The sequence below is a fragment of the Bolinopsis microptera genome, chromosome 2, assembly GCF_026151205.1.
Source record: "Bolinopsis microptera isolate Bmic1 chromosome 2, MBARI_Bmic_1.0, whole genome shotgun sequence".
Lineage (NCBI taxonomy): Eukaryota > Metazoa > Ctenophora > Tentaculata > Lobata > Bolinopsidae > Bolinopsis > Bolinopsis microptera.
The window spans coordinates 17013169-17074116 of NC_087073.1; the positions used below are offsets into that span (position 1 = coordinate 17013169).

Genomic DNA, 60948 nt, shown 5'->3' on the forward strand with positions numbered 1-60948 from the left:
CAAAACCTTCGTGTATGGATTCATCTTTGGTTTCTGGGGACTGTATGTCAACCTAAGGCAGAATTTAGCACTGCTGTGTGGCTGCATTTTAGTTGGAATTGTCATTCCTATTACCATATTCCATTGCAGTTTGAATGCTGCATTTCTCATTGCACTCTGCATGATTGTTGGGATATTCCAAGTGTTTGGTTCCTTCTGGATGCTTGGCATTAACTTCAATGGATTCTCTCTTGTTCCCTTGGTACTAAGCATCGCCATTGTTGTGCAACACTCTATCTTCGTTATACACAGCTTCATCGGCCTTGTCAATGACAGGAAAAAGCGAGCAAAGAAAACCTTGTCAGAAACCTTCCCTGCAGTATTCAGCAGTGTCTTCTCGCTCTTCATTCTCATCGTACCTCTCGCTTTTACATCCATCCCATTCATCAGGAATTACATTTGCTTCGTCTTCCTCAGTGTCTCCTTCACTGCCTTTAACATACCCCTGCTGCTGTTACCCTGTATCCTCAGCCTAATGGGACCAAGGAACTTCGACAGTGGTTGTGAAGATGGGGACGAGTCAGAATCAGAAACGGATATTGAACCTACGTTTATGCCTGCTCCACTTGCCACCAACGATTTTAAGCAGCAAAACAATTATACCCGATTAACTCTGCGAAGCCAAGACACTCAAATGGAGGAGCTGGCTAATAGGCAGTATGATGTTCCCCAAGATAGAACAAACTCCCCCATATGAAAACAGACTTATAGTGAAATTATGTATAATTAACCTTTGTGTGGATATTCTCCTCGGTCATATTTTGATCTTGAGTATTGAGTGCCTCAGCCGTGAGTTAGAAACGATTTAATTAGGTCAATCATAGGTCACGTAGGACAAATTTTTGCAACTGTGTTTTTTAACTGGAGATTGTATACAGTATCAGTATTATGGAATTTTGAATCTTAAGATTAGAGAGCTTTTTTGATACATCGAATGTTTTTACATGTTTTATGATGTGAATGTTTAGTTTGTCGCAAATTAGTGTAGACAATTCTGGGACCACTTGTTGACCAATAGAAATACAGCAGAATGGCATAATAAGAATGGTTCAATGGTCTAATCTTCTAGTTTTAATATGTTTTCTAAAACACGTTTGAGCCCGGGCTAGCCCTTAGCACTGAATCTTAAAAATTTGAAGTTTCTTTAAATTATGCCTCGGATAAAAAGAAAACGTTGGTTATTTGCCTTAGTGTTCTGTTAATATCTAAATATCCAACCTAACGACACCGCTGCAGAAACAGAACTACTCCAAAATATTTGCATATTCTCATTAATTAAAAATGTAATATTAATATAGTTATAATTAATGATAAATGTTTGCCTCGTCTCTCGAACTTCGGTTCACTAATTTGTGTTTTTGATTAGTTAATAATTGTGATATGTTTACTATTCATATTATGTAATGATATTGTTGTTTTTATTGGGGTAGTTTACTTGATACGATGTCAGCTAGTTTCATACTTTGAAGAGTGTGACTGTAATAAGGTGCACATTATTGTTGCAGTATAATTGATGTGATCTAAAGTCTGAAATCGTAAACATTATTTGTTATAGTTAAGTTCCATGAGCCAGAATGTTCCTTATTTTGCCACCCTAAAAATGCAAATGATCTAATTTAATGACTAGCTCAGAGTGTAGACATACCTTGTTCCAAGAATAAGATGCAGCCTACATGATAGTAACGTAAAATAACCTCGCCACTAAGGCTGTAATACGGCTTCAACGACTTACTGAACATGTCAAATAAGTCAATGAGTGATATAACCCAGAAAAAGTAGCGAAGTAACTGACGTATAACACCTAACTGCTGTTTTGTACATGTTTACGATTTCGTGCCACTTTCAATCCTAGGTGTTGTTCCACTGTGAGTTTACTTATTTTGAAGTTCAAACTTATTTAAGGAACTAAATTATTATTTTTTGTACTTAGTCGTCAATATTGCGTACAACGAAGCTGGAGCTTTCGAAAACCTACTTTCATTAACAAATTTGAGTAAATTTCTTGTTGTTTGAAGGTTCTTATTTTAATTATTGAGTTCTTGCATTCGATCTAAATCTCGGTAGTGCTCCAAACTGTAACTTCTTCACCCGATTTTTTACGAAAAAGTATGTAACCTATATTACCTGTAGTTGAAAATTATTTATCTACTTCAATCAATTACTATTCAATTGCTGTTTTATTGCTCCAATCAATATCAAAATTAAAACACTGCACTGGCTTGTCTACTTATTATATAGATACCTGCTATAATTAGTATTGCTAGGAGTAGATCCGTGATCCTCTATTGCCTGTCTGCTCAGTTGCCATAGTAACACAACACTCCCGCCAACTACATGATCATTACTTCCTGACGTTACAGCATGTAGCGTCTAATGACCTTCATAACGGTCTTATACAGTCCACTAATCAGTTAATCACTTAATGCTCGTGAGAGGGAAGTGCACTCTTAGAGAAGAACACGGTAGTAATAAACGGTAATGTGCGGTAATATGCGGTAATATACGGTGATATGCAAGCTTTAAGACCTTAGTGAAGTAGTGGTGAACCAACATGATGTAAGCCTGGAGTGTGCCTTAAGGGGTAGGTTACTTAAAGCCGGGAGATTTAGAGTAATATCACAACTGTAAAAGCTGGAGAGTGATGACAATTCCGGGGGTAGGTTTAAAGTGTTGATGTATTATAGTAACCTCACACTGCACTCTGTTGACACATCAAAAAGGATCAAATGTCGGCTCCTATCAATTCAGTACAGAAAATTAAATATCAATCCTTCTGATAATTACAAAGTTACTTCAAAATGAGAAATAAGTCAATTATGTTCATAAAATACACTTTGAATGGAATTTCCCACCAAAAATAAATCTTTGACTTTCTAGCCGCATTACTATGATCTGTTCTAATCAGTCTAATTAACCAGGTAAGAATGGTATAATCAGTGGCTAAGAAAACTGCTCTTGCTCTCCTCTCTTCTCTTCGTCATGTGAACGTCGCTTTGCCGCCATGATCAGCCACTTCCTCATCCTTTTATCAATACTTTACGATGTGGTGTCTGAAAGTACCGTCATCTGCAGGAACTACAACGGAACTGTAGTGCCCTTTGGTGCGTCCTACTTGAAGACAGTGTGTGAGGAGTGTGAGTGTTTAGGTGCTGATGAGAATGGAGAGGATATGGGACCGTGTTTTGAGAAGGGGTATCAGTGTCCTTGTGATACGCTGTGCTGTCGTGCCAACTGCTCTGATGATGTGACAGATCCTCATGATGCTTTCAAAAACACTGCGCTCAACTCAAACTACTCCATCATCATATCAGTTGGGGTTGCTACCCTGGTGATTGTGTTGGGACTATTGTTCTACTTGTATAGACGCCGCGTTACCAGTTATGTTCGTGTCACCAGAAGACTTTACATGGAGCGACAAATGTCAGCACCCAAGCCCCCGTCCCCAGAGTTACCCCCGAATTACGAGGACATTGCTGCGGACGGTGGGCCAGCTAACCGGACAATGCCTCCCCCATATGAGGAACTAGTGCCCCCCTACAGTTTACTAGCTCTTCAGAGACATGATCAGATAGACAATCGCAATGTTACTCTCGGTCACCCAGTCCCAATACAACTTTCTGGCATCGCCTAGCTTGCGTACCAGTGATAGCGCGCCTCCTGACGCACAAGAATGACGTGATGTCTTTGTTTTGGTACTGACCCTCGGTTGTGCACGTGGCGAAGGCGTGAAAGTTATTGTATTGCATATTTGGAGAGAGCTGTCAGTCCTGTCTTACATTTTGATAATTTCTGCACTTTGGAAACTCAGCAGTTAGTGGCTGACTGATCTGTACACTCCTATTCTCGGCCACAACACTACACCAGGGAGACGCCAACAAATCCTAATTAAGTGCTGTAAAATTCTGCATTGTCGTATTGTGTTGCAAGTATTTTGACAGACGTGCAATACACAGCACATATAATTGGAATTTATAATCCGACCTGTTGTGTGTGAGTATATTGTGTGCTGTTGGCTTCGCATATTTTCTAGCGCTTTTTATCACTGTTGGTTATCGCTGAGATGGTAGTTAAATTACCTCCAGATAGGGTGGGGCTTTGCTCATTGATGACCCGACCTTTATTTTGCTGGTCAAAGTTTCCAACTCTTAAAATTTGCTTTGGCCGAGAGACATGGCTATTGAAAAATTTTAAATCATTGTTTTTAACTGTTTTTGTTATTGAGTAATAGTTTTTTATCATCGGGTTGAAGGTTAGACTGTAAAAGATTATATGATGATGTAGCCGGTAGCGCCTGTAATTGTACTCTTGTAGGCAATAGAATTTTAAATCAGCCTCGATTATATTTTAGATTTAGGCATATTCAGTCAGATTTTCAAAGGTTTTACAAATTGAACATCGAACTTCAGTTCGTACTTCGTGTCAATTAAATTTCATGTAATCAATTGTAATCTTAGATATAATACTGGTGCTGAAATCTTTGATCTATAAACCTGGCCCTTATCGTATATTCACTAGATCTTTATATCATGAAGCAGATGTGCCGGCACTCAATTTTAAATCTGTTTGATGAGAAGGTGGGGAGATTGCACACGTGACATCTTTTAACCAATCCGCTCTGAGATACATCCACTTAAACATGAAGTTAGCTGACACCTGTCAGACTGATATCTCCTCGCTGGCTGTTCTTTAGACGCTACTAGACTAGATACTTCTTTCTTTATACACCATTAAAAGGAGACGTCTGTAAAAGTCATATAACAATAAGTGCTACACGGGATTAGAATGTTAGACTTTCATTACACTCTCCTAAAGCTCAAGAGTTTAACATTTGTAATTTGACTCGGAGCTACTTATTTCATCACGTACTCTCTTATAGCTCAAGAGTTGAAGTCTGTAATTTGGCAAAGTTCCAAATGTAAGCTAGTCGCCGTTTGTTCATGCTAGCCCTGCAAAACAGATATATCCTCCTTTCTTCTCATTACATTGTTATTACATTGCTGTCTTTTTTATTACTATCCTGCTTTTATACAGTTTTATAGCGTCGATATCAAAATTCCGAACCTGACTTTTCCAAGAGCGGGTGTTGTTTTATGATATTGATAATAGGGGCTGCCAAAACGTTACTTTATAAACATTGCTGAACTAATACAAAACGTCCGGTAAAATACCCATCGTGCCTTTCTGTTCTGTCAGTGGTTGTATCACTATGGAAAAACTGACATAAAACATAGTTTTGATAGTTCATAAGAAATTGAAACAGCAGTGTAAACATAAATTCATGAGACCTATCGTAGACTAAAACAGTTTTGGCACCCCCTAAATAACGATATGAACATGAGATTTTAAGACAATTTACCTTTCAGATTAAAAGTTATTTAAGTGTTACAGTTGTATAAATTAATATTTGAAATGCCGCGTAATATATCTCTACCGGTATATATCATGATGAATTGTATAATTGCCAAGTCCATCTTATCTAAAGCAGATTTATGTTATTTGTTTAGATTTTAACAAATGTTTGTGAACTATTCGTCGTTGAAAGTGTCCAAAATAACCCTGACCACTATCGGATAGGCAGAATAAAATCATAAACAGACGTTAAACAAAAATCAAACAGTCAGAAAAGAAAACATTATAAATAATGAGCATTTTGAATAAAAAGTCTATACCTCACAAAATTATCTCACCAAACATGATCTCAAAATCGAATCCTAAAAAACTAATACCCAATAATATGTGAAGCTGAAATGATTTAAAAGACCATTAACCCCAGATAACCGCACCCAGAACACATGCAGTACTAGCAGGTGAGAGGATGGCTCTAAACTGGAGTACCACAGCAGAGGACGTCCTGCCCTCCAAGGACCTGACCGGCTACATCACCATCATCACCGGCTCTAACACCGGACTGGGGCTGGAGACAGCCAGGGTGCTCTGTAAACAGAGGGCTCTGGTGGTATTCGCGTGTAGAGATGTGGAGAAGGCACAGCAAGCTGTAGCATCTCTCCCGACCGAGTTTAAGACAGACGTTATCAGACTCGATCTAGCAAGCTTGGCTTCTGTTAGGGAGTTTTCGAGAACCTTCGCTTCCCGTTACCACAAATTAGATATTCTTATCAACAACGCTGGTGTAATGGCATCGCCTTATCTCAAGACTTCAGATGGTTTCGAGTTACAGTTGGGAGTGAACTACCTGGGCCACTTCCTCCTAACCAACCTGCTGCTCCCTCAGTTAGAAGCAGCAGAGGAGGGGAGAGTGGTCAATGTCAGTAGTATGGGTCACCGCCTCAACATCCTCAAACTAGATGACTTGAACTGTGAGCGCTATTCCACCTCACGCCTCTACCCCTTATACTACAAGTGGATACAGTATGGTAACAGTAAGGTAGCTCAGATACTGCACGCTATTGAGCTGAACGCGCGGCTCCGCGAGCGCGACTCTAAAGTAACCGTGTACTCCCTCCACCCTGGCGCTATACTGACTAACTTGTTCCAGTATGTGCAAATAGTGTACTGGCTGATGTGCATGTTCAGCTTCCTGTTTAAGTCTGTACAACAAGGAGCCGCTACTTCAGTCTTCTGTGCCATACACCCTTCCGTTAAGAACTACAGTGGCGGCTTCTTTAAAGACTGTAAGATTATGGGAGCTACATTGCCACGTAAAGCTAATGAAAAAGCTGCCAAACTCTGGGAACTGAGCGAGGAGTTGGTCAGGGAAAAGTGATGACTTTAGTGGGTGCTTTATTGTATGTTTTCTAATATTGTCTTGTTTTGAATCCATTTGATTTTATATTTGATCTAACCTGTCTATTACGTTATTACATTGGGTTATTAATGATTATGTTAGTTTTATATTCGCCGGTTAGTTTATGTGAGATTTAATTAAATAAAGTATTAAATCACAGCACAACGAACATGTGACCGTAGCATGGTCTATTATAGATCACTACACCAATCTTTTGTTTACGTCAACTAGAATAAAATCACCTACTATAACAATAAAATGAGTGCGCAATTTGTGTTAATATAATATCATTATCTTATACACAAGCATCAAGCATCACATCTTTACATTGCCTCTCTCATGCACATTATACTTGCTTGGCAACTGCGACAGTGGAATACTTGCACATCTGGACGAGTCTCCAGTGATATTATATTATTCAGACATAACATAATTATATGTAGTACGGTTTGAGGTCTTGTGGCTTTGTTTACAAAGCTATATAATGTTAGATTTTATCCGAGTTATATCATCAGTTAAATTAGATCTACCTTTTATTGTGGTCACAAGATTCGCATCATGAGTAATTATATAGATATAGGTGTATGTAAGAGTGCATGGTCTCGTTTGGCTCCCTTAATCTAGGAGTATTCGTCTTAATAATATGTAATTTTATCTTGGAGTGTGTGTATAATTTACATGCGCTCGATTAGAGGGCATTTTGTTTTAATATGATTTTCATTTTTCTGGAGAAAGACTACGTAGTAAATTCTTTTTTATAAAACATTTAAACATTAATTATTGTCTGTTATAAATTCTAAACTTTAAAAACAAACAAAAAGAAATATATAATTATATGATTTATGATGTAGTACTATCTATAAAACAAGTTTTTATTTATCAAAAATTTGATTTAGATTGCTGTGTATTTATTATTTATCAATCCAGCAAACCATCAAAGAACATAATATCATTCAATCTTATCTTGCTTTAGCTCTTAAAGAATTATACAGTTGGCCTACAGCACATGATGTCCCATATATATAGCTCAGAGATTAAGCCTTATTGAGAGGTAGCGGTCGCCAGCCACTAAGCAGAAACCGCTCTTTTGCGCCTCCAGCCACAATTCGTTGATATGTTTAACGACCTCCTGGCAACGGCTCAACTTTGCCGTCATACGCGGGTCATGTGAAATACTAGCTTTAATTTTAGGGATACAACAAATAAATTAATTAAGAGTAGAACCTAATGGGAGGCTCCTCCTGCAGCAGACCTTTACACACGTAATTAAGTAACCTAATTAAGACTGAAGATTAGGATCTGTATTTGATAACAGTAGGGAGGAGGCACACTACACTCCCAGTTCCACCCGGCCGCACATTCCTCCCTGCTTACTGTAATTAATAACTAATTAAAATCACTCCGTACTGTTTATTACAGAGATTACAGACCGCACGTGCCATTTTATTGGCAATATTATTTGATAATTATAACAATGTTTCTCGAAATTCGACGATTTTCCTCTCAATACTGTAAAATATAAATGGAACATATATCTGTACCAGTGTACGGACCTCCTCCTTCTCCTCTAGTTCAGATACTTCCCGGTTTGGTTTTCGGTGATAATTCTTTTTTGGGTGTATGCGTAAGGTTAGGTTGAAACCCGGAAAGAGTAAGGATAAGATTTAGGGTAACGTTTTAAGCGTTACCGTCGTGATGTTCCATCATTAATGTATCAATATAGTATATAATACGTATACGTTGACGACTGTCCCTCACAGGGCCGTGTGTAATGTCCCCTGAACCAAACCACCCAGAACTGCTAGGTGAAGTTACCACGTGTCAACAAACATACCACAGTAAACTCAATACACCATTTCCATCTGTCGCATGATATGTCATGTGATATGTCATCATGTGACGTATTTACACTCTGTAAACATCTCATTTCTCCCTGTATAAACACTTTCCTGTACTAGCTGTGTTACCCAGACAACTAGTTGTGTTACCCAGACAACTAGCTGTGTTACCCAGACAACTAGCTGTGTTACCCAGACAACTAGCTGTGTTACCCAGACAACTAGCTGTGTTACCCAGACAACTAGCTGTGTTACCCAGACATCTAGCTGTGTTACCCAGACAACTAGCTGTGTTACCCAGACAACTAGCTGTGTTACCCAGACAACTAGCTGTGTTACCCAGACAACTAGCTGTGTTACCCAGACAACTAGCTGTGTTACCCAGACAACTAGCTGTGTTACCCAGACAACTAGCTGTGTTACCCAGACAACTAGCTGTGTTACCCAGACAACTAGCTGTACCTGTGTTACCCAGACAACTAGCTGTGTTACCCAGACAACTAGCTGTACCTGTGTTACCCAGACAACTAGCTGTGTTACCCAGACAACTAGCTGTGTTACCCAGACAACTAGCTGTGTTACCCAGACAACTATCTGTGTTACCCAGACAACTAGCTGTGTTACCCAGACAACTAGCTGTGTTACCCAGACAACTAGCTGTGTTACCCAGACAACTAGCTGTGGTACCCAGACAACTAGCTGTGTTACCCAGACAACTAGCTGTGTTACCAGACAACTAGCTGTGTTACCCACACAACTAGCTGTGTTACCCAGACAACTAGCTGTGTTACCCAGACAACTGTCAAACTCTTCCTAAACCACGAAACCTTTGAGGACGTGTGCTAATGTAATATATCTTAGAATGTGGCTTATCGTTAATTGAATTAAGTGGACCTATCACGTGTCACGGTCTATATACCTTTGAAGTGTGTCTAACAAAGATAAGGGGCACAAAAGCACTGCTAATGTGTCATTTATCTGTGTTTAGTTGATATGATAAGGATTGGTTTTAAAGAAGGACTAAAACATGACACGTGCTGATTTGTTTAAAATTATAGACACGTGCTATGTATGGATAAGCACGTGGTAACAAATAAGAAGGCGGTGCCCACACGAAACATGACACTAAGTTATGTGAACACTACAAAGTACAAGTGACTAATACTGTACTAGTTACACTAAATGTTAGACTACATTTATTTTGTGGATGGCCGCTCAATTTCCCGATCGGTAATGGCGTATTTTATCATATTCCATACAACCTAGGGACTAGTGCTGCTAGTGTTACACCTCACTACATTATAATGTTACCAGGGTGAGGCTGGATACCACGTGATATAATATACTGGCACGTGATGTACACACCCTCTGTACAACATGTCGTGTGGAGTGTAGAGCACTCGTTGCGGTACTGCTGGCGTGATCCTGCCCTCCAAACCATGTGTACCTGGCGTGATCCTGCCCTGCAAGCTCTGCGGGCTGGCGTGCTGGCTTTCTTCAGAATATAGCAGCCGGCGTGTTGTAACTCTTCAGTCTTCAGAATATAGTTTGATAGACTTGTGATCAGATAATACGATATGTATTGTAATTTCTACACACAATATATACCCACGTGTTTTCACAACGTCAGATAAGACAATAGCATTAGGTTATCCCGCTCACTTCACTCATTAAGATCTACAAATGAAGATATAGGCTCAAGAGAATGTTCAGGAATCACCAGCTTCAAGCGGACACTCGCCAGGTCCATTGTAATACCAATTATCTACTCACCTAACTATTAAATGTGGTCATGTCACGTGACTCTATTTTAGTTGCTGTGTGTTCCCTCGGATACTAAATACTGTAGAGGAGATACTAGGGAGCTATTATGAGAGATAATATCTCTATCCCAATAATCTGACAGTTTATTGTGATACCAATTGGCAATTATCGGCTCAGTTAGCTTGGGTTTATAATTATTTCACCAAGCTACCTTGTCTCGGATATGACCAAACTGGGTAAAGTTGTCCGGTAGCCATTTAACCTGGTCACACACGATTTAAGTTGGTGTGTGTTTACCCAGGTAAATAGAATCATCCCTGTCCAGTAATCCAGTCGAACAAACCACTCACGTTTAGAAGAGTTAATTACACCTTAATGATAGACATGTTGGCTTTGTTGTTATGGAGGTGCAACTTAACCTGGTTCCAACCAGGGGCTGGGGTAGCCGGGTAGGGGTGTTCTTTTGATGGAGGTGGGACGAGGGTGGGAAACTGGGCAAGGGTGGCAATTCCTTAATTCGCATTACAGCTTGTACGTGATCATTACAGCGTGTACGTGATCATTACAGCGTGTACGTGATCATTACAGCTTGTACGTGATCATTACAGCTTGTATGTGATCATTACAGTTTGTACACTGTGCGTTTTTATATGTTATTATATAACCATGGATAACATGGATATATTATGAAAATATATGAAAAAATTATTGTTACATTCGTCAAAGAATCAGGCCTCAGGATTCCCAACACCAGTCTTCAATGATAATGCGACTACCCTCTTTACTGCGTATTATAACTAACATATTATTACTATTCTCCATATTATCCTCTCGACCTCATTAGCAAGCATAAAGGTTACACGCTTACACGGGTAAGTAACAGTGAGTCTCTCTGCTGTATAATTCTCTGTGTGTATAAGCCAGGTCACACAGCCTTCACTGCAGGAAATTAAATAAACTGCTGTTGGAACAACATTATATTTATTAATCTGTTAAAATGATTTTAATTTGGTATACGAATAGCAATATAAATAGCAATGTAAAGCATGCTGCTGTGTTGGTAGATATCGTTAGTAGTAGATAATAATTATATACCTGAGTAGTAATAATATGTAGAATAATAAAACAGAGGGAAATACCAGCTAATTCGTATAAACATGTCCTGAATACCGAGCAGATGCAGCATAATATATATTATGATATATATATTATATAATGTGTATATTATATGTAAGATATGGTACAATGTAGAGGAGATAATATCAGAGATCTCTGTCTGCTTTAAAGAAGCAGTACTTTACAAAGTAAGATTCTGGCTCCACGCCAGAAGACTCACACTCTTTCACTCTTAGTGAACAAATGTAAATCTCACTCTCTCTAGAAAGCTCAGTAATATTATTCAATCAGGTGATGGCAATGATAGCATGATTGAAGTATTGAGCTGGTTTCTAGTCTCATTTACTCATATAGTACATATCATCATCATGTGACATGTATCATATTACTGAAGACGATTTACACAAGTATTTTGAAAGCTCCTGCTAATAAAATCCTTTCGTATCACTTATATGTTTTAAATATCCCCCTCCAGACATATTACTCCAGGTGTTATTAAGATGGTGTAGTAAGGAGGAGCTGAGAAGGCGTGGTCAGTATATTGTATTATTGCAGGATATTATGTACTGTGGTAATTATTGTAAATAGGGGGATGGGCTAAATATTATACACAACACTAGCACTCAGCAGTTATCATGTTATATAATAGAGGTCTGGACATAGGATTTCTCCCTGCAGGTTAACAAATCACCTGGTGAAGAGCTGAATAATATACACTTAAGGAGCTGCAATCTAAATCAACTAATTAACTAGTTAACTAAAAAATGAACAAAATCGCCTATATCTCAGTTCGCGATATTCGCGAACTGATTTCGCTCAAAACAATAGAGCTCAATAGCGTTCCAATATTTGTTCATGAAATTTTCAGAATCAACGTAGAATTGCATGATGACCTTAAGTTTTGGAGTGGAATTTTGAGTAAGGCCTCTAAAATATTTGGCGGCCAAATTATGAAATTTGCCGGGCATTTTTTGCGATTATTTGAACACCGAATCTACACTTCTAAAGTTAGGTAGATATTGAGCTGATAATCAAATATCTATTATATATTAAAAAATAATTATATTTGATTATAAAAAATAATTATATTTGACCAATTTATGGGCCAAAATCGATCAAATTTGGTGCGTATGCCCAAATATGGGCATATGGGTTTTAGCTCATAACTCAGTCAATTTTTGTCCAATCTTGATGAAAATTCATATACGAGTTCAAGGTACCACTAACTACAATTCAAGTAGAGTACCTAAATCTGGGTTTTGAGCATGTTAAGATGATTTGGCATAATTGGGCGTAATTGGGACAAAAAAATCAAATTTTACAAAAAATCCAGTCTCCTGAATTATTTGGGGTATTTCTAGAGCTGGGGTAGCACCAATTCTGTTTGGAACTTAGCCATCAATTTGTTGCTAGGAATATTTGGGATAAGTAAGCTAAATTGTTCTGCTAGTGACTAGTGTTAAATATCAAATATAACAAGTGTTTATCGCATCTTTTTAGAGCCCATTATCTCAACCTGCCGTCCTTCCCAACTATTCTTTCAACAAAATTAAATATGAATAATCTTGGCAGATTACCAAAATATGGCTTTAAACAAGGATAAGTTAATAGGTTTTTACTGTACACTGTACAGTGCTATATTGCCGGGTTAGTCCGAGCAAAGGTGCTGACCATTGTAAGAATCAGCCCTTAAACTTACTCTATAAACCAGATATTATCACATATTAATATAACAGACTTGGAAATCGCGAGCAGTTTTATCATATGGGAGAAGTTTTTCTGTAATAATATGTTATCTAGCTGGTTAATATAGGTAATTAGTGACAGGATAACAGCCCTCAAACTGCCCACGTGCCAACCGTCAAACTGCCCACTTGGTATCCCTCAAACTGCCCACGTGCCAACCGTCAAACTGCCCACGTGGTATCCCTGAAACTGCCCACGTGCCAACCGTCAAACTGCCCACGTGGTATCTCTGAAACTGCCCACGTGATAAGTAATGAGAGCCAGGTAACTTTGGGACCTGTCAATTAATCAGTGGCACGCCCTGTGGAGGTGGTTATCTAGCGTGTATTTAAGGTAATTGTAGAGGTAGTACCCTCCCTTGTATCTCCAGAATTATACATTTACACAGCTGTTCAAACCATTACACAATCACTCCAAACCGTGCAATGGTTTACTTTTGTCATGTACACATTACGTGAATTAAACAGTGTGATGTTTAAACATGATCAATACATTTGGAAATACATCCTAACCTCTACCTTGCTGTTATTTTAGCTCTAATTTTTACAATGTTCACAATAATTCTTACCATGTTATCCTCCTCCAGGTTGCACCATCTAATATCGTTCTATGTTGACCACACAGCTCCCCTACTTTATATATACAAGATAAACACCATATTAGGTCATTAGGACGAGAAAAGGATCGGGCACTACATAATATATTATATTCCTTCTGTATCGTCCTGAAAAAATATAATTACAAATTTAAAATCACAAAATACTAAGAAACATCGGGCTACAAATACTACTCACCCATAATAACACACGTTGTGTGTATTTCTAACAATGACGTCACAATGACGTCACCACTCTGTAAACACTCTGTCCGTCCCCCACAGAGGTAATATATCTATAATAATTATAAGTGCGGTAAAATTTCGCAAATATTGCACACCTACCTAAAATTATTTTATGTGCGGCAAATAAAACTTGTAGGGAAAAAATCACCGCGATTAAGCTGAACAATTCGCCAAATTTACAGCCTATTGGTACCTTATTTTTTATTATTCAATAACGTAGTATATTACGTTGCATTAGTTTAACAAATCAAATAACTTATAGATAGAAAGTTAATATTTTACAATTAACACCAAGTTTCCTGACAATTCAAGATGTAAAATTCTAGAATTACCCTCATAGAAGGTTTTGTACAGGATGACTAGGTTGACTTAGTTGAGCTTGTGATGAGCATAATTGAGGTAGGGTATTCAATATTGTAATTTTACTGCATTAGATTCCAACACATGCGTGTATAAGCTAAGATGCCTGCAAGTTATATAATTACATATTATTATGCTCATATTATGTAACAGAGCCAATATATTATTTAAAGTCCTCATTCATCGCAGTCCTCAAGTTGTACTGTCTCTTAGTATTATGATCTAAACGCCAAACGTGCCTTACGTGATTCATTGCGATCCAGCTTGATGAGTTGCCAAGATTCATCTTTTTTGTTTTTCTCAATTATCTGATAACATACATCAAATATTTTCTTAATGGCAATATTTTTTTGGAGGAAAAAAATCGTTCTATATAATAGATATAATGTGTTTTGCCTGGTTTTTGAAAGAAATACGTTCCTCCTGATGTTTTTGATGTTACATCATGAAAAACGTTTAACCCTAATCGTAGTAATTTACAATTTACATGTCTTTATGTTCTTGTACACAGCAGTATCAAATGTACAAATCAGATAGAACGAATATCGGCCGATGGTGCGGAAAAGTGCGGTATTAGTTCAATAGTGCGATTCCGTATCCACCGCACTTATATATGTTTCACCCAGGACACATGATTTCAATTGGCCATAATACAATGTAATAGGCCAGGGTCAATCGGAATGTTGCCTTTTACGTTTTAATCGATTAGCTGAAAGTTAAAAGTGGCCTACAAAATGGTAGGATAAGACGGGGATGTGAGATGGACACAATTAGGGTGCTCAAGTGTTTGACCTCTCTGGGATTATTCAAGAATATTCTGAATAATATGTTGAAATACTGGCATAAAGTTCTAAAGACTGAGGAATTTGCCGATTAAGGGTGCTGATAAGGAATGTTGTGTTGTGTTATATTTGTGTAGTGCCCAGTAATGTGTAATACTATAACAGCTAAACAGATGGTGTGTAGTGTGTACAGTACCGCAGGAAGTGCTGCACCTTGCTCTGTGCTGGGTATTTTACTGTAAACTTGTGTTATACTGAACGTGTGTAGAACTTGCACGTGTATATTAAAATGCGCGTTGTAAGATTTCTTAGAGTTCTTAGCATATCCCAGTTTGTTCTAAATCAGTAGATCGTGAGCAAAACAAATTGGTATGTTAGGGTGTTCAAACTAATAACAATGTTATAGGTTGGATTTATGATGAACATACCCAGATTTACAGTACACATGATTTACAAACCAGTGCGGTAATCAAATATAAACTTACAAACAGTTGTATCAGGGTACCGGGTACCATGCATGTCAGAGGTATTACTTCAATCTGTTAACATCCTCTCATTACTATAGTGCACAATATCGTGTAGTGCTCCTCTTCCGCTTCATTGCACACAATATATATGCGCATAGTGTTCACTATAGCGCACGTAATGCGTTCCATAAACCACCACTTCCTACTGGGCACCTCAATACTTCAATAACATGCGACTACAGCTGCAGTGAGTACCACATGTATTTGTAAAACAGGTGAATATTGTGTGTTTTATACACTGCATCCTGCACAGTTCTCCCTTTTTGTTAGTTTAAATTCTCCAGTTTCCGCTTTACCTTCACTCAGACATATTACTACCCCACATTAACACGTCGTGACCTTTACCGTGCACTGCAGCTGAATAACATAATCAGGCACAATATCACTTTTACCCCATAACCTGTCTCGCATTATCAATTAACAGCTTTTGTAGTGGCAATATAATATGTTAAACTGGTATTGGAAAGGTTTTCAAGAGTAATAGGGTGGTTTAAGATTCCGTAAATTCGGTTATATGTGTCTCAAATCATTGGTGAGCTCGTATTATTTTCTGTCGGTAAATAAATTATTTAACGGTTTAAATATTTGTAAATTGCTGTCTACTCCACATAACTTTGTACTGGAGTTCAGATATTGGAGTAGAGAAATTAAACCACCATTAGTAATATTACGGATATTATTAACTTGATCATAAGTAGGGTGAAACATGAAACCCACTAATGTTGAGTGATATTACGATAATCTTTTATCTTACTCTTTACATGGTGTTCGGTTTAAAAATATTTTACATCGCTGCTAAGGCTCTAAGGCCAAGCAAAAAAGGAACCCTGCAGAAACTGGAAAGAATTTTCCATTATAATTGTACAGATCATATAAAATGATCATATATAGATATATTCTATAATAACTCTAATACGAATTATAAAACAAGGCTTAATACTCCGCATTAAAATAGTCAAACCAATTTAAGCACAATCCGTACCTAAACTGTCAGGATATTAAATGTTCCGGTTCTTATTTTGTCCGGGTAAAGCTGGCCCGGAATTGAGTGAACTATCACACTATGCTCACATGCTAGCAGTACTTACTTGTCTCCAAACTGGACACGTTCAGTATTATTCAATAAATTAAATACATTACGATATTCAGCTAATTGTGAAGTTGTAAAGTATAATTATTCTGCCTTTATGTTATGCTTTACAACTTGCACATAATACATATATATAATACAGGGCGTTTTTAGACTCATGTTCTAATTTTTAGCGTCGATGAGAATTCGACAAAGGAGACAAACTTATTATGATCTATTTTAAGATACAAATCAAATTTTACACAAATATTTCAGTAATTGTTCAAACCAATACCTCTTCCTAAAAGAACAAGTTTTTATACAGGCTTACAGGGGGACGGGGCCGGGGAGGGGGGGGGTTATGCTTGTAGGTGATGCTTTAGTTTAGGTTACTTTACTCTCCTCTAACTGAGTAACACTGGAGGAAGTAGCCAGAATGTATCAGCCCTTGTTGTTTAATGTTACAGTTAGTACATAGTAAACTATAATATATTATGTCAACTATCTAATCCTACATTGAACAAAACATCCGGGTTAAAACTTACAGCTTCTTATTTAGACTTTTAGAGGGTTTTAGAGAGGCTGACATAAATCAAAATCCGGGAATTACCCCCTATCTCCCTATTGATATGATACAATTTTTAAATTATCACTATTTGTGTAAAATCTGTAGTTACATTAAAAAGTATTAATAGTATTGTAATGAGTATTGCTCTGTAATCCAAACAATGTAAACTCAGTAACTGTAACAAGTATTTGTAGGTACCATGTCAGGCCCACCACCGCCGCCTCCACCCACAACCTCAGAATCCCACTCAGCAGTCCTAAAACTGCTGGCCACAACAGACCGCCCTGCCACCTTCAGACTCCCCCCTCCTTCCTCTCTGCTCACCAGACTACAAGCCTTCCTCCCTGAGATAGAGGCTGCTAACAAGACACTAGAGGGAGTACCCCAGAATGAGAGAGATATTGAGTGTGTGGAGGAGGGCATGAGACATATTGAGATGAATGTGCAGGTAGTGCAGGAGAACGAGGGAGATCTTGTGTTGGATAGTGAAAGTGAAAGTGAAAGTGATGATGATGATGATGAGATTGTTATTGTGGACTCAGATAAAGTAAGGACTGACGGGTTTATTGTTGATATGGACGTAGATAGGTAATGTGGTTTATTTGCTTATTGTAATTATTTATTAGTTTACTCTAGTCTTTTAAGTTTACGTTTGGGAAATTTCATTGGGCCGTGCAGGGTGAAATCTAGTGACACACATTATAATATAAATAGTAGTCATTATTTTCTGAATGAATGAACAGAGGACTTTCTGATGGTCAGTTATTTTAATCTAATGGTGGTAATCTTAGTGACTTCCAGTAGATGTTGAAAGACATTGTTAGACCTTATTGGGCTAATTATGAAGTGTAAAACTGTAAGCAGTTTATTAACCGATTTAACTTATTAACTTTATTGAAAGCAGACTTTTTATAATTATTCATAAATTGAATATAATTGAAATTTTAAAACTTTTTACCCTAACTTCTGTCTCTCTCATTCGTTTCTTGTCATCATTTGATTTGGTTTTAAATACTGAAAAGTTATAATGCAAACAATAACTGAATTATGGAAACACGGTGCGACCAGCGACATATTACAATAATTTAATATTGCAATGATTGAATACAAAATTTATATGATATGCTATGTGCTTTTTTTTAGTTAACTAATAAAATTTATTCAATATTTAATATTGAATGTCATAGCTATTGTGCTATGTACAATATTTAAAGGTAATTTTAATTCAGCAGTTTTCATCAAAGTTTTTGGTTTCTCAAGAAATTTCAAACTTCTGAAGAACTAGTGTTTGAAGAGTAAAACTAAATTGTTCATAAAGTGTAGGAAGTCGAGAAGATTCCATATCCTAAAATACAGTAATCATGGTAATGTTACAACATATCGTGATATCAGGAGTTTACGTCAGCCTGAAATATGAAGCTTAGTAGCTATGGTCTTTCTCAAAATCTCACCTGATCCTCAGATGGAAGGAACTAAATAATAACTCCATGATTAAATTGTTAAACAGAATTAATAGAACACCGTCAATTTTAAACCATATTAGGATACACAATCTTCAAGATTTAACAAGGATCTCGTGATGTACACCTGTAAACTGTGTAGAAGTGAGGTATTATTTAAGAAGTTATATCCAGAATCCAGATGTTAGGTAATCACACCGCTCAGCCCCTGATTCCAATACGTTATGTCTGATTATAGTGTTGTGAGTTTGCTCAGCTCCAAAATAATGAAGAGTGGAACAAACACTCTGTGACCTGATTTACCATGAACAGTCCCTGGCGTTCTAGGAGTTCTAGACAAATGGTGTGTAACAAATGAGATAGAATATTCTGGAATCCCTCAAGTTGGTATAATCTAGAACGCGCACTGGAAACAAAGGACATCTTGTACATAAATCATTACTGCACATATTATTCAATTCATACGTATAATTGCAGCTCTCACCTGACTTCCAGAAACATATAACCTCTAGATTGATCTTCATCTTTCCCATGGAAGATAATATTATACAGTACATTCTAGATAGAGAAGATTAGAGGGTGTGATGTAATGAGGCAGGTGCTATATAAGCGAGCTGAATAGCAGTGTTTTACTACTGTGGTCACTAGCTCTTCTTACTTCTCCTGATGGACTTTAGTTTACTTTCAAAGTACGAGCTACATTATAACTATTCAGGTTTATAAACATATTATGAATATGTTGTCGTCATCGATGTTGTTATAGTATAAATCTTTAGTTAAAGTCCATTCTTACTAGGTTTTATTGCATTTGTCCCTTTCAGACTAATAATTTTGTCTGGTTTACTAACACAATGGTTAATATTGAAATTATTCAATCATAAATGTTGATAAATCGAATTTCTCCATGTTGGCACCGGCTCCTCCTTGAAACTTTTAAATATTACCCACGTCGCTTTACAGTTAGCCACTCATATCACAACTCGAAATCATGGCACATTCTTATAGTTGTTATTTTCAATGATTTAACATAACAACACGGTGTAGTGAAACTAGATCATGTATAAAAGAATCCTGCTACTTGGTGACTCTCAGACGCAGCGTGGTGCTGTACCACACGGCTGGGTGAACCTGCTTGCTAACCAGTACTGCAGACAACTAGACATTACTAACAGAGGGTTATCAGGGTATAATACCCGCTGGACTGTCGAGAGGTTGAGGGATATTGTACCTGCAGTGCCCGCTTATCATTACGATCTGGCGGTTGTCTGGTTCGGATGTAATGACGCGGTGGTAAAGGGGGTTACTGCTCAACATGTCCCACAGCAGGAATATTCCAGAAACTTGACCCAGATAGTGTGGAAGCTGGTGGAATGTGTTGGTATTCAGCCTAACAATCTGCTGGTGCTAACCCCACCCTGTGTCGACGAGGTGATGCTGAAGGAAGCGTTTCCAGACTCTCGCACCAACGAGATAATGCGAGAATACGCGGACCTCGCACTCATTGTCGCACGAGATAGGGGTTGTGAGAGTGCGGACCTGTTCTCTTTGTTCTCTAAACATGCTCCCGAAGGATTGTTTACTGATGGTCTACATTTGAGCAAGAGAGGACATGAACTGGTAGCTGAGGTTGTGACCAGGTTTTTATCTCATAGAGTTGCAGAAACTCTCCCTATACCTGATTGGAAGGATTGTAATGAATCTTGAGTTGGGTTGTTTGTTTTAAATACAGTATTCTCATGACTTGTTTAAAACTTATAGATGACGATTTCTACTGGGGCGGTAAAACAATTGAACCCAAAAATTCTTTCAAAGAGAATGCTGTCAAATGCTTATCAGTCATCAGGGGAGTTATAAGACTGTTAAGTCTGAAGTGTGTATTTCAAAAGTTTGAAACATACTTACCGAAGCTTTGTGATACCTCCACATAGTAAACGTTGAATCTTTTGCTCTATCGATAACTTTAAATGACGACTTAAACCATAATAACTTTGAATTAAATAACTTAATAATGATTTTAAATAATGACTATTGAAATATATCATTATGTATGATAACAGTTCGTTCTAATCTTTAACTTTTTACCATCATTTCTGTTTCCATTCCATGATTTATATAAAAAAATGTATTCAAACAGTTGAATCAGAAAACTACTCTTAAGCTCATCCGGTTTTGAAGTTACCTTAGTACAGGAAATTTTTGTTGCATATTTTAATTAATGTCCCCAAAAAAGGACCTTGATTATATGTATCTAGTATTATGAGGTTAGTTTTATGAGGCAGGGCTCATATCATATATCATTATAAAACCTTAATTTAATGTACTTACATTTCTGGCGCTGTAATCATAAATGCCACCATTAATGATGTTATACTGTACGTCATGTAGTAAGGTATACCCACGAGAGGTAGGGTGGCATTTGTTTCACTATTAGCACTATAAATATGAACTTGAAATCAACTAAATTACAGCTGACATGCCCGGTAGTCACTGCAATATCTGAAAGGGAAACTTATAATATATCAAAATATATTATGTAGTACTGTACTCGTAGTATATACTAGTATATTAAAGTATAAGTAGAATTATTATGCAAAGTATAATTATTATGCAAATTTTTCCTCCTTTTAACGTAAAAGGATATTTGAAACCTCTGTGGCAGAGTACTGCTGGGTTTGTTATAAAAGAGGCTGTGTCATAAGATAACAATTCACAAACTATAACAATATAATTATCATAGCGTACAATGTACTTCTGTGCCCATTTTATTGTGATAGTCACTCGAATCACCAAGCAATAAAGGAAACAGATAGCTAATCATGCAAGGAGCATGATAGAGCTGTACCAAATATTTTCTAATACCCGCCTCTTCTACCGGTATTTTAACAACGCTTAACTTAAGACACACATACACTGGCACGTACACACATATTATACACGATGTGTAATATGATTAAATTATTTCACAGCTCTAGGTATATACACGTGTTGTGCTATACTTTATTTATCTTCTCTTCAATGTTTATCTATCTCTCCAACTATTAAGTATTACATTAAAATATCCTATTTGTAAACTCTCAAAACCAGCACAGTGCAGTGCAACATGGGTAAACATTGTACAAGTCGTGAAGTAATCAGATTAACCGAAACAGACGTGAACTTGTTTTTATTAAGGAACTGTTTTTGGTAAACACTGTTTTCAGAAAACACTGTTTATTTGATCGTGTTACTTTTTGCTTGATATTTTGTTGATGGTCTACATCTGAAAAGGGGCTCAAGCTGTAAGATTCTCGTTGGTGTTGTGAACAAGTTTCCAGAAATCTGCTTCTCTTCTTCTTCTGGTTTCGGGAAGATACCCAATGATACGAATCAAATCTTGTGCGCAGGTTACTTTCTTGTGTGTGAAGTTGTTACAGGCAATTGCAAAGTTGCAAACGGATACTAAATTTATCTGTTTAGTATTCACTTTAATATTGCTTTAATCAGTTATGTGAAAAATAAACGTTACGATAACAACATTTGTGTTACATTCTGTTGTTCTAATACAGGAGGATAATAAATACAAGATATTATGTTCAGAAACAGTTCGATAAACTGTCTTTGTAGGTCGCAAAACAATGTCATACTATTATATTATATCATAAGTAACTATAATATCACACCCCGTCATAGTACTGTAAAGCATAAAGTCATATGAGTTATTAATAATACTACTTCCGTTGTTCTTCTATCGTTAAAGTAGCACACGATAGCAAACCTAGCTACAGACCCATCACCCATGTGAGTAGTTAACTGCCGCAATTAATACACTCTATGGACAATGCTGTACGTAACTGACCCACGCCTATCCTGACGTCGACTCATAATCTTTTGCGCGTGATTCTGGACTGCTGCCAAACGGAACGCGCCGCCGCCTCCTCATATTTGCATTAAAAGTAGTTTACTTTTTGCGCGTCATATTATCGTGCAAATATATATAATATAATAAATATACATTGATTTATTGATCCGGCCGGCCTGTCGATCCACCGTGAACACTGTAGTAGAGGCTCTTACGGGCATTGTCTGCTCGATACGTTAGGGACCCCAGATACACCTTACTAGACGTATTTTTGACCGTAGAATCGATTGAAAGTGGTTTCAAGATGATTGGACTGATTGTTCTGGGGTAAAATCGAAAAAAAACGATTTTTGGGTCAAAAATAGGCCAAAAAACCATGTTTTTTGATATTTTGAGCAAGTTAATTTTGTTGGCATGTCGGCAAAACTTGCATAAAGATAGCTAAAAGACAGCCGCACAAGATTGTATAAAAATAAAACAAATCCCTCTATTTGTTCTGAGGTAAAAATCCAAAAAAGTGGTAAAAATTTTGACTTTTTTGCTTGAAGTTTGAATAATTTTTTGCAGTTGTATTAAATCAACCCGAAAATAGTCACATCGTGTTTGCCTAAATTTTTCCTTTCCGAGAAGTACCCACTTCATATACTTTATCGAAATTTGAATATTTTCACTCCGCAAGCGTTTTTGCCAAATTTTCGACGCGCACTACGCGCAAAAGCATTTAGTTGTTATCAATTGGCACCCGCGCGTTCATCATAAATTTCAAACAGCTATAACTCAGCGAGATTATGTCCGTTCTAGCTCATATTTTTACACTAAATAGTAAATAATGTGATCTTATTGCTGACAAAATATGAATATAATTACTCTATTTGCCTTAGAGTAATAGACTGTCAAAGTTTAAAACGCGCATTGGTATAGCACGTGACTAATAAGGCCAAATTTATACTTCTAAACATATTATCGATCCTTAGACATCATACTATTGTGTCCAATTAGCGGTTAGGTCTCTAAACTCGTAGCAGAAAACACGTCTTTTTGCCCGTAAGAGCCTCTACTACTGCCCATAATATATTTTTCAATTTTCTTGGAGTGGGCGATTGCTGCTATTTTAATCCGATTGAATTACTCTGGAATTTATCTGTTAGTGTTATCCAGTCCCTTTAATCCTATCTCGAGCGGTGCTAGTGTCCGTGACCTCTGGCATCTGTACTTGTACTGGGAGGATCTGTTCTCGGACCAGTGGCAGTGGCATATTATATATTATTATTAGGAGCTAATTACAACATGACATTACAAATCTATTACATTCATTGTTACCTGGGGACCGCAGGCTATAATGTTCATAAAAATAGCCGAACAGAGATTCGGCAAATAAAGATTCGGCGGAATGACAGGCTGAGCACCGCCCAGTTTGTATCACGTTGCGACCCCCACGGTCGTTTCACTATGGTGTATCGTCCTGACGATACAGGGGGAGCCGCGCACTTCGTGCGCGCGGCGGGTCATACAACGTATGACAACGCCCAGTATACAAAGGCCACCTAAATTAAAGATCGGGTTTAAAACGAGCGTGCTAGCTAAATCTACAGTCGATCTTCGAGATTGTTCTAATATATATAAAAGGGCCCCCGACGGTTGTAACCAACTTCAATCGATGTATTTTCCACCTACCCCGGAACACAAATCGCATACTGATACAGGGCCGAGTAAAGATTTTTGACTTGAATTACAGCTTTTCTGGGGTACGGTCGGTGCGGCCCTTGGATGTGGTTCCAAGAATTGGGTTCAAGGTGTTATTCAGTTATTCATATCATAGTGTCTATAAATATACGAGCAGTTTATTTTGACTTCTGAAGGGTTACCATCATAAATTCTACAAATATAAATATTTTAACGTACGTGCGGCGCACAAATCGCATACAAAATTGCATACACATGACCGCTCCTACTAAATCGCTAGCCCAAATTTTAAGAAAATTCTTGTGAAAAGGCCCTTTGGTTATGAAATTTATTTACATCGGTGTATTTTTGGACGCTGATTCCGAATCGCCCCCCATGACGTAGGGTTAAAATGCCTCCCTGGAGAGTTATGGGCAAAAAACCGTTTAAGTCACGTGACAGGCTAGTAAAATACGAATTCGATTGTTTATGGTTTAGGGCCTGGGTTAGGGTTAGGGTTGTGGTAAGGGTTATGGTTAGCTTCGGGGTTATGGTTAGGGTTAGGGTTGGGATTAGGGTTTATGTAAAACCGTTTTGTAAGGCTGCAAAACCAACCATAAAAACCAAAGTCACGTGAAATTTTTGGGCGAGCGAATTAGTAAGAGCCACACATGACACATTTAAGGGAAACGTCTTTTGCTTACTGGGCCGCGCTCAGCTCAGCCTGTCATTCCGCCTAATCTCTAATCTTTATGTTTATGAACATAATAGACTCTATACTAGCTTGAGGTTCCCAGGTAATCTTCTGCATGCTGCATTAATAAAGCATATATATCAATATGACAAATATTATTTTTAAGGTTTATAATCTACCGTACCAGGACGCGCGCGCCGAGTTGGACTCGTCGAGGGTTAATATTCGAAACAAATATTTTACGAGTATCATGATCACCCATTAAATATTATTGAGCTTATATTATTGTTTATATTTAATATAATGACAATAATGACATCACCGTTCCTATTAAAACTATATTGTTGAACTACTTTGTTGGGAGGAAAGACCGCGACCGTAATTTAATTGTCAAACTAGTACAGTAGTACGTACGAAACACAAAACTGCTCCAAAGTCACGTCCTATAATTGCATTTTGACTTAAAGGGTTAGAGCTGCTCTTGTAGCGCGATGCGTTACTGTGCCGCGCCGCGCACTCAATAAGGCTTCTCACAGCGAGATCGGCGAAATGCGCTACTATGCCTTGCCGAGCTGCGATGAATTGACATCGTCAATAAAGCTCCTCTTGGACAATTTTAATCGATCCATCCCAACATCCTTCATTTGTTGAAACGGCTAATTTGAAGGATCATTTCGACATTAACGCGACGTCGTACCGACAGAAATGGTAAAGTCGAGAAAAGGTGAAAAAGAAACCGAAACAGCGTACTGAAGAACTTAGTGACCCAGATTCTGGATCTGCAGATGTTATTAAAATTTCTGAGTATAATGCATTGTAGCCTAATTTGTATACGTAGGTCGTATGAGAAGTATGTGGCGGTTCCTCCGCCCTGCGGACCACATAATTTAAAGGCTAGCTTATATTTATTGGGCGGCGCTCAGCCTGTCATTCCGCCGAATCTTTATTCTCTATATGTTTATGAACATAATAGCCTCGGGTCCCCAGGTAAGCTTATATAACATCTGAACCGAAAGTAACAGTACTTTCTGTTTGACGAAAGTCAAATACAAGGAAATACTCTCAAGAAAACCACAGTATTTAATTGACGATGTCAATTCATGGCAGCTCTGCGCGGCACAGTAGCGCATTTCGCCGATCTAGCCAGATGTCGCTGTGAGAAGCCTCATTGAGTGCGCGGCGCGGCACAGAAACGCATCGCGCTACAACCATAGTATATATTTGACTTTAGCAGGGTAGTGTTGGTTATGTGCCTAATTAAATCTGGTGAACACAGTGGATATCCTTGCTGCACGGCTCTGTAGTTGGAAAGTGTTTTTAATGACGTGTATATAAAAAAACTCCCGGCATGGCTGCACAACAGTCTCGACGGTCTTGGTCTTGGTTAATTAATAATAATATTCGGAACAAATATTTTACGATCGAGTATCACTATCACCCGTTAAATAAAATTAAAAAGTTGTAAAATTTCAATATTTTAACTATTAGTATTACTAGCAATGCAATCGCTGGTTGCCAATTGTAGGTTTACAACCTACCAGGACGCGCGCCGAGTTGGACTCGTCGAAGGTCCAATATATGGAACAGATATTTTACGAGTATCACCCGTTAAGTTGCTAATTTTATTATATTTCTTACTAGTAGAGGCTCTTACGGGCAAAAAGACGTGTTTTCTGCTACGAGTTTAGAGACCTAACCGCTAATTGGACACAATAGTATGATGTCTAAGGATCGATAATATGTTAAGAAGTATAAATTTGGCCTTATTAGTCACGTGCTATACCAATGCGCGTTTTAAACTTTGACAGTCTATTACTCTAAGGCAAATAAAGTAATTATATCCATATTTTGTCAGCAATAAGATCACATTATTTTCTATTTAGTGTGAAAATATGAGCTAGAACGGACATAATCTCGCTGAGTTATAGCTGTTTGAAATTTATGATGAACGCGCGGGTGCCAATTGATAACAACTAAATGCTTTTGCGCGTAGTGCGCGTCGAAAATTTGGCAAAAACGCTTGCGGAGTGACAATATTCAAACTTCGATTAAGTATATGAAGTGGGTACTTCTCGGAAAGGAAAAATTTAGGCAAACACGATGTGACTATTTTTGGGTTGATTTAATACAACTGCAAAAAATTATTCAAACTTAAAGCAAAAAAGTCAAAATTTTTACCACTTTTTTGGATTTTTACCTCAGAACAAATAGAGGGATTTGTTTTATTTTTATACAATCTTGTGCGGCTGTCTTTTAGCTATCTTTATGCAAGTTTTGCCGACATGCCAACAAAATTAACTTGCTCAAAATATCAAAAAACATGGTTTTTTGGCCTATTTTTGGCCCAAAAATCGGTTTTTTGCGATTTTACCCCAGAACAATCAGTCCAATCATCTTGAAACCACTTTCAATCGATTCTACGGTCAAGAATACGTCTAGTAAGGTGTATCTGCGGTCCCTAACGTATCGAGCAGACAATGCCCGTAAGAGCCTCTACTATACAGTTACTGCCAGTTAGTAGTCATGAATACAAACTTTTTAAGAATATGGAATACGAAAAATAATAATATAAATGATAATGTCATCAGTCATGCAGTAGAGATGTTTTCCCAAAAATCATGCACATATTGTCATATTTGTAAGGTAAGCAGCAATTGCGATCACAAAAATTCAGGCTGTATGAGTGTACATCCCCCTAGCTCCCAAACAAGCTTCATAACAAATTGACAAGAAATGAATCAAAATGTTCCCCTAATGCTTAAACTAAAAAACTGTCTTTCCGTAAATTATACCGTAATTCACATTACATTTACAAATTATTGTAATTTTTCGCAGAACTTACAACTACAAGAAGATTGCAATCAGGAGACCAGTCACCGCGAGAGGACAACATTGATGGAGTGACAAACTGCAACTGAGTATTCGTGTTTATCTCCGCCGTCTCTTAGTCTTAACGCGTGATCTGATAGTGATACTCGTAAAATATTTGTTTCAAATATTAAGAGACCGTCGACGAGTCCAACTCGGCACGCGTCTTGGTATGTAGGTTATAAACCTACAACACCGTCTCCTTCTTTATCGGTATCCACCTCAATTTCTGAGCATGTTATTTATTTATCATTAATTTAGGGTTAAAAATTAGTTATAAAAAATTAAAAAGGGATACATAATTAATATATGTAATTTAGAAGTGGGACTAATTTGTTTTGAATTATACAACGTGACTGCAGCGATAATTCAAATTCAGTAAGCTTGATCCACCTTGCACCTCCCTGTATCATAGCCCAGTTCGTGTCTCTTGGATGTATGGTTTAAAATTAAATTATAATAAACATGCTCACTGGAACCGGATCAGTGACCACCAATTCGAATATGAGAAATTCAGCTGCACCGTCACGAAAGATCGCAATCAAGTTCCATATTGCCCCTTGCACTCTGGGTGCACTACATCTCCATTATCCTCTGTATCATCCACCTCCACACCAGTAAGTTCTAAAGAACTGGTCTCGTATATTGTGATTTCTGCTGTGTATCTTTTCTAGAATAATTATCAGGGACCCTAAACCGTTTGTAGTGTTTATAGCGATACCGGTCGTAATATCCTTGTCAAGCACATTTAGACAATCAACACATGTTTCCTCATATCATCACTTATTTCCATATATTCTATTTCAAGTTCTATCTCACCCTCGAACACGGTTCTCGCTAGATTGATGGGACAGACTGATAATCACAAAAAAGAACAAAGTTATTGTAAACTCTGTCATCATTCGTCAGGACTGATCGACAGCTAATTGAATATTTTTTTGAGAGAATAAAACAAAATAAATGATCCAGATTGAAACTAAAGCAAAACCCCGTTTAACGCGCCCCGATTTACCAATACCATAATTTCCTTCCCCCAAATAGGAGGTAACATATATATAACATTATAAGATTATAATATATAACTAGAATATACTATATACATATATATATCTCAAGTTTTACTTCTTTTGAGAACCCCATTAGGACGATTTTATGATTTTTTGGAAAACTGCCAAAAATCAACCAAATAATGAGTTAGAATGAAATGAGAGGAAAGAATGAAAACTGTAACGTTTATGAACTGATAGCAATTCACCTTTCAAAATTTGCTCCTTCATAAAAAAAATTATCGATTTTTACTTTCCACACACTATTTTCAACTCACCCTGTATAACTATATAACTCGCCATCCAAGCTCAAACATATGAAGTGTCTAACGGAAACATGCTGTACCCCACTCAAACGGTGAAAGATCGAGGAGTGACAGTTTACACTGATTTGTCCTGGACCCCACACGTCAACATGATAGCTGAACGTGCAGGAAAAGTTGCTTCCTGGGTGCTAAGTGCGTTCAAAACGAGAGACCACCATGATGACTCTATACAAGTCTCTCGTTAGAAGTCATCAGGAATATTGCTGTCCTCTGTGGAATTGCTCTAAGAACAAGGACATCCATCAGCTAGAAGGGATTCAGCGTACGTTTACATCGAAAATAGATGGCACCCAGCACCTCAACTACTGACAGAGATTAAAGGCCCTATATCTGATGTCATTGCAAAGAAGAAGATAACGGTATTTAATCATCAATATGTGGAAAGTTCTGCATTGCAAGTGCCCTAATGATATTGGTATCCAGTTCTCGGTGACTCTCAGACATGGTCAAAAAGCAGTTGTGCCCAGTATAGCTAAGTCCAGCAGTCAACGAAAAAAAGCACTACATGACAACTCATTTGCAGTCACTGGACCTCGATTATGGAATGTAATCCCAACACATATGCACACCATAGAGGATCCTATGCAATTCAAAGCAGCTTTAACGAACTTTGTCAAGTTATTTCCGGGCGAGCCTCCAGCTCCAGGATACAGCCGTCGGAATGGAAACTCCTTGCTGAATTGGAGTGGTGATAAAACAGTTTCTATACTGTCCGGGGGGTCGACTTCTTCGATGGCCCGATAGAGGAATCTATGAAGCCCAACAAAGTAACAAAGTAAGTAGAAACCTGCTAGTTGAAAGCTTTTTTCGAGGAAATTTATAAAAAAAACAGATAGTTTAAATGTTTTAATTTTTGATCTAGAACTGATCTGTTCTATAGTATAGACTGGAAAATCATCACTAAATCAAATAATTATACGGCAGGGACAGGGCACTGTGGCCTCTGCCTAAACGAAAAGCTTCACATCCTTAAGAATCCAGACTCAATGAATAAAAGATCTGAGATTATTTCTAAATGTAGACATTCTAGGAAATTTTTAGTTAGACATTGTTGATGGTTAGTAATAGATTATGAATGGGAAAAGCGAGCGACCGATTTCATTTTCGGTATCATTTTGCATTTGCGGACGGTGATTCAAATTAATATCATTTCTTTTTGTTTGGGAGAGAGAGACACTGGCAGCGGTCCACTCTATCCATGATTATGGGTTTTGGTCAAATTATAGTTATACAGAATTGTATATAGAATTTTGAACTTTTTCCACCCCCAGTAAGACGATAAAAAGCATAACATAACGTTATATTATCCATGAGGTAATAACATTAGATATCTGCAGCTACTCACAATTATCAATGACAATAATAGTCCATTCGGACCACAAGCAATTGTCACAAACCAATAACCATCGAATTTATAAACCGTCACGGAGAAGTCGCAAAGTAAAGCCCTTGATCGAGCCCATACTCTGTACCACAGAGCCAATTCTGGACAGAGTTTCAACCTTCTAAAACTGTCAAATAATGGTGCGCAAATAAGAACGCTGATTCCGAATCACCCCATAATATAGGGTTAAAATGCTTCTCTGGCGAGATATCGGCGAAAAACTGTCTCGATCACGTGATATTACCCTATAATAATATTAATAATATATTATAAGGAAGTTGGTCTAATTTCTCGTTAGGGTTAAATCAAGATAGTGATCAAGAAAGTGATCATGCCATATAGTTTGATATTTAGAATATTTGAATTTTATAACAACTTGTTTTTCATTGAGCCAATGATTAATCTTATGATAAAAAAATTAATACACGTACTGTAATATTGTAGGTTTATAATTATAACCGACCAAGACGCGCGCCTTATAGTTGGACTCTTTGACGGTCTTGGAACGAAATATTTTACGAGCATCACCCATTAAACCGTAATGTAAAGCGGACTTTAACTTAGACGGACCTTAAACCGAACGGACAAACTTTATTTGAACGGACATTAAGATGAACGCTATAGCATCAGTTAGCAGCAGTTAGCAGTGCAGTTAGCAGCAGTCAGCAGCAGTTAGCAGCAGTTAGCAGCAGTTAGCAGCAGTCAGCAGCAGTTAGCAGCAGTTAGCAGCAGTTTCTTTGCACTTTAGTCTCCAGCTGTGGCTAGGGCCTCAATTAATTTTTGTTCAAATAAGGTATCTGGTTTGGAAAAAGGTTAAGGCCAAGGGACTAGAATCGATACCGCTTTCTTATTGGCTGATCAATCAACCGATGAGAGAGCTTTGCGCAAAAACAGCATTAAACAGTTGAAATCAGAATAATATTCGAAGAGCTAGCAACTATCTAGCCCTAGCGGGACCAGTAACGGAAGTGAAATAGGAGACTATCTATGACTATAGCTTGGAAACAAATTAAGGGACTAGAATCGATACCGCTTTCTCATTGGCTGATCAATCAACCGATCATATTCATAGACAGTGAATGGCGTAACGTTGCCTGTTGGCGCCCCCCCCGCCGAAAATGCGCCCCCATGTTGGCGCCCCCTCCCCTTTTAGCGCCCCTTGCTAAAATTGAACAAATTTGGTTATTTTAGAGGATACGCCGGTAAAATCTCTAAAAAAGTGTGTTTCTAGAGCAAAACGCACAGTCAAACCGAAATATAAATTAAGCTTGAGGATGCTGAAGACTGGTTATAATTATATAAGGAGCCATCTACTTAGGACGTCCGGCAAATAGGGACGGGGTGGTTTTGGAATTTCGGACAAATCCGGACAGGGAGAGGGGGGTGGTTTCTGAAAATCCGGACGTCCGGAAATTTTGGCAGAATTAACGGAAAAGTCCCATTTATTTTAAATCTTTGGCATAAATTACTCTGTAAGTTTAGATCCCTGTATTTTAAACGAGTACTTAAATGTACTTACAATTACATTTAACTGTGTTAAACTTGTTCGACACTATAAAGTGTATTATTGTTTATTTTAAGTAACTACACATTTTATTAACAATGAATTTGAGTTGGTTTTATTTGTACTCTTAAAAGTAGCTGGAAATCCGGACATCCGGACAAGGGGAGGGGTGGTCTGAAAATCTGCGATTTTGGTGGACGTACTAAGTAAATGGCCCCTTAGTGGCGCCATCTTACTCTTAGCTTCTTAGGGCTTCAGAGGGGCGCCAAATCATCGTTTGAATGTGGGACAATTTTGAAAAACTTAACTGAGGTACTAGCAAAACTGCGCGTTTTGCTCTAGAATCACAGAGAGATTCTTGTAGAGATTTCATAGGGAGATTTTTGTAGAGATTTTACCGGCGTATCCTCTAAAACGCCATCAGGCAAAGTTACACCACATCTGCTATAGGGTCCGATGTAATTGCTATGACTAGCTTACTGGTCATTTTGTGTTTCTTATTTTGTTTACACTCTGTCACTTGTCAAGGCATGTACAGGACATGTATTTCGGCGAATTCTCTATAAGTGTAACAATCTGAAAGTAAATTGATTTTTAAACATTAGCCACTACTGTTCCTCTCGGGCTATGGTAGTTGTCGATGTAGCAAAAGAATGACACTCAAAATTTCTCCATCAATTTCCCAATACAAGATAGCTCTGAAGCTGTACGAAGACTTTCGGACTTTAGTGTCACGTACCTTGCAACTTAATTCTCTTCTTTTCTATGATTTCCCCAGTGCTCGAATTAGAAATATCTTCAAGAGCACAAGGACCATAGAAATGTATAAAAAACACGAAAGTTTATTATTGATTAATGGCCGCCTAAATTCCTTTCTTAAGAGACACTAAACTCCAGGATCAGCAATCGTTTTGGTGGTTGATATGGCTTAATTTAGCAATGGTTCGTTCTGCAGAATGCTTAACCCTATTCCCTAATAGACACATATTTTCACTGTTGACAATATAACTTCTTCAGAAACTGACAATACGGATATAACTCCTTGATGAAAATACAAAAGTTATAAAAGTTTGAGTCATTCATAAATAACTCGACAGTAAAGATTCCAGGCCATGTAGGTACCCGGCAGAAACTCGAGCCTGTACGCCGTACGGACAGATATTCTGAAAACTGAACCAAGCACTGGAGGGTCAAATACTTATTGCTTAATTGACAACACGTGACCATACCGTACGCTCGAGAGTTTTTATAAAGGCAATTGTTAAAACCGGAGTTAAATCCTTTATTTTTGGTTAAAAATCAAATGTAAAGATAGATATTAAGATATATCGTCTATAACACTCGGTTAATAACACACAGTTAACAGCTTGATAACACTTTGACACTAACAAACAGACAGTGACTGTTAGCGTCAAGCTGTTAACAGTTAACACCAACTTTCAGTCGCTATAAGTGAAGTTGGACCTAAATTGGGCCACATTAAGGATATTCCAGAATCCAGAAGTTTATAAAACTTGTTCTAAAACGCAGACGGTTATGTTAGATCATTCAAATTTTATTACGTCTCACGTGTCAATTATTAAAAAAAATAGTTAGAAACTTTTTAAGATCTTGTGGTCAGTGGTGAAGTCAAATGTCTGAAGAGCTGTCAACAAGAACTTTCACTTTCAGTAGCTTTCGATTAACTCTGAAATTAAAGTTTCTTGGGTCGTCCAGGTATTCCAGAGGTTGCTAATTGCTGCGCTTCGCCTCCAATGGGGACGAAAAGCCAAAAGCTCCATACTTTATGCACTTTCCATCGTAGTGCTGTCTACTGCCATCATCGGGAGTAGACAGCATTGGTTGTATCTGCTAGTGAATGATGAGGTTTAACATTGAGCGTCAAATAACGAAGTTAAAAGAATCTTCCTGAGTTAAAAAGCTGCTGTAAGATTTTCAGCTCTTCTGCCGGATCCCGCAAGTTAAACGGTCACATACATGATATAACCCTGTTACCCAGTAATTCTAACCTGGCACCCTAACCTCGTTATGAAGTATTACCGGAGGGGAGTTATAAAAGTATTACTGGGGGGGGGGGGGGGGGGGGGGGGGTTATAAAGTATTACCAAAGGGGGTTTATGAAGTATTATCGGAAAAAAAAGGGGGTTATGAAGTATTACTGGAGGGGAGTTATAAAGTATTACAGTATTACTGGGGGGGGGGGGGGGGGGGGGGTTTATGAAGTATTACCGGGAAAAAAGGGGGTTATAAAGTATTACTGGAGGGGGGTTATTAAGTATTACTGGGGGGGGGGGGGGGGGGGGGGTTATAAAGTATTATTGGAAGGGGTTTATAAAAGTATTACTGGAGTATGTATTGTGCATATTTGCAGGTACTTCTACAGTATCGCGACCACAAGTTTAAAACATGAGCTGTTAAACATCACAGTGTATACCCACCTGATTATGGGTTCCCGTTCTATCTTACTTGCCGCAATTTCTTGTAAAAATACGAGAGGTAGCGGAGCAGAATGCCATTTATAAATTATACAAATCTTCGTGTATCGAAACTTGAATATGAATTTTTAGATTTTGCTAATTAATTTGCAGTATGATGGATAATGAGGATTCAATTGTCTTTTTTGGACTCGAATGAAATTCTCATTTTTCTTAAAGTACAAATACAACACTTGATTAGTTTAGATGTTTAACATATCCATACAGACGTAAAGAAGACATCCTGCATTTCAATTATAATCAATCACCCGTGGCGTATTAATTGAAAAAAATCCTGGAGTGGAAGAAACTTTTGATCAATCCAAGACTATTACGTATGAAGGTAACTGAACAATAGCATTATAAATCACTTATCTAAAAAAGTTTACGGAGAAACATGATCCTTTTGAAAAAAATTACACGGAATCGCCTAAGATTACCGCCTAAAAATCTGTGATTTCAGATTTCATATTATTGTGAGGGTAAACGGTACAGACTACAGAGTATATCGAAACAGAATCATTGACAACCTTAATGTTAATCGATGGCTCAAAACAGCGTATTATAAGCCATTTCCCTTAAAATATCGTAGCTGCAAGTCTCATTAAAAATAACGAATGCTAAAACACTCCCTATGTCCTACTAATTTTTAATCCATACCCAAGTATTCGCTAAAGTTTGTTCGTTATTCGACCCTGCATGGCGCTAAGATAAACGTCGACAGCCAAGTTTATTACAGAAACAAAAAGCCAGCCTTTGCTTAATTTCATCATCTCTACTATTATAAAAATATGGTCCTGTCCGATATTAGAGGCTTTGATCTTTTGGCGGCTGTTTACACGAGATATGATTAGTGATAATATGGTGGTCGACAACCTGTAGCTTTATGGCGAGGGCGGAGCTTGCTTCTTATAGTTCTTGAACCTTCTCAGAGCCTTTTGTAGGACGATGGCAGCCCTGATTTCTCGCAGCCTTTGTTTTGTGGTTGTTTCGATGACTTCGACAGCCAGAGTTGGGAAGGCCGATCTAAAGCTTTCTGCCATGAGTTCTTTTATCATATCGAATTCCTCACTGGTGTTAGGGTTTTCTGGGCCTAGAGTTCTAGATATAAGAGCTTGGAGGACGTCGATACAATGTGCTCTGTCAGTAGGATAGAGCGGTATGTCGAGGTGGAGAATGTCATCCTCTGTGACGTCAGGAATGCCCAGTGGTGGTTGCAGCGCCAGCACTAAATCTCGCAGCTTACTGACGTTTAGGAACTGCGACGCTTTCGGATCGAACAACATCCACTTCTCATAGAATATGTTGATGTCGTCCTCATCGATGCCTATTTCATCAGCTTGTTGCGCCTCACTAAAGTTGTCAAGGATGACAGCGATGTACATGTTAATCATCACCAAAAATGCGACGAGAACAAATGAGGAGAAGTAGGCGATACCGAACACGCCAAACCCGCAGTTTCCAGGTGTGCCTGGTTTGCTTCCATCGAAGAGATTGGTATCACAATCAGGTTCACTGATCATGATAGAGGCGAGGACATCATTCCATCCTGCCGAAGTTGCCAGCCTTGTCATCATTATCAGAGCAGTATCCGTGGACGCAAAGTTTTGCTGAAAATCGTGAGTTAGAATGCATTGAATCAAGTTTTAACTTTCTTTTCATGTATAGATTTTATATTCATAATGTTTTCTTATCCAAGATTTTGAATCTTTTGCATCAAATTGGTTAATAAAAAACATTAAGATATTGATCAATATCATCCTCATGCAATTTTTTAATAAAGTAGCCAAATGCAATATACAAACCTGATCAGTCAGGATGCCTTGGATTTGGACTGTTCCAAACATAGCGACGCCCACTACAGAGTAGATGTAGATGATGAGCAGCAGCAAGGTACCGATATTCATCAGCGCTGGCAAAGAACAGATCAAAGTGTAAAGCAGTCGCCTAATTCCCTTCGCCATTTGAATGATTCTAAGGATTCTCGCCACCCTGAACACTCGGAAGCAACGCAAAATAGACGGGTCTATGAATGAATCCATCTCGATCATGTCGATGATCATACCAAACCAGGCGGCCAATACGATCACGAAGTCAAAAACATTCCAGCTCTTGTAGAAATAGAATTTCCGGTGCCCGATCAGCTTTATGATTGCCTCAATCGTGTATATGATCGAAAATACCAAATTGGCCCACCACATTGCATTTTGGAATTCTAGGGTGGAATTGTGGTGCTCCATGCACATCTGCACCATGTTGAGAAGGATGACAGCTGTGATCAGGATTTCGAACTTCTGACTTTCCGATATCACGTAGCAGACTTTCATGACGTCATTTTTGGGTGGGCTGACCATTCTCATGGGCTTCGTTTTAGTCATCTTTCTGAAGGTGGACATCCACTGTCTTTGTCCGGGGGTGAGTAGTACACCAAGCTGGCCTTTTTCCTCATACTGAAATGATTTTTTTGTAATTTTACCCCTGAATGTATAGTTATACTGAATATGTCATTTGTAATTAAGATAAAATAGTTTTATGGACTATGATTTTGGCATTTTAATTTATCTATTTCTCGATCTGTCGTGTGACTGGTAAAATCATAACGAGAAGATTTGAGACTACTCAAATTTGCCCACAATCTGAAGTGTACTCGATATCGTAAATATTTATAGTCAATGGTTTACAGCCCAGCTTGTTGAAGACACTTACTTCCTTCTTGAGTCGGTTGAAGTTGTCGATAATGACTCCTACTAGCAAGTTTAGGGTGAAAAACGATCCGACAAAGATGAACACCAGGAAAAATATGTAACTTATGAAAGAGGCCTCAAATTCAGGTTGTAAGTCTATTCCAGTCGAATCGACAGCGTCGTCCATAACTTCCATCCAACCTTCGAAGGTAGCCTGGAATATTATTCATTTAATCAATCAATAATGTTCGAGTTTTGCCGTTAAAATAGAGTATTTTGAATGAAGCATTTTGAGTGTACCTGCCTTCAAACTATCTCAGTAACTTACCACTTGGTATAAAGCAATGAAGGCCATCATTGTGTCGTCGAAGTTTATATCAGAGTTCTGCCACGCCTCGGCACCATACAACGAGATGCACTGAGTTTTGTTTTTTACTATTTCGGTACTTATTATTCCATCATCATCAGAGCATTTCCAAAACTTGTCTCCAAAGAATTGCACTGCTAGAATGCTGAAAAGTTTTGAATAAGCATTAGTCTTTGGGAAAAGAATGTGTATGTGGGATAGATTTTTGCAAACTTATGTTTAAAACTCAGCTACTAGGGACTGAGTTTTATATATACATATATTATATATATATATACATATATATATAGTTATAGCAGTTCGATACGAAACATTTAATTTGGACGATTATAACAGTGGATTGGAAACATTTAAAGCTTTTTAACTTTGCAAGCGTGATCTTACCAGAATACCAGCCACAAAACCAGACACACAAGAGACACATTTCCGAACGATGGAATCGAGGCAATCAGGGCATTTACTGACAATCGCATACCCTCCCATCTTGATATAGCTCTAAGCGGTCGAAGAGCTCTGAGAGCTCGGATAGCCTTCAATCCACCAATTCCAGCATTTGCGAGGATGATGCTTATTATAGAAATCTGTCGGAAAAAGAAAGGTTTGTTACAGACTGATTTAGTAAAAGTGTTGTTAAAGCATTCATTATTTCAGACCTTTCGAGTACTAAAGTAACAGTTCGTACGTGGATTTAATATATATATATATATATGTGTAATATATATAGATAGATATAGATATGCACACCTCCATACGTGGTCACAGTTCAGTTTAGCACCGTCTCCCCATCCCACTATTTCATTACTTTCATATAAAACACTATTTCAAAACCCATTCTATTGGTTGTGTACGCTCTTAACATATAAAAGCGGCATTATCTTATCGCACATTAAGTCAAAATACCAATATATTGTCCAATACTAGTAGTAGTATATGTGAGTTGGTCTAGGTTAGGGTAAATTTGTGAACTAAAATACTTACAGCAACAACTATGGAATCCAGCCAATGCCAAGCAGATGAGAAGTAGCCTGCAACTCCAAAAGCAAACATCTTGAGGATCAACTCCATGAGAAAGACCACTGTGTAGAAGTTATTCAAACAGTCGATAACTTTCCGTTTGATAGGAGCATGATCAAGGGACACATCCTCAAAAGCAAGTGTCAGGCTGGAAACCATGATGAGAACCAAAATGGTGTACTCAAACATGTTGTGCTCAACAACTGCCCGTATGGAAGCTCGGAATCGTGAGCAACAAACACAGAAAGGTCTGCAACACATCAAACAACATTGGCAGCAATCGTAACACTTAGAAGGCATGAACTCGTCATCAGATTCTTCACTGTGCTCTGAAGGGAAATTGTTACTTTACTTGCTCCAAGTGACTAATTTTATAAATGAATTCTGTTACTACTCAGCCATTACTTGGAAATATTGTGAATTTTTATAAAATCCTGAAGAAGTATAACTTATCTTATCTTAAACTTATACTCACTAGAAACGGTGTCATTTTCGTGTTTGGAGTTGTCGCATTCTTGTTTACCGTTTGACTTTCCCGAGTGTGGACAGTTGTGAGGGTTGTTCTGTTTCATCTGCTCGTCAGAACTTGAAGTTAGAGCCAGAGATGACATTCGTATTTCAGATGCCATTTTGTGTTTCTTCCTTCTCGAACTTAGCAACTTGTTCTTTATTCGAGTGCCCAGAGGAACTGGCGGATCTCCGTCTATGTCATCACTCTTATTGAGCGCTTCCTCCCCAAATGCGTTGAGAAGTAGAGCCAAGAACAAGTTCAAGATCAGGAAATTCCCCATTACTAAAGCACATATGTAAAATATGACTGGCCAAAAGTTTCCCTTGGTTGCATCGAGCGTTTCATATAGCAATTCGATCCATTCTCCGCAAAGGATCCGAAACAGTAAGATGAACGCATGGCTAAAATCCAAGAAATGCCATCGAGGCATATCTTCTTTAGTATAGTGAGTACTATAAAGAGGCTCAAACAGATTCATCCCGATTACTGATAATGCATAGATAACAACGCCCAATATCACTGATAAATACACTAATCCAGAGATTGACTCTGCGATAATGTCAATCAGCGCTTTCATTGTGCTCCACGATTTTGCGAGCCGAAATACTCGTAACTGAAAGATAAATAAAATGAGCTGAATTGATATCGATTGGATTCCCATGGTTCTCTACAGTAAAATAGCGTAGTATTTAGATATGATGAGAACTTTGAGGCGGATGGTTGGAGATAAAGTAACTTACCACTCTCAGAGATCTCAATCCAGAAACATTGAAGCTTGTGTTTGATCCCAGGTTCATTTCAATCAGCGATATAAACACGATGATCGTATCGAATATGTTCCATTTGGTCTGCCAAAACTCGACTGGGAGGAGTCCAACAAACTTAATAGCCAACTCTGTTGTGAAAATCCACGACAGAACCTGAAGATTTAAAGCAGTTAAAAGTATCGCAATATTGAAGCATTGAGATAACCAAATGTTTCAAATTGTGTCCTATCAGTTTCTTAATCATGGGAAATATTAAAATCAAAAAATTAAACGGTTGTTTCATTAAAGAAGTGTGCTCTCGCTAATTGAACATCCATTATCTATAAATGTTGTAAGCAATAACGAACTTACGTCGTTGATGACTGACAAAACGTCTTTGACGGACACACTCAGGCCAGGAGAGTCGATTGCCAGACACATGGTATTCACGATAATGCACAACATGATGCCATTCTCAAACCAAACACAGTAAATGAAACTTTTAGTATGAGACCTAAACCATGTCCAGATATCCAACAGCTCTTCCTTGCACGTGTCTTGAACTGAAGGTGCCACAGACGAAACTGTCGTTGTGCCTTTTTCAGCATCCACATCAATTGTGAGCCCTGGTGGACCCATCTCGATAATCACTGCTTTTTCCTCTTTCTTGGCACATTTCACACAACAGCAACATTTAGAGCACATCGTTGTTATCCTTTCACGGATAGTCGGTTTCTCGGCTGGAGGAATTGTCGTGTTGTCTTCATCTGCTAGAGTCGTTGTTTCATCATCATCATCATCCTCATCTTCCTCTTCGATCCTATTCTCTTCGGCTTCTTCCTCAATACTGGAATGGTCCTCGTCCTTTTCGTCACCGTCGCCTCCTAGGGCTTCTTGCTCGTACGAGATAGCTACGACGGCCAAAACCAAGTTAATCAGGTAGAATGATCCGAAAAGGAGAATGCAGAGAAAGTAGACAATGTACATGGCACCACTTGCTCCCAGAATCTGAAAATATGAATTGAAAATATGTGTTCTTTTTAATTTCGTACGACCCGTTACTTTTTGTTTTTTCGTAAAAACAGGCTAAAATAATTGATAAACGATAATTAATGATGTTTTCCTTCGAACCTTGCTGTAAACATCCTCCCAATAGTCCAGGGTGATGAGCTGAGCACAGGTCAGCATAGCAATTCCAAAGTTGTCGAAGCTGGTGTATCCCGAGTTAGGATTCGTCTCGGTGTTTTGACAACTGCTCCCCAAGGGACATTGTCGGGTTCCACTGGGGTAAAGGATATTGAGTGAATGACTAAAAAGTGCGCACTTTATCTAATTAAAACACGTACTGCAATACTGTAAGTTATGTTTCTTGTGTTCTAGACGTGAGTCCCCTTATGGTGAACTAGTTTACTCACGGTGCTCCTAAGGCCCCACAGATAATGTTATCTTCTCCTCCGTTCAATGTCATCCAGTTGTCTTCATCGTTGATGTAATCAAACATCCAATCTTTCAGAGGCCTCTCTGTTCCTTCTCCATCCGTCCAATTTCCAGGATTTTCCGGGTCTACTAATAACGTATAGTAATACGGATGTTCGTTTGGAAGTGGATCAAAGACACATCTGTTTCTGAGGTTGCCCATGAAGAGTTGCAGTCCGATAATAGCAAAGACGGCTAGAAAGAACACCGTCAACAGCATGACGTCTGACAAGTTCTTGAGGGATTTGAGGAGGGAGTTCACCATTATACGTAACCCTGGGGATTACTGGGGTTACTGGGGTTACTGGGGTTACTGGAGTTACTGGGGTTACTGGGGTTACTGGGGTTACTGGGGTTACTGGGGTTACTGGGGTTACTGGGGTTACTGGGGTTACTGGGGTTACTGGGGTTACTGGGGTTACTGGGGTTACTGGGGTTACTGGGGTTACTGGGGTTACTGGGGTTACTGGGGTTACTGGGGTTACTGGGGTTACTGGGGTTACTGGCCTACTGGGGTTACTGGGGTTACTGGGGTTACTGGGGTTACTGGGGTTACTGGGGTTACTGGGGTAACTGGGGTTACTGGGGTTACTGAGGTTACTGGGGTTACTGGGGTTACTGGGGTTACTGGGGTTACTGGGGTTACTGGGGTTACTGGGGTTACTGGGGTTACTGGGGTTACTGGGGTTACTGGGGTTACTGGGGTTACTGGGGTTACTGGGGTTACTGGGGTTACTGGGGTTACTGGGGTTACTGGGGTTACTGGGGTTACTGGGGTTACTGAAGTCCAGCATTATACGTAACCCTGGGAAATTTATCGCTAGAGATATTTTGCATGCGACAAGCTGGATTTAATCAGCATATGGCCAGTACACGCATACTGTAAGATGATCATTTTGTTGCGTAGAAGCTAGAGCTCCAGCTGGTAAAATTAGCAATTACTATAACACCGGGATTGTGTGTTATGCCCAAAGAGTTTATAATTGAGGAAACATCAGACAGAGAGAGCGCGCTATTATCTTTTAATAGTGTACGGGCTTAGTAAAATACTGTGATCAGGTAAAACTTGCTATCAAACTGACAAACAGACGAACAAACACAATATTATCTTTTAATAGTGTACGGGCTTAGTAAAATACTGTGATCAGGTAAAACTTACTAACAAACTGACAAACAGACGAACAAACACAATACTATCTTTTAATAGTGTACGGGCTTAGTAAAATACTGTGATCAGGTAAAACTTGCTATCAAACTGACAAACAGACGAACAAACATAATACTATCTTTTAATAGTGTACGGGCTTAGTAAAATACTGTGATCAGGTAAAACTTACTAACAAACTGACAAACAGACGAACAAACATAATACTATCTTTTAATAGTGTACGGGCTTAGTAAAATACTGTGATCAGGTAAAACTTACTAACAAACTGACAAACAGACTAACAAACACAATACTATCTTTTAATAGTGTACGGGCTTAGTAAAATACTGTGATCAGGTAAAACTTGCTATCAAACTGACAAACAGACGAACAAACACAATACTATCTTTTAATAGTGTACGGGCTTAGTAAAATACTGTGATCAGGTAAAACTTACTAACAAACTGACAAACAGACGAACAAACACAATACTATCTTTTAATAGTGTACGGGCTTAGTAAAATACTGTGATCAGGTAAAACTTGCTATCAAACTGACAAACAGACGAACAAACACAATATTATCTTTTAATAGTGTACGGGCTTAGTAAAATACTGTGATCAGGTAAAACTTGCTATCAAACTGACAAACAGACGAACAAACACAATACTATCTTTTAATAGTGTACGGGCTTAGTAAAATACTGTGATCAGGTAAAACTTACTATCAAACTGACAAACAGACGAACAAACACAATACTATCTTTTAATAGTGTACGGGCTTAGTAAAATACTGTGATCAGGTAAAACTTGCTATCAAACTGACAAACAGACGAACAAACACAATACTATCTTTTAATAGTGTACGGGCTTAGTAAAATACTGTGATCAGGTAAAACTTGCTATCAAACTGACAAACAGACGAACAAACACAATACTATCTTTTAATAGTGTACGGGCTTAGTAAAATACTGTGATCAGGTAAAACTTGTTATCAAACTGACAAACAGACGAACAAACACAATATTATCTTTTAATAGTGTACGGGCTTAGTAAAATACTGTGATCAGGTAAAACTTACTATCAAACTGACAAACAGACGAACAAACACAATACTATCTTTTAATAGTGTACGGGCTTAGTAAAATACTGTGATCAGGTAAAACTTACTAACAAACTGACAAACAGACGAACAAACACAATACTATCTTTTAATAGTGTACGGGCTTAGTAAAATACTGTGATCAGGTAAAACTTGCTATCAAACTGACAAACAGACGAACAAACATAATACTATCTTTTAATAGTGTACGGGCTTAGTAAAATACTGTGATCAGGTAAAACTTGCTATCAAACTGACAAACAGACGAACAAACACAATACTATCTTTTAATAGTGTACGGGCTTAGTAAAATACTGTGATCAGGTAAAACTTACTAACAAACTGACAAACAGACGAACAAACACAATACTATCTTTTAATAGTGTACGGGCTTAGTAAAATACTGTGATCAGGTAAAACTTGTTATCAAACTGACAAACAGACGAACAAACACAATATTATCTTTTAATAGTGTACGGGCTTAGTAAAATACTGTGATCAGGTAAAACTTACTAACAAACTGACAAACAGACGAACAAACACAATACTATCTTTTAATAGTGTACGGGCTTAGTAAAATACTGTGATCAGGTAAAACTTGTTATCAAACTGACAAACAGACGAACAAACATAATACTATCTTTTAATAGTGTACGGGCTTAGTAAAATACTGTGATCAGGTAAAACTTACTAACAAACTGACAAACAGACGAACAAACACAATACTATCTTTTAATAGTGTACGGGCTTAGTAAAATACTGTGATCAGGTAAAACTTACTAACAAACTGACAAACAGACGAACAAACACAATATTATCTTTTAATAGTGTACGGGCTTAGTAAAATACTGTGATTAGGTAAAACTTGTTATCAAACTGACAAACAGACGAACAAACACAATATTATCTTTTAATAGTGTACGGGCTTAATAAAATACTGTGATCAGGTAAAACTTGCTATCAAACTGACAAACAGACGAACAAACACAATATTATCTTTTAATAGTGTACGGGCTTAGTAAAATACTGTGATCAGGTAAAACTTGTTATCAAACTGACAAACAGACGAACAAACATAATACTATCTTTTAATAGTGTACGGGCTTAATAAAATACTGTGATCAGGTAAAACTTGCTATCAAACTGACAAACAGACGAACAAACACAATACTATCTTTTAATAGTGTACGGGCTTAGTAAAATACTGTGATCAGGTAAAACTTGTTATCAAACTGACAAACAGACGAACAAACATAATACTATCTTTTAATAGTGTACGGGCTTAATAAAATACTGTGATCAGGTAAAACTTGCTATCAAACTGACAAACAGACGAACAAACACAATACTATCTTTTAATAGTGTACGGGCTTAGTAAAATACTGTGATCAGGTAAAACTTGCTATCAAACTGACAAACAGACAAACAAACATAATACTATCTTTTAATAGTGTACGGGCTTAGTAAAATACTGTGATCAGGTAAAACTTACTAACAAACTGACAAACAGACGAACAAACACAATACTATCTTTTAATAGTGTACGGGCTTAGTAAAATACTGTGATCAGGTAAAACTTGCTATCAAACTGACAAACAGACAAACAAACATAATACTATCTTTTAATAGTGTACGGGCTTAGTAAAATACTGTGATCAGGTAAAACTTACTAACAAACTGACAAACAGACGAACAAACACAATATTATCTTTTAATAGTGTACGGGCTTAGTAAAATACTGTGATCAGGTAAAACTTACTAACAAACTGACAAACAGACGAACAAACACAATACTATCTTTTAATAGTGTACGGGCTTAGTAAAATACTGTGATCAGGTAAAACTTGCTATCAAACTGACAAACAGACGAACAAACATAATACTATCTTTTAATAGTGTACGGGCTTAGTAAAATACTGTGATCAGGTAAAACTTACTAACAAACTGACAAACAGACGAACAAACATAATACTATCTTTTAATAGTGTACGGGCTTAGTAAAATACTGTGATCAGGTAAAACTTACTAACAAACTGACAAACAGACGAACAAACACAATACTATCTTTTAATAGTGTACGGGCTTAGTAAAATACTGTGATCAGGTAAAACTTGCTATCAAACTGACAAACAGACGAACAAACATAATACTATCTTTTAATAGTGTACGGGCTTAGTAAAATACTGTGATCAGGTAAAACTTGCTATCAAACTGACAAACAGACGAACAAACACAATACTATCTTTTAATAGTGTACGGGCTTAGTAAAATACTGTGATCAGGTAAAACTTGCTATCAAACTGACAAACAGACGAACAAACATAATACTATCTTTTAATAGTGTACGGGCTTAGTAAAATACTGTGATCAGGTAAAACTTACTAACAAACTGACAAACAGACGAACAAACACAATACTATCTTTTAATAGTGTACGGGCTTAGTAAAATACTGTGATCAGGTAAAACTTACTATCAAACTGACAAACAGACGAACAAACATAATACTATCTTTTAATAGTGTACGGGCTTAGTAAAATATTGTGATCAGGTAAAACTTGCTATCAAACTGACAAACAGACGAACAAACATAATACTATCTTTTAATAGTGTACGGGCTTAGTAAAATACTGTGATCAGGTAAAACTTGCTATCAAACTGACAAACAGACGAACAAACACAATACTATCTTTTAATAGTGTACGGGCTTAGTAAAATACTGTGATCAGGTAAAACTTGCTATCAAACTGACAAACAGACGAACAAACATAATACTATCTTTTAATAGTGTACGGGCTTAGTAAAATACTGTGATCAGGTAAAACTTGCTATCAAACTGACAAACAGACGAACAAACATAATACTATCTTTTAATAGTGTACGGGCTTAGTAAAATACTGTGATCAGGTAAAACTTGCTATCAAACTGACAAACAGACGAACAAACATAATACTATCTTTTAATAGTGTACGGGCTTAGTAAAATACTGTGATCAGGTAAAACTTGCTATCAAACTGACAAACAGACAAACAAACATAATACTATCTTTTAATAGTGTACGGGCTTAGTAAAATACTGTGATCAGGTAAAACTTGCTATCAAACTGACAAACAGACGCGGCGGGTACAAACTAAAAAATATACACACATACATACACACATACATACACACAAACATACACACATACATACACACAAACATACAGACTAACTTACCGGGTACAACCGTGATAACTTTTAAGGATCGTAGCACTCTCAGTGCTTTTATAAATGCTAAATTGCTCAATGCCTCTATTAACGTTAAATACCTGGGGATAGTTCATAGGTTAAGAAATTTAATTAAACTTGGGCACGATAAATACAGTAATAATAATTTGTGAATTTTGTCTTTATAGACAACATAATAGTGTATACTCCTTTAACTTCTAACTACCGAATAGATCAATGGTCCGAAATACAGAAGAATGGGTCAAGGAAGCCATTTTCCAAAAGTGTTGAATTAGATGGGGGTCAGTTTGGGTGCTTCTAATTCACTAAGTGCACTAAATGTATTGCAGGAGGAGAATGCTGGAGCCTGGAGGTGTCAGATATTTCTTAAAACTTTTTGAGCCTCCGAAAAGAGGGCGGAGACGACAACCTTTAACATGGTGGAGGTGAAAGAAGCTGGAGCGCTGAAGGGAAGGGTCTAGATTGTGATTTGATTCTGTTTTAATTAAACATTTTGTAGTTGTTTTAGTTTGACCTCTGGTAAAATGTGTAGTACTTCCGCAATATTTAGTTGAATAATGAACCGCGTTGTTGGATTAAATGAGTTTACAATCGTCATCACTTGGGCCAATATTGGAGAATGGATCAATGACTGAACTAATATGTGTCATAGTTAATTACTGACAGTAACTGAGGTTCACGATTGGTCCAGGTAGTTCTTAGATTTGTAAAATATTGATCTAAAATTGGTCAAACGATTGGTTAAATATCAAAGATTTGTTCAATAGGGCAAATAAGAGCGTATTGTATGATTGTTAGTCCAACAAAGGTGCATCATTAGTTTCATTTTCGTCACAGTTTTTACTTATTTTCAATCTTTTAAATTATCGTGGGAGGAATACTGGCCCCTATAAATGATGTGGGAAAAATTGCAACTGCTTCCATTCGGTAGTGATAAGCAAAGAATGGCGAATAAAAATCAATCGTTTATTCGATCGAGTTCAGGATTTAAAACTTAAAGAAGGTTCATAAACTTTATGCTCACCCAAACATAACAACTAAAAAATCAAGTCGATTCCAGGGATCTCGCAGATAAGCATGTTTGTGAAGTGTAAATCCTCTGGCTATTACTTTTATAATCATCTCCATCGTGTAGATGACTGCGAATAGCATCCTGAAAAAAAATTACATCGTTTAACCTTGGAGTCGGGTGTCAATCTTCAGACTTTTCAGCCACCGTTGTTAGACCTTTAGACGGGTTTAACGAGATTTTGTTGGCTTTAAACTGAAAACACACAACTTTACAGACACTTCCAGCTATTCGAATATACTTACTTATAGCTTATGTATAGCATATCTTTGAATTCTTTCAACACTGGTTTATAAAAAATAATTTAATATGTTAATATATATAATATTAAATATATTATATACGTGTAATATAATATAATAATGGTATTCAGAGGACAGCAATGTTTTGTGTGAGCTGATCCCAAGTCCACTAGACGCTATCATGTTTTTCATTACTACAACACCGTCTAGTCATTGAGTACTGGTGATGGACATTTTTGAATTCAGTCGCCTGCTAAAAATTTATTTTCATCCTTTTTACTATTTATAGTAAAGTATTCATAACCTTATATATATATAGTCATTTATAACTATAAATAGTCCTCAACAACCTTCCCTGCTTCATATATATATAATCATTAATAATATAGGTCTGTACCTACAAAGTTTATAATAAATATGGGAACCATATGATTTCCGATGGAGAGAAATATGACCATACTGGTCTTACAATAGAATTGAGTTTCTTTTAAAGATTCGTTGTTTGAAGTCCTCACGATGATCAATGATGGAGGTTGTATCAATAAAATCAATTATATTGTATGTATACTATTACCATTTCTTCTCCACCCGTTAATCTAATGATATCACTTTAACCTTATTTGGTATTTTTACTATTATGAGACCCGTGTTTGTTTTAAAACTTTTGCTCCGATGAGGAGAGAAAGGTTTTGAGAAGAGCCGCTAATTAGAGATTATTGTGTAAATTATTTAGTTATATCTTATACGATATATTTTCAGCATAGGAGCGGCCTAATGTGTTTCGTTTCGTTTCGTTCGTTAATAAAACGGATCAATCCTGAACAAATTATGGGTTTCAAAATATTAAGTCTGAAATGCAGTGTTTAGTAATTTCGTAAGATACTCTTAGTGTCACGTGACAGCTCCTGATTTTGAGAATTTGATGCTTCCAATATACATAAATATAAAAACAATATTATTCTGAGTGTAAAATTACTCAATTGTACCAATGATCTTAATTCAATTTCTAAAAATTCAATTTTAATTTCAACTATAACAAAAATAAGCGGCAGGTCTGGCATGTTTCTTAAACTGTCACAAGTTGATGATTTTAATGGCATTCTCATGGTTAACTCCGGCCGTTGGTGTGTCCTAACAAGAAAGCCTATTAGCATGCCTCTCTCATCAGAGCGGCTAATCAAACCGTTGATATACATTCAACTTGATATCGATTACGGGCACATCATTGTTCAGGGCGGCCTTTTTCATGGAATGCCAGGAAACCTCGTCAAATATTTATTGTACGTGTAAAAATAGTTTTCGTTAAAAACTCCTGATATACGAACACTTAATTTTGTTTGAAAATTCAAAGTATGTGTATTATTTTTATACTGTTCCAGATATACTTGTCAAGGGTTTTCGATAACTTAATACGGAAAACACCTAAAAGTGGCTATAGTTTATACACTTTTAACAACGCTCTATTAGTTAGCAGCATATTCCTGGAAATGGAAAAGCGGCCGTGTTCCCGGAATACCAACTCAACAGGTGATGCGGTGAGACAAATCTCACCACTAACTACTAATGTGAGCTGTAAAGGGTGATTTTATCATGAAGCCGGCTGTATGTGTGCACTGGATAATATGTAACTATGTAGTCGACTTTAAGGAAACGTCAGCGTTGTTTATTCGTAATTTCTATTGTCTAAGGTGAAATTAACTTATAATTTCTATATTATAAGGTGAATAAAACCTCTAATTCCTAAATTATAATGTGAATAAACCTCAATTTATTTATTCTAATTAGTTGAATAAAACCTATAATTTATATATTATAAGCTTCTGATGTTTATGCTCTGAGGCAAATAAAACCTCTAGCTTCTATGCTCTAAGGTGAATAAAACCTCTAGTTTCTATGATTTAAGGTGAGTAAAACCTCTAGTTTCTATGATCTAAGGTGAATAAAACCTCTAGTTTCTAATTATTTCTATGCTCTAAGGTGAATAAAACCTCTAGTTTTTATATTAGTATATTCTGAGGTGAATAAAACCTCCGCTTCCACCAGGTCTCGGGTTATTAACACGCAAACAGCAGAGCTTATATTCCGTGCTGCTCATATAGGATAATAACAGCAAAATTTATTTTTAGGTACAGGAAAAAATTGTGGAATATCGTTGACGGGCTAATAGCTATTTAATGTGTATTTTGTAGCAATCATGCCTAGTGTGAAATAATTTGTGTGCGGTAAAAGGGCGCCAGAAAAGGAGCGTAAACCATCTTAAAGCCTGTGGTTACCAAGGTTACTAATTCTCTTGATTACCATGGTTACTGATTCAGTCATGTATTTGCTGGTGTTAATGATTTGGAAATTCCACGCATTAATTGTTGGGAAATTTAATTTCTGATTTTCCCTCCTCGCCGTGTATTAATTGGTAATAATTCATGTAACTATCAGTTTCACTGTGTTTCCCTAGCCAGTACCTTTTATTTGCCACATGCGACTAGCTTGCTGTTTGGACTGGTATTTAAGTTTTGCATATTACAACTTTTTCGTCATAAATAATAATGAGCCATAAATGGGGAGCACCATGATCCATATTTTGTGAGATAATATCATCGGCGGAATGATTGCATCCTGGATATTATATTGAATTTGTATGATGTAAGAGATTATAATTAACTTAATCATCAACCAATACTACGTAATATTTTTAATTCGGTTAGTTATCATTTTGAATGTACTGGGTGGTGCACGCCTGCTCTAACCTACTCTAAAAGTGGTGTAATCGCCCGATTCATTGATGGGGGGGGGGGGGGGGGGGGGGGGCTAGAATTCTACTGTATACAAGCAAATATTTGAACGGACACGATTTTCACTGCTATATAATTCAGAAAACTCAAATAGGGCCGGTAGCTCAATTGATAGAGCACCAGGCATGTAACCCAGAGGTTGGCGGATCATTCCCGCCCCGGAAATACTACGTAATTCGTAAGTTCAAACTAGTGAGGTAATTTGCCGGAGTTTCAACAGAACTCCGGTGTACTATGTGGTGAGTAAGTCTTATATAGAAATAACTCCTCCATAAATGTTTTATTTATTTCTGCAACAAATTCCTCCTCGCAGGAGAGCAAGTGCTATTAAATCACTCATCTCAATAATTGGTTTTGCCACTTAGCGATCAGTATTAGCTGAATGAGGCAGGAAGTTGTGGCGGGTGAGTAGTAGTGTGTAACGCAGGGATGGATCATTAACCCTAAAATTACGAAACTTTTCATTTTGTGAAAAGATGACGAAATCGGGAATAAAGGAATAACCTGTTTGGATTGATCCGATCCATGACATGGTTTAGAAAAGGAAAGTGTTGTTTTCTTTCGCCCGTCATATAATTTATCATTGACATTTAACCATTATCAGTGTTAATCTAAGTCCGTGTTAAACCCATATTGGGGAACTTTAAAATGTGTGCCAGGGCCGACAGGCCGCCATAAAAATCATCGGTATAATAAAGATACCCGCCTTTAGCAGTGAACAATGTTCACTGCTATGTTCGTTAGTATTTGTAAAGGTAGGTAGAATAGTTGAATACACTGTTAGGTACACACACGCACCTATTTCTTAACATGAAGACTTGTTTTAACACACACATATTATAAATATATATATTATATGTATATTTATATATGATATATATCTATATACCCGACTAGTGCTCGTACTATAGAACTATAGAATGCAGAAAAAGTAAAACTGTAACTCTCAACCTTGTACTTACTCGACTTTGAAGTTTTCGAAGTTCATTGCTAATAACACGCAATTTATCAAAATAACTGTGATGATGAAATGGTCGAACCACTGGTTGCAGATGAACCTCACGCAGAAGGTTCGGATTGGGTGTGTGGGAGCGAATATAAAGAGAGATTTTTCCTTGCTGAATGTAAACTTTATGTTGCTACCCATCCTGAAGTCGGTGATACTGAAAGTCTGTAAAAGTTTGATTAGATTTGTTGACTGTAGCACTTGTTGCTATAAATATATACTTAACAATCAGCACCTTGCAGTATCCCGTCAAATTCAAAATATACTGTTTCAACCTGTCGCATGGGACGTAAATCTAGTCGTAAAGTTCTAGTTAAGTTGAAAAGCAGAACGCTTAGGACAGGGATACCTGATAATCGTTTGAATTTTCAGAACTTTAATGTCCCGAGAATCAAAGACTAAAGACGAGGGACTATCTAGGGTTGCTTAAATTTTTGCCTCTACGTTTAATTCTATGAAGTCTTAATAATTTATATAATCCTAACTATGAACCCAGAACCTACCTCAGGTGCAAAAGTGTTATAATGCCGAATAAAATCCGAGACGAAATAAAGTGGTGACGACATCTATTATTGCAGATATAAGTTTCTACGCAAACATTTTTAGGAAATTGAATTTCTATCATTCCATACGTTATTAGTCAAATTGAAAGTAAGATAAGTTAACAATCTAAACATGAACACATAAAAATTCGCGGTACTTTGTCGAAAAAATGTTTTTCTCCTTGTGACATTTCTGCAGAATTAGTAATACATCGTCCTTGATGTAAGAAATTTTGTAAAACTTTAAATCACAAAAATTGCCGTACAAAATTTTACGGAAGCTAATTTCCGGGCAACGATCATTTTCACACCCAAGGTTATATACCATTTCCTAAGAGCTTCCTTATAGCTACTGCTACCTCACACCAAACCCTTTCCTAAACCACTGTAATCATACCACCCATCATCATAACCCACTAGGCTTAGATATCAAAGGATAAAATCCACCATCTAAGCGAAAAAACTCTTACCGATTTTGTTGAGGCGGCGGTAGAAATGCGGCCTGCCCTACTGGCCGTGGTGGTTGATTCATCGCCAAAGACCGAGTTGTTTCTTTCTACAGGGTTTGACATGATTACCGCGAATCTGATGTTCAAGACTCCGGTCTTAGCAGCTTTACATTTTAGGGTTGGTGTGGTTCTTCCTAGATGGTGTTGAAACGTTAAGGTTAGGGTTATAACATCACCTAATATGGTTGTGTTACCATAGTGATATACCCTTATATGGTAGTGTTAGGATTAGAATTGTAAACCAGTACGTGTGGAACACCTGTTTGTACACACACACACACGGCTTGTTGTATGTTATATCGGCTACTCAATACATTGCAATATAAAGAGCAAACATTTTAGGTTTATTATAAGCTGTGTACATATTAGCAGGTAGTATTCTGTAGCTGAAATATAGTAGCAATTTTATAGTTTCTTAACTCAATGTATGCAGTTTATAGTTTTATTACTGAAAGTTTCGAAACAGAATTACACTGGAACAGACAAAACTGCTTTCGGCAGTTTAATTTTAATCGTCAAGATCATGAACAACTTAAAATGGGTTCAAAAATGAAACAAAAGCAATCTAACAAACAGATTGAAGGCATACAATACGGCGGTGCAGCGACTAAAACAAGTATTAACACTTCCAAGTGGCATTCCTACGTTTGGCGCTGTGAATCTAATTTTAGTGGTCTCTCACTACTCGACTCCGGGTGAGTGAGAGAGAGTGAGAGAGAGAGAGAGAGAGAGAGAGAGAGAGAGAGAGAGAGAGAGAGAGAGAGAGAGAGAGAGAGAGAGAGAGAGAGAGAGAGAGAGAGAGAGAGAGAGAGAGAGAGAGAGAGAGAGAGAGAGAGAGAGAGAGAGAGAGAGAGAGAGAGAGAGAGAGAGAGAGAGAGAGTGAGAGAGAGAGAGAGAGAGAGAGAGAGAGAGAGAGAGAGAGAGAGAGAGAGAGAGAGAGAGAGAGAGAGAGAGAGAGAGAGAGAGAGAGAGAGAGGAGAGAGAGAGAGAGAGAGAGAGAGAGAGAGAGAGAGGAGAGAGAGAGAGAGAGAGAGAGAGAGAGAGAGAGAGAGAGAGAGAGAGAGAGAGAGAGAGAGAGAGAGGAGAGAGAGAGAGAGAGAGAGAGAGAGAGAGAGAGAGAGAGAGAGAGAGAGAGAGAGAGAGAGAGAGAGAGAGAGAGAGAGAGAGAGAGAGAGAGAGAGAGAGAGAGAGAGAGAGAGAGAGAGTGAGAGAGAGAGAGAGAGAGAGAGGAGAGAGAGAGAGAGAGAGAGAGAGGAGAGAGAGAGAGAGAGAGAGAGAGAGAGAGAGAGGAGAGAGAGAGAGAGAGAGAGGAGAGAGAGAGAGAGAGAGAGAGAGAGAGAGAGAGGAGAGAGAGAGGAGAGAGAGAGAGGAGAGAGGAGAGAGAGAGAGAGAGAGAGAGGGGGGGGTTTTAGTCGCTGCACCGCGAGAGAGAGGGGGTGGGGAAGGTTTGCTTGACAGCAGTACAATGCTTCTCCCGCGCTGCAACAACAAGGCAGCATGAAGCAGCAACCGAGTTACACTGCTGCAACGTTCAAAAATTTAAGACAGGAGAGACCATTTTAATGATGATCAATTAACGATCACACTTACAGCAAAGCCTGTGAGAGAGAGAGACATCCGCGCGTTAACTGTGTGTTAACTGTGTGGTGCGGCTATATTTTGTTGTGGCGACCTAATACAATAAAAGTGGCAAAAAGAGTAGATCACGAAATTAGTGAGGCACGGTAAACACAACAGTATCTTCATATATATGAACGTATTTATGACACTCCAACCCGACATAATTTCATCCAATTACGAATTAAACGGAAACCTTGGCACACCAAAAAAACACCTCCCCTCTCCACCTCGCCCTCACAAGACCCAGGACCCAAAACCCTCTCCGCCGGGTGAAGTGTTGGAGATGAAGTGAGAAGAAAGATGCGTGTTGAACTGGGCAGCGGTATAACAATAAACGTAACTGTAACGAGGTGAGCTGAGCACAAGACGCGGATGTGAGTTGTGAGGATCGCATTTAGATGCTATTAATTAGCCAATCTCTCCTCCAGAAAACTCAAATCGAGTATAACTGCTAATTTCACATAAATCTGCTCTGCTGAGGAGAACGGGTGGTTCCGTCAGCACGGGAATCAGTACACAAATAGGCGGTATGAGGGGCGTGTGTGTGAAGGTGGTGATGATCGCCGAGTGTGAGGGAGAAAAGACAGCAAATAGACAAGGAACGATAGAAATACATGGGTGTCTGCACGACCAAGGAAAGGTAATGTTAATAACAGGAAAATACTTAGCCCGTAATCATGTGATCATGCCTTATGAGAGTCGTTCAGTTTGCCTTGAAATATACGTGACTAATGCGACGTGTCTTCCCAGATATTACATGAAGTGATTTTCCTAATTTCGTGAAGGTATGCAGCCACTTTCTTTGCTATGTTTGGTGTGCTCGAAAATACAATGTGTGGTGGTGCGCGAAGACTCCTTCTCTCCCTCATCATCAGGATCAGTTTCTGTAATGATCTCATTTTCTCTCATAACCGGATTTGCTTGGGCAGATCCTTAGCAAACAGTCCGAATGTAAGCGTGTTTAAAGACTGCTCACAGCAAAGGAAAAAGGTACAATATCACGTGATCCAGTAGAAGTGCCTACTTCTTGTCACGTTACTATGGTGATGACCATTCAGTAGATCCATTAAGAGTGCCTACTTCTTGTCACGTTACCATGGTGATGACCATTCAGTAGATCCAGTAGAAGTGCCTACTTCTTGTCACATTACCATGGTGATGACCATTCAGTAGATCCAGTGAAAGTGCCTACTTCTTGTCACGTTACTATGGTGATGACCATTCAGTAGATCCATTGAGAGTGCCTACTTCTTGTCACGTTACCATGGTGATGACCATTCAGTAGATCCATTAAGAGTGCCTACTTCTTGTCACTAAGCTCAAAATTGAAACGATGTATCTATCATTAATGTATTAATGATCTCGTTCGGAAAGCCATAGCATCAAAAAGATCCCATTCGGAAGGCCCTCATATTTGTAAAAATTTAAAATCTAGGATACTTAGCATCAGGATGATCCCAGCCAGAAGGTGCACATATTTGTAAAAATTTAGAATCTAGGATACTTAGCATCAGGATGATCCAGTTCAGAAGGTGCTCATATTTGTAAAACTTTAGAATCTAGAATACTTAGCATCAGGATGATCCCGCTCAGAAGGTGCTCATATTTGTAGAACTTTAGAATCTAGGGCACTTAGCATCAGGATGATCCCGCTCAGAAGGTGCACATATTTGTAAAAATTTAGAATCTAGGATACTTAGCATCAGGATGATCCCGTTCAGAGGGTGCTCATATTTGTAGAACTTTAGAATCTAGGATACTTAGCATCAGGATGATCCCGCTCAGAAGGTGCTCATATTTGTAGAATTTTAGAATCTAGGATACTTAGCATCAGGATTCAGGATGATCCCGCTCAGAAGGTGCTCATATTTGTAAAAATTTAGAATCTAGGATACTTAGCATCAGGATGATCCCGCCCAGAAGGTGCTCATATTTGTAGAATTTTAGAATCTAGGATACTTAGCATCAGGATGATCCCGCTCAGAAGTTAGAAGGTGCTCATATTTGTAAAAATTTAGAATCTAGGAAACTTAGCATCAGGATGATCCCGCTCAGAAGGTGCTCATATTTGTAGAATTTTAGAATCTAGGATACTTAGCATCAGGATTCAGGATGATCCCGCTAAGAAGGTGCTCATATTTGTAGAATTTTAGAATCTAGGACACTTAGCATCAGGATGATCCCGCTCAGAAGTAAGAAGGTTCTCATATTTGTAGAAATTTAGAATCTAGCATACTTAGCATCAGGATGATCCCGCTCAGAAGGTGCTCATATTTGTAGAACTTTAGAATCTAGGATACTTAGCATCAGGATGATCCCGCTCAGAAGGTGCTCATATTTGTAGAATTTTAGAATCTAGGATACTTAGCATCAGGATTCAGGATGATCCCGCTAAGAAGGTGCTCATATTTGTAGAATTTTAGAATCTAGGACACTTAGCATCAGGATGATCCCGCTCAGAAGTAAGAAGGTTCTCATATTTGTAGAAATTTAGAATCTAGCATACTTAGCATCAGGATGATCCCGCTCAGAAGGTGCTCATATTTGTAGAACTTTAGAATCTAGGATACTTAGCATCAGGATGATCCCGCTCAGAAGGTGCTCATATTTGTAGAATTTTAGAATCTAGGATACTTAGCATCAGGATTCAGGATGATCCCGCTCAGAAGGTGCTCATATTTGTAAAAATTTAGAATCTAGGATACTTAGCATCAGGATGATTCCGCCCAGAAGGTGCTCATATTTGTAGAATTTTAGAATCTAGGATACTTAGCATCAGGATGATCCCGCTCAGAAGTTAGAAGGTGCTCATATTTGTAAAAATTTAGAATCTAGGATACTTAGCATCAGGATGATCCCGCTCAGAAGGTGCTCATATTTGTAGAATTTTAGAATCTAGGATACTTAGCATCAGGATTCAGGATGATCCCGCTCAGAAGGTGCTCATATTTGTAGAATTTTAGAATCTAGGACACTTAGCATCAGGATGATCCCGCTCAGAAGTTAGAAGGTGCTCATATTTGTAGAAATTTAGAATCTAGGATACGTAGCATCAGGATGATCCCGCTCAGAAGGTGCTCATATTTGTAGAATTTTAGAATCTAGGATACTTAGCATCAGGATTCAGGATGATCCCGCTCAGAAGGTGCTCATATTTGTAGAATTTTAGAATCTAGGACACTTAGCATCAGGATGATCCCACTCAGAAGTTAGAAGGTGCTCATATTTGTAGAAATTTAGAATCTAGGATACTTAGCATCAGGATGATCCCGCTCAGAAAGTGCTCATATTTTTAGAATTTTAGAATCTAGGACACTTAGCATCAGGATGATCCCGCTCAGAACTCAGAAGGTGCTCATATTTGTAGAACTTTAGAATCTAGGACACTTAGCATCAGGATGATCCCGCTCAGAAGGTGCTCATATTTAAAAAAATTTAGAATCTAGGACATATAGCATCAGGATGATCCCGCTCAGAACTCAGAAGGTGCTCATATTTGTAGAACTTTAGAATCTAGGACACTTAGCATCAGGATGATCCCGCTCAGAAGGTGCTCATATTTGTAGAATTTTAGAATCTAGGATACTTAGCATCAGGAGCAGGACTGAACAAATCCGTATTTTTGTAGAGTTTCTTCACACTCCGTATTTACTAAGCTTCCTGTCATAATGATGCAGTAGATGAGCGAGCTAGGTTCAACGATCACGACCGTGTGTTTAACCCGGTTATTCCGGTCTTCATTATACAAGGCAAAAATACCCCGAATCACTTTCAAGTTCTAATTAGCTCTCAAGTGCCAGTAAGACCTGTTGAGAGGTACGCTGTAAAACTGTTCTACACATCAACAAAATGAAAATACATGAGCTGCAGGCAACACAAAAACACCAGTCAATCGCAACGTTAAAAAGATTATCAAATCCACAGGAACAAGCCCGGTCGCCAGGTAACGTGGCCCTGTGGTTGCCATGCAAAAAGCCTTTTATTACGTAGCTACCATAAAGTGGAGTACACTGAGCTGTATTGTGAAAACATACAAATTTTAAGTTTAAAGTAAAAAATTTTATGTCAACACCCAAGTGTACATATTGAATGGTTAACTATTCGAACTCGTTTTTGATTAGATTAGACTTTCATTTGCGTTCTTGACGGCACGTTCATGTTTAGTTCGGAACTCTCATGTGACGTTAGTCGAACTACAAATTGGGGAGAGAGTGAGGAGGGGCCAGACTGAGCCGGTTTGTTAGCGTCCGGACAGTCCGGGGTGTCAGGGGTGAAGTGTCCGGGATAGTATGTAACCAAGTGTTACCCCCCGTAGCCAGTTGCAGGCACGCTGCCGGGCTGTGATATCAGTTTGTGTACTGTACATTACACAGGACCATCCTGCCTAGTAGACTAACGCACGTGGTTAGCCTAACAAGGTGACACCTCGCAGGAAGACAACCAATGAGCGACCAAAACACCCCCGCCTCCCAACACCCGGGGAGAGGGGGTCTCCGGGCGAGAGAGAGAGGACCCGGAGAGAAGGCGGTCATCAACCAGCAAACTATACACAACAAACACTCCTCGAAATTTGACAAACTACGACACTCCATTTTATACATTTACAATTCACAACTGCATAAGGCATACCTAAAACGTTTGCATAGTGCATTCCGAAAACGCTTCGCTTTATCAGATACCGACTTCTAGGCCTGTTTACACTTAACTGGACTGATTACATTTGCTGCGGGCCTCTCCCGTCAACTACCTCTCCGCCAAATAGGGGACTAGGTCACGGGGCACAAAGGTGGGGGAGGCACCCAAAACACCCCCAAATATACAACAAAACTCGAACTATAATAACCTGCATCTAGCCGGACAGTTAAAATTGGAAATTGTACAGCATCACCACTGAGAAAGGCAAAGGTAATAATAGCTCGTATTTTGCAGTCTGTGTAACGAGCGGGTTGCTGTATTTCGACACTACAATGAAATGTTGACAACAGCAGCTGCTGCTGCACGAGTACTACTGGTACAGCGAAAAAGGTTTCCAGAGAGCTAGCAAAAAGATTTAACAACAATGTTTCTAAAAACATACTCTCTCAGTCTGGCAGTGCAGGGAGGGAGGAAGAACGCACACATCACGAAACACGCAGGATACTGAACAAGGGAGTCAAAGTACAAGCCCTTTATTACAGTATACATTGCTATAGGTGTACTGTCAATAACTTCTTATTCCTAACCTGTTCAAGGTCGGGTCTGCACAACCCTACAAGTTCAATGACAATTCCATATGAATAATACAGCTTCGTGTCGAATCACAGGGAAGCACAACTTGAAGGACATGTTAAAAAGAAGCGATGAGAGGGCACGCGGAGGAAAGTGTTTTATATCGAGTATTTTAATCTCCATTATATATTAACATGGACTGTAAAGAAGGCTAGTGGAAACAAGAGTCACCCCCTCATACGGAGCAACTGTTTTATATCGAGTATTTTAATCTCTATTGTATACATTAAAATCTATATTATAATATGTTAACATTAACTGCAAAGAAGTAGTGGAAACAAAATTCGCCCCCCCCCCTCTCTACATAAGGGACAAGTGTTTTATATTGAGTATTTTAATGATTATAAAGTCAGGCATGTTTATATAAGATTTTAAAGATGATGGAAATAGATCCCGCCCCCAATGCTCACCTAACAGTGATTAAAGAATTCAGCATTATTATTCGATCGAATTTCATTGTGATAGTTAAAAGCAATGATTGACTTATGCAAATTTCAAGTTGCGAGTCAATTATTCTTTGGTGAATCAAACAGTAAATAACGCCCTTGATTTAATATAAGGTTTAAATATTCATATCAGGCAAGTTAGCAAAGCTTTAAAAGTTTGTGGAAATAAAGTTTGCCACTCACCTTATTCAAGGGTTAAAGAATGTTTCATTACCATCTCAATCTCATTATGATAATTCAAGAGCGCCAATTGACTAATATCGATTTTAAAGTTGCTGGAAATTGCTCCGGCGTGCCAAACGGGGGCCAAACTTTGCCCTATATTTCACAAGGATTTAAAAATGTGTTAAGATTGTTTGCATCTCATTATGAACTTTCAAAGGCAATGATTGACTTATACCAATTTTAATGACTTAATCAGTCAGCTATTTTTTTGTGAATAAAGCTGAAAACAGCAAATTTGAATCTCATTATAAAGATTAAAGGGCGCCAATTGACTAACTTCAATTTTGAGGTTACTCTTTGATTAATAAAG

At 37.9% G+C, this 60948-nt stretch overlaps 4 protein-coding genes across 4 annotated transcripts; 3 read left to right on the forward strand and 1 right to left on the reverse strand.

The window, feature by feature from the left end:
• Nucleotides 1-2961: 2961 nt before the first annotated feature.
• Nucleotides 2962-7433, forward strand: LOC134811145 (uncharacterized). Its single transcript, XM_063817880.1, has one exon. The coding sequence runs from the start codon at nucleotides 5855-5857 to the stop codon at nucleotides 6761-6763; it is 909 nt and encodes a 302-aa protein (XP_063673950.1). The 5' UTR covers nucleotides 2962-5854; the 3' UTR covers nucleotides 6764-7433.
• Nucleotides 7434-8555: 1122 nt separating this feature from the next.
• On the forward strand, nucleotides 8556-9362 carry LOC134826849 (uncharacterized). The gene is made up of 2 exons (XM_063839353.1): nucleotides 8556-8589; nucleotides 8743-9362. The coding sequence occupies exons 1-2, from the start codon at nucleotides 8556-8558 to the stop codon at nucleotides 9360-9362; spliced, it is 654 nt and encodes a 217-aa protein (XP_063695423.1).
• A 10549-nt stretch (nucleotides 9363-19911) lies between these two features.
• Nucleotides 19912-20559, forward strand: LOC134826850 (isoamyl acetate-hydrolyzing esterase 1 homolog). The gene has a single exon (XM_063839354.1). The coding sequence runs from the start codon at nucleotides 19912-19914 to the stop codon at nucleotides 20557-20559; it is 648 nt and encodes a 215-aa protein (XP_063695424.1).
• Nucleotides 20560-34819: 14260 nt separating this feature from the next.
• Nucleotides 34820-53209, reverse strand: LOC134826589 (sodium channel protein type 4 subunit alpha B-like). The gene is made up of 15 exons (XM_063839018.1): nucleotides 53041-53209; nucleotides 51985-52193; nucleotides 47947-48075; nucleotides 46911-47002; nucleotides 41389-41725; nucleotides 41105-41255; nucleotides 40346-40981; nucleotides 39968-40147; nucleotides 39192-39840; nucleotides 38681-39045; nucleotides 38087-38283; nucleotides 37664-37847; nucleotides 37358-37549; nucleotides 36457-37101; nucleotides 34820-36261 (listed from the first exon to the last, which is right to left on the reverse strand). The coding sequence occupies exons 1-15, from the start codon at nucleotides 53140-53142 to the stop codon at nucleotides 35536-35538; spliced, it is 4794 nt and encodes a 1597-aa protein (XP_063695088.1). The 5' UTR covers nucleotides 53143-53209; the 3' UTR covers nucleotides 34820-35535.
• Between the last annotated feature and the right edge of the window lie 7739 nt (nucleotides 53210-60948).

Excerpts from the sequence above, each read along its gene's own strand:
- LOC134811145 (XM_063817880.1), top strand. The coding sequence starts at position 5,855 with ATGGCTCTAAACTGGAGTACCACAGCAGAGGACGTCCTGCCCTCCAAG.
- LOC134826849 (XM_063839353.1), top strand. The coding sequence starts at position 8,556 with ATGTCCCCTGAACCAAACCACCCAGAACTGCTAG. Across the intron at positions 8,590-8,742 it reads AAACCACCCAGAACTGCTAG|CTGTGTTACCCAGACAACTA; the intron begins GTGAAGTTACCA and ends TTCCTGTACTAG.
- LOC134826850 (XM_063839354.1), top strand. The coding sequence starts at position 19,912 with ATGTATAAAAGAATCCTGCTACTTGGTGACTCTCAGACGCAGCGTGGT.
- LOC134826589 (XM_063839018.1), bottom strand. The coding sequence starts at position 53,142 with ATGTCAAACCCTGTAGAAAGAAACAACTCGGTCTTTGGCGATGAATCA. Across the intron at positions 48,076-51,984 it reads TTCGAAAACTTCAAAGTCGA|GATGCTATTCGCAGTCATCT; the intron begins GTAAGTACAAGG and ends ATTTTTTTTCAG. Across the intron at positions 37,550-37,663 it reads TCATTGCTTTATACCAAGTG|GCTACCTTCGAAGGTTGGAT; the intron begins GTAAGTTACTGA and ends ATAATATTCCAG.